The sequence below is a fragment of the Cyprinodon tularosa genome, unplaced genomic scaffold (assembly GCF_016077235.1).
Source record: "Cyprinodon tularosa strain WSP-4 unplaced genomic scaffold, ASM1607723v1 ctg635, whole genome shotgun sequence".
Taxonomy (NCBI): domain Eukaryota; kingdom Metazoa; phylum Chordata; class Actinopteri; order Cyprinodontiformes; family Cyprinodontidae; genus Cyprinodon; species Cyprinodon tularosa.
The window spans coordinates 320,720-392,384 of NW_024039380.1; the positions used below are offsets into that span (position 1 = coordinate 320,720).

At 39.9% G+C, this 71,665-nt stretch overlaps 4 protein-coding genes across 4 annotated transcripts; 3 read left to right on the forward strand and 1 right to left on the reverse strand.

The window, feature by feature from the left end:
* Positions 1-204: 204 nt before the first annotated feature.
* LOC119798759 (CD209 antigen-like protein E) lies at positions 205-7,688 on the forward strand. The gene is made up of 7 exons (XM_038308365.1): positions 205-324; positions 437-502; positions 3,627-3,737; positions 6,295-6,372; positions 6,871-7,022; positions 7,130-7,254; positions 7,345-7,688. The coding sequence occupies exons 1-7, from the start codon at positions 267-269 to the stop codon at positions 7,523-7,525; spliced, it is 771 nt and encodes a 256-aa protein (XP_038164293.1). The 5' UTR covers positions 205-266; the 3' UTR covers positions 7,526-7,688.
* An 11,828-nt stretch (positions 7,689-19,516) lies between these two features.
* On the forward strand, positions 19,517-22,270 carry LOC119798764 (CD209 antigen-like protein E; the record flags this gene model as incomplete). Its single annotated transcript, XM_038308372.1, has 5 exons — positions 19,517-19,571; positions 19,761-19,912; positions 20,020-20,144; positions 20,235-20,301; positions 22,184-22,270. Coding segments are annotated over 5 exons (486 nt in total), but the record flags the coding sequence as incomplete, so codon positions are not given.
* Positions 21,653-44,223, forward strand: LOC119798768 (CD209 antigen-like protein D). The gene is made up of 9 exons (XM_038308375.1): positions 21,653-21,680; positions 24,988-25,071; positions 25,107-25,172; positions 27,598-27,708; positions 27,867-27,932; positions 28,071-28,112; positions 28,305-28,456; positions 43,679-43,803; positions 43,894-44,223. The coding sequence occupies exons 2-9, from the start codon at positions 25,014-25,016 to the stop codon at positions 44,072-44,074; spliced, it is 801 nt and encodes a 266-aa protein (XP_038164303.1). The 5' UTR covers positions 21,653-21,680; positions 24,988-25,013; the 3' UTR covers positions 44,075-44,223.
* Positions 44,224-60,390: 16,167 nt separating this feature from the next.
* LOC119798765 (CD209 antigen-like protein E) lies at positions 60,391-64,953 on the reverse strand. Its single transcript, XM_038308373.1, has 5 exons — positions 64,946-64,953; positions 63,410-63,528; positions 61,054-61,205; positions 60,821-60,933; positions 60,391-60,722 (listed from the first exon to the last, which is right to left on the reverse strand). Exons 1-5 carry the CDS (start codon positions 64,951-64,953, stop codon positions 60,551-60,553), a joined length of 564 nt encoding a protein of 187 aa, XP_038164301.1. The 3' UTR covers positions 60,391-60,550.
* Positions 64,954-71,665: the final 6,712 nt, after the last annotated feature.

A 71,665-nucleotide genomic window follows, 5' to 3' on the forward strand; every position in this document is an offset into this window, starting at 1 on the left:
AAATTGATATGAAAAGATTTCGATTTAAACACAAATTTAATACAGAATGTTTCAGTCTAAAGCCCAGGAGGAATACGTCTGTGTCACATCCAAGGCTGTAAAATATATCTATGAATTAGTGCATTAAATGGCTTTATGCTTTGGCTGTTTTACCTCTAAATGTCTCTGCACAGGTCTTTTTTTACCCCCTCCCTTTCTGCAGAAGGTATTTAAAGGCTGACAGCCCCCTCTGAGCTACAGTTCTCCGTCAGATTCACAGCAGGAACATGACAGATGTGGACATAACATTTACTAATGAGAACGCTGAAAAATCTGTGCCGAAAGGTGAGCTCATTTATTACCCTTAAATTGTTTTTCAGTCTGTAATAATTTCCTGAATAATGTTTCATCTCTAAACACCAATGCAACTAATAATGTCTGTGTTCTTCATGTGCAGATGCAGTTTCTCCATCAGATGAAATCACTTACTCGGAAGTCACATTTAAAAAGAAAATACAGCCAGGTTTGGATAAAGACTTACTAAATGTTTTTAAATCTAATCTATGTTTAAACTCATTCTACCTGCTCTAAACATTTAATGTTACAACTTATCCTGCCTCCTATATCTACTTTGTTTGCTATAAGACATCCTGTCTTATTATATTTTAGTTATTTAAACATTTTCTTAAACATTTTGTCTGAATAACAAAAAAAGATAATAGAACAGAGTCACACAGGCTAACAAGAAGGGAACTGTTTTACATATGTTGATATGTATAAAAGAGGTAGTTTGATGAGGAAGAAACTTAGCAGAAGTGTTTTAAATATAATGACCTCTAATATATGAATTCCTCAGTGTAAAATAACAGTAATTATTAAAAACTTCCTTTTATTTGGCCTGAAAACTATTTTACAGTTATGAGAACCTGAAAAACTTTGTGTGAACTTTGGGGAGAATAATTCCATCAGCTCAGAAAATCAAGGTAGTTTACTTTTTGTCTTTACTTATACCTTTAAATATGGGTTATGTCAACAGGTGTGATTTCTTCTAATGTTCATGCTTCTTTGGGAACTGCAGCAAAAAAAACTTTTGAAGTTTGAGTTAGAGGCTTTAGATGTTTAATTTTAGCAACACAAATGCTGCTAAATGAAATTATTTTATACTTTCTTTGCAATAACAATAACGTAGTGTTTTGTAGTATGCAGATCTTTGTTTGATAGGGTTTGAGATTAATCTTAAGCCAGAGTAACATTTAATTAAGTTGTCACAGAAGAGTCCATTATATTTTGATCTTGTCATGATGGGTTTTAAGGATCTGACCCACATGCAAAGACACACTCAGAAGCCAAGGGTAAAAGTTAACAGATTTATTTTGGATTGCAAAAACACAGACTGAGAGATGTACAGCTGGGTAACTCTAGTGGACCTCAGCGGAACCGGAAACTCTGAAGGGGAGATCACAATGATCCGTTCAGGGAACGTAGGAAAAAAGACTGAGGCTTGTAATTTGCAGGAGAGGCACTCACGTTTGGGGGGCTCTTGGTTATTCTTTGGATCCAGTTTGTGGGGTTTTATCCAGAAATGAAAGAACTTGTTGGAAGGCGGACAGGCAGACTGACGTTGGATCCAGAGGAGTATTGGTGTGGACTGTCACCGGGTTTTCCAGCCCACTGCTTAAATACTCCTCTGGTAATGACCCAATGAGCCGCAGGTGTGCAGGGAGGCCCAACGAGGACAGGGCACCACCTGGTGGTGGAAAGAGGAAAACACAAACTGGAATCCTAACAGATCTATAATGCTAAACATGTGTTGTTTTGCAAATATTTCCTACTGGGTTAATTCGGGTTTGTTTAATAAAGCTGATTTGTTAAGTCGGAGCTTGAATCAAGAATTCCCTATAAAGCTGTTTGCATGTGGCTGATTTCGAACACTCAGGAAAGAATTATTTTGAATCGTGAAATTAAATCTCACGATTGAAAATAATAAATATGTAGTTTCAGATGTCTTTTTTTATTTTTCCTCTTTAACTGCAAAGCTGTTTTCCAGGGATTTAGTGGTTATTTTAATAGGCTTCTTTCAGCTTCTTATATAAATAATTTTAGCCTCTGATGAATAGTGAGGAGGAAGCCACCTGTTGAGCTCTTTATAAAGGAAATAAAACTGTAGAAATTAAGCCAGGCTGAAGTTGCTTTATTCATAAATGTCGAACATGTATGCAGTGTCATGAAGCAGAACAGAAGGATCCAAGAGTTTATTAAAAACAAAAGATAACAAGCGGAGCTGTGGATCTGCTGTGGCTGCAGGGGGAGGGGGTTCACCACTCATCACTGGCAACTCTGGTTTATCAGTTCAGTCCATCTCCTAGTGACGCAGTGGGATCCAGTCAGAGGGCTGCCAACTAGCTGCAGCAGGCACCGCCCTGAGTTTCCCAGATGCTGCAGTCCCAGAAGGCAAGCAGGAGTCCGAGCCAGGTCAGGGAAACAGTTCAGAACAGCTAGGCTCAGAGATCCAGGAGTCCGTAGCCCAGTCAGGGGTTCCCATCAGACTTTGTTACCTTACTTAAGTAGAAATTTCGGCCATCTATACTGGAGTAACTTTTTTGTAGACAACCCTTCTAGATCAGGTGAGTAGCTCAGTTACCAGGGAGGAGCTCGGAGTCGTTGCTCCTCCACATCGAAAGGAGCCAGTTGAGGTGGCTCGGGCATCTGTTCCAGATGCCTCTTGGTCGCCTCCCTCAGGAGGTGTTCCAGGTAGGTCCCATTGGGAGGAGGCCTTGTGGAAGGCCCAGGACACGCTGGTGGGACTATGTCTCTGAGCTGGCCTGGTGTCGCCTCGGGGGCCCCCAGAGCAGCTGGAGGCTTGGTGTGGATCAGGAAGTCTGGCCATCGCTGCTTAGACTGCTGCCCCGTGACCCAGCCCCAGATAAAGAGGAAGAAAATGGATGGATGGACAGAAAATCTATACATCCTAAAAATATTTTAAAGTTTTTTTTTATACATTTGAGCTCCTTCTCCTTAAGGCCTGTTAGTCTAAATATGCAAAAAAAACATCAAAATAATTTTTTTCATCCAGACATTTAATTTCTTTGTGGTTGGACTCTGTGCTGCACCACCTTGTTGTTTCCCACATACCAAAATAAATCGTTTTTCAAGATGATGCAAAGTTAAATTTGACACTACTACCATTAGTTGTAAAATTAAGGAAATGAAGTCTAAGGATTATTCAGAATTTTAGAAAAATTTTCCTTTAATAGGGTAATGCAGTAAAGCTTGTTTTCTGCATTACTTTTTCTTTTATACTTTAAGTAGTTTTAGAAATGGTACTTTTATACTTTTACTTGAGTAGAAAGCTGAAGTTGATCCTGTAACTTTTGCAATTGTTTTTAAACAGTAGGACTTCTGCTTCTACTTGAGTAATAAACATGAATACTTTTGACACCTCTGCTTTTGATGCATACTGAGATGTCAGTCTGTTTACATGACTTATTTTCCTTATGCTTTGTTCTGATGTAAAATGACTTCTAATATGAAACTTGCTGAAACTTTTCTCCAATATTTTTCTCATACTTAATTATCATGTAGCAGACAATAATAATATGACCAGACGCAGTAACTTACAGTTGTCTCATTCTGTCCTCACTGTTCAGCCAATGTTCAACAAGCTGGAAGGACCAGGAAGTCCAAGGTTTCTCCAGAGCAGCTGGTCCTGCTGGTCATCATCTCTCTCTTGGCAGCTGCTGTTTTTGCTTTGGGAGTTAGTGAGTTCAACCGTTTTCAAACTTTTCAAAACATGAAGAGAAATTAAACAAGTAGGTTTTACGTTAAATGAATGTCAGTTAGTGGTTAGTTACTATAAAAGCTTTCATAATGATACAAGTAATACACCTTTACTTGTGTAGCACTTTACGTTAACCATTTTATTAACCAAGGTGCTTTACTGAAGTTAAAAAGACACATATATAGAATGAATTAAAGCAGTGCTAGGATAAAACACATAATAAAAAACAGGCAAAATAGAAAAAAAAAAAATATATATATATATATATATATATATATATATATATATATATATATATATATATATATATATATATATATATATATATATATATATATATATATACACTACCGATCAAAATTAAGACCAGTCCAAAAATTGCAAGAATTTGCATTTTGCACTATTGGATCTAAAGAAGGTTCAAAGTAGAGCTTCTCAATGCTAAAGGAAAAAATCAGTGCAAGAGACAAAAACTTTTGAGCAGGGAATTTTCTGAAAACTGCATTTACACTCAAACATAATTTTTTCAGCTGATCAAAAGTTTAAGACCAAAGTCTTTAAAAGCCAAAAGCTGTGCAAAAATCTGGATTCCATGTCATTTTCTTTCAAGTCTTTACACTATCAAGACCTCCTGATGGCAAAAGCAAAAAAGCTCGCTGACTTTGAACGTGGTAGGATTGTTGAGCTGCATAAGCAAGGCCTCTCACAACGTGCGATCGCTGCTGAGGTTGAACGCAGTAAGACAGTTATTTTGCATTTTTTAAATGATCCTGAGGGATACGGAACAAAAAAGTCAAGTGGTAGACCCAAAAAAATCACCAGCTCTGAGCCGCAGGATCCGATTGGCTGTCAGTCAAGACGCAGGACAATCCTCTAACCAAATTAAGGCCATTACTGGTGCTGACTGCAGCCCAATAACCATCAGACAGCATCTTCGAGAGAAGGGCTTCAGAAACAAAAAAAAGTCTTCAAAGGCCACGTCTTCTTCAGCGCCACAAAATTGTTCCTTTGGACTTTGCAAGGGTGCACCAAACATGGGACATTGAAAGGTGGAAGAAAGTTGTCTTCTCTGATGAGAAAAAATTTAACCTTGATGGTCCTGATGGCTTCCAACGTTACTGGCATGACAAGGAGATCCCACCTGAGATGTTTTCTACACGACACAGTGGTGGGGGCGCCATCATGATTTGGGGTGCGTTTTCCTTCAATGGAACAATGGAGCTTCAGGTTGTGCAGGGGCATCAAACAGCAGCTGTGGAGATGTTGCAGCGGGCATCCCTCATGACTGAGGGCCCTCGTCTGTGTGGTAATGATTGGGTTTTTCAACAGGACAATGCTGCAGTTACAATGCCCGCCTGACAAAGGAGTTCTTCCAAGAAAATCACATCACTCTTTTGGACCATCCTGCATGTTCCCCGGATCTAAACCCAATTGAGAACATTTGGGGATTGATGGCAAGGCAAGTTTACAAAAATGGACATCAGTTCCAGACAGTGGATGCCCTTCGTGAAGCCATCTTCAACACTTGGAGCAATGTTCCCACTAGCCTCGTGGAAACACTGGCATCAAGCATGCCTAAAGGATTGTTTGAAGTCATCAACAAGAATGGTGGAGCTACTCATTAATGAGTCCTTCTTTTGAGACTTTGATTTCTGTTTTGGGGGGGGTTTCGGGGTTTTTTTTTAGCTATGGTCTTAAACTTTTGATCAGCTGAAAAAAAATCATGTTTGAGTGTAAAAGCAGTTTTCAATTAATTCCCCGCTCAAACGTTTTTGTCTTCTACGCTGATTTCTTCTTTTAACATTGTGAAGCTCTACTTAGAACCTTCTTTAGATCCAATAGTGCAAAATGCAAATTCTTGCAATTTTTTGACTGGTCTTAAGATTTTGATCAGGAGCGTATATATACATATATATACATATATATACATACATATACATATATATACATACATACATATACATATATATATATATATATATATTTAGGGCTACTCAGTAGCGCAGTGGATCCACCCTGGACGGGTTCCCAGTCCATCACACACACACACACACACACACACACACACACACACACACACACACACACACACACACACACACACACACACACACACACACACACACACACACACACACACACACACACACACACACACCTAAGAAGGATTTCTTGCTGCAAGGCAGCAGTGCTACCCACTGTCCCACTGAGCAGTCCCAGCAGTGGATCAATTTCTTATTTTTTTAATTTTCATCTTTCATTTTACACAACATTTCCTTTCATAAAGTGTTATTAATTTAGTAGAGTGGTTCAACCGTGAGCCCCACTCTCAGCCTTCGATAATTATAGTTTTCAGTGTCAGAACAGTTGATATCAATCTAACCAATGTAGGGCATCGGTAATAAGAAGGAAAAGTGAGCTGGTTGGTTAAAAGGATGCCTACTTTTCTCCTTTTTGAATTAGGGTTGTTATTAATATCTAATATCATTTTGCATTCAACTAATTCTGTTTTTTTTTTTTTTTTTTGCTTTTATCAGCTGTCTTTTATCTAATGAACAATGAGGTTCTTCACACCCTGAACAAGGAGAATGAAGATCTGAGGAGAAATCTCTCAGGTGGCGGAATCAAACATTTTTATTTGTCAGTAATTGATTTTATGTAATATTACAGAATAAACTAAACACAATGGTTGCGTTGAGGACGCAGCCTGCGAATTAAGACGCAGCTATTGTCTTCTGCTGTCTCCAGAACAAACAAGCTTTTGGTGGAAAATTGTACTTTTGTATTTATCGATTAAACAGAAATGCTTCTGCGCTGCATGGATCCGCCTACATCTCCACCAACAGCAACCTGGCCATCTCATTCCACTTCCCAAACCACAGAACCACTGGTCTCAACATTTCCTCCACCTGTCGCAAAAAGTAAGTCAATGGTATTTGTCTCATTTCTGTCTTCTAATGATGTTATAGAGAAATTGATGGACTGACAGATACAGGAAGTTAGATTGTAGCTGCAGGACAGAAGACACCTCCTGCTGCCTCCAAATCACACAAACATCTACAGAGATTTCTTCCTCCTGACTCAGTGAGATGTTTGTTCTGATCTGTTTATAGATGAAACGTGTCTGAAGTGTGAAGCAGCCTGGGAGCTACATGGAGTGAACTGTTATTATTTCTCTAACAATAACTCCACCTGGAATGAGAGCAGAGATTCCTGCATAGGTCAGGGAGGAGACCTGGTGAAGATCGACAGCAGAGAGGAGCAGGTATGAATCACTGCTGCAGCTTCATGTTCTCACAGATTTTATCATCATCATGGTTCTTCATTTCAGCACAGAAAGTCTCTCAAGTATCTCTACCATCTCCTACTCAGATGTTCCTGGAGAGGAAAATAATAGAGAAAATGACAAATAAGGACGATTCGTTCTGGATTGGACTGACGGACTCAGAGACAGAAGGCAGCTGGGTTTGGGTGGACGGATCTCCACTGAACAAAAGGTCTGATTGTTCTCAGAACATTTGGATCATTTGAAGAGTTTAATTCACTCAGGTTTACTGAACTCTGTCTTTCTGTTCTTCATCTCTTAGTTTGAGTTTTTGGGGAGGAAGCGACCCTGATGGTAAGGGTGGAGGACCAGAATCAGAGGTGGACTGTGTGAGAACATTGAAGATAGGAAACTTTATCAAGTGGTTCGATAGATATTGTAAAGATAGACTGAGAAGGATTTGTGAGAAAACAGCAGAATCTAAGCTGTGTTTGTGTTTCTGAGGTTCGCTCCAGAAAAAAGCCTCTGATCTCTGAACAGAAACACATTTGATCACGCATTTAACATCTTTAAGTTCTTTGACAGAAATAAGAAAAATACAATAATTTGTTCCAACAGTAATAATCAATAAAAGGTAAGTCCAGAAAATGGGCTTGGATCTCTAAACAGACATTTTATGAAGATGACCTTATTATTTATTTAAAGTTCTCCATCAAACATGGTAACAAAATATATTCTTATTTTAACAGATCAATGCTTTTTGATTGGTTTTGTTTTTCTACAGCAGATGTCCTGTAAAATATGTTTCAATCAATCAAGATTTTTCAGCATGACCATAAATCCTCTAATATTGGCCTGTATTCCATTAGCAGCCGGGTCTCTAATCATGGCCTGTCTGGCTGTCGGCGGAGGTAAATACTGGCCGGACTCTTATGCAGGCCGGGGCTATAATTAGAACCAACAATGTTTCTGGTCAGTCCTCAACAACTTGTGATAGTAACATACAAGTACCAGAGGGGTCAATGTTTGCTAACGAATCAGACAGTGCTGCAGACAGGAGGCCGGCTTGTTTTGTTTTTATGACCGAAATTGCGAAAAACAACTCGTAAAGTTTGACCAGCTAGAAGAGCGAGGTGCACAAGAAAACTGGGACCCTTTTCCATCTGGATCTCCGCTCTTTTTGGCCCTCATGTCCCTCAGTTGTCGGACTAAACTCGCCCCCACTTCCTCACTGCCTTGGCCGTATCTATACGCACAGCGTATAGCGCAGACCACGCTTCACTATTCAGCATAAATCAAAAATGTCTGCGTCAAGCTCACTGCAACACACTGCTGTAAGAGTATAACCAGCCACACAATTGTTCTGATCTGAAAGACACTTGATTAACGGTAGGTCTGGTGATAACCAGGCAGCGTTAAAATGACAGAATTTCTTTGGCCTTCGTTGTTCTGAATTTCCCTTGAAATATATGATACTGGTAGCCTACTTCCACTTGACCTGCCTCAAATGAAATTTTGCTGTGATGGCAGAACAGTTTCCAAGTCAGCTTGGCCAGGATTCCATTCTGTATCTTTTTTTTTTTTTTTGTATTGCCGTGCAGAAAAATTGCAGCTGCTGGAAGATGTCTGAATTATGTTCTGTATATCGTTAACTGTACTTTTTCAATAAATTAACCTAGTATTTTATTGGTTCAAAGAGACACAAAATCTAGTTTTTATTCATTCTACTGGTCGTCTGTTTTGATCAAATACAAACAGAGGCCTGCCTCTAATTCTGGCCTCCTTCCAATAATGGCCCTGGACCAAGATGTACCTGAGTGAAATAAAGGCCCCGGCCTATATTAGAGGATTTACGGTAATAGGTTTCCTGTTTTCATTTTAAATATTAAACTTGTAGCTCAATGTTTTGTGATGGTTGAGTTTCAAAAAAAGACTTTGCAAAACTTTGGGCATTTCAATGTACATTATTTCTAAATATATTTTATTTTCTTGATCTGAAAAATATATAATAAATTTATTGCTTTAGACTTTTGTTGAAGTTTCATGAATAAATCAAATGTGAAAGAATGAAAAAAGCAGATTTAGTTAAAACATTCATATAAATAAGAATGACCAATGGAGGGCGACACCTCAGTATCTGTGTATGTTTTAAAATCTTTTTTTAAAACCAAACAACCAAAAAAATATTAATACATTAAAACACATTATTTAAAAGTGTAACATTATAGAAAATAATCAAATGAATCTATATCCTTACATGTTTTGCAAAGGAAGCTCTGAAAACTGCAGATAACTGAGAGTTTTTATTCCAAATGTTACAAAAAGGAGGTATTTATCTACTGTGCTCTCTTCTCAATAAAGAATCACTACCATGTTTCCTCAGGAAAAAAGTGATATTTAGAAAATATGCAGGAAAAGATAAAAAATGTATCATTTTACAGGTATATGTTCTGCTCTTTACTCTTTCCTTTCTGCTCTGTCCAGATGATGGATCGACAAATGCAAACGAAACACAAAATAATATATTCACAATGAAACTAGAAACATGCAGAATGACAATGTTTATTTATAGTCTGTAACATGGGGCTTTGAGGTTAACGCTTTAACGCTGATTAGAAGAAGCGACGAACAGGAAGACACCCAACATCTGCAACCAAGTTAAGAGATAACTTTAATAGCTTCTGTTGCTTAGTTAACATTTTTACATAGTCTACAGGATGAAAAAAAGCTTAAGAAGCTTTTTAACACATTATGAAATCTTATGATAAAGACCAATTTGTTTTATTTTCTATGTTAATTTTGTGTTGTTTTTACTTATAATGTAAATTGTCTCTTAAAGTGTCTCTACTGAGAGGGGATGAATGTGTCATGATTTGACTAAGATCTGACCCAAAAGCAGAAAACCAATACAGGGAAAGGGAAAGTTTTAACAGGTTTATTGAGGAGATTGTGAAGAATCCAGTGTTACCCTGAACACTGCTCAACCGGAACTGGAAAGTGAGGGGAAGACCCTGTGGTTAGTTCAGGCTCAGTCGGAAACTTGATTCTCGAACTTGAAGAGGAGAAATAGATTGCAGATTCAAGTTTCCAGAAGAGTGGTTGACTTTTTGACTCCAGTCGGTGTGGGATGTTCCAGTGTTTGTCTCATTCGATGGAGGGCGGACAGGGTTTACCCAGAATGCGGTTGTTTATAAATGAACGGAGAAAGCTGACTGCCACTTTAGATTTCCTGCGGTACTTGAACAGGGTGTTGTGGAGATGAATCCCTTGCTCAGTGTGAAGCTCAAATGATCCCTTAGGGAAAAGTAGATCCACACCTCCAGTTTAAATCCCTAGCTCAGTTTGAAGCTCAGATGATCCTTCCAGGGAGAGAAGGTCCAAAACATCCAGTCTGCAGGATGACCCCTTGCCGAGAGGCAAAAGACAAAATAACAAGGTTAAAATTTAGTTTGAAAAAAAACTCATTTTGACTCAGCAAAACTCAGCTTGGCTAGAGTACCCAAAACTGGCAAACACTGGCGTCGAGGTAGTGGCAGTCAGCAGCTTAAGAACACTCCGTTAATAAGGTAACCCTTTGCAGGTTTGTGAGGAGGCGAACCAGGAGCAGGCACCGCCTGGTGGAGGAAGGAGGACAAACACACAAAAACACAAACCACACAGACAGGAGTCCTTACAGAATGTCAAAAAAACAAACACACATGACCATGTTAAAAATGTAATACTTATGTCTTTTGTAAGGGACCATGATATAAATGGGATGAAGCCCTTTGAGGCTTTTAACCTCAGACCATTCACGTCTCTGTGTTATCATTTAGTTTCTAATAATCTATTTACATGTTTAATTTGTTTAAATACATTTTTTTCTGTTCAAACTATTCATACCACCCTGCTTCTTTTTTGCAATAGTTGCTAGGCGACATAAGTTATGCTAAGCCATACACAGGAATATCAGCTGATGCCTTATACAAGTCTCAAAAAAGCCGCTAGAACCAACCTGACCACTGGCCATATCTGTTCCACTTGTGTCACAACACCACCTACTTCTAATTTAACCAAGCTTTCTAAAGGCAGAAGCATGGATGAGCTATGGGCTTTCCTGTGTCTCCCATAGGGGTGAACTTATACATAGAAGAAGTGGAAAGCAGAGCTTTATACTCATACACAGGAACAAAATCCAGTCACTGGTTCAGATACGTGGATGACACATGGGTCAAAATAAAGACCATGAAGACATTCACAGATCACATCAACGCATTGGACAGAATCATCAAGTTCACTCAGGAAGATGTGAAAGACAGCTTGGGTTCGTAATCCACCTGAGTGGAATTAGCTGCCAGTGTGGGTCGTTAGGCAAGAAATGCTTCACGCTTATGCCTGCTTTGGTTAGTGGCAGCCGAGTGGTTAGGGCATTGCACTTGGAATCCTGAGGTTCTGAGTTCAAGCCCCACTCCAACGGACTGCAACCCTTGAGCAATACCCTTAACACTGCTCCCTGGGCGCCGCACATTGGTAACCCTCTGCTCAACATGGGGATGGGTTAAATGCGGAGGGTTAATTTTGTTTCTCTGTACTTGTGACAGTTGTTAGGTTTATTCAATGATGATTATAAAATGAGTGTATGTACATATGAAACATTGGAGAAATGAGATGCTTCACTCTGTCTTAGCTCCACTGACTGTCTCAGTCAGTGGAGCATTCTGTCTTATGACCTGATCAGTTGTTCTGTCAGAACAATACTCTGTTTTGTAACCATGTGTTATGTTCTGTTAATAAAAGGCACTGCAGATGGAGGGGGGGCAGAGAGAGAATAGTGTGTCGGGTTGCAGCTCTTTCTCCCCTCCTGCAGGAAGCTGTTGAAAATCCCTTTCTGTGTGTACTCAGTCCTTCTTTTACGAACTTATATTTTTTAACCTAACAACAGTATAATGACAATAAAATGCTGGGGGGAAAAAAGCGAGACCATGCAGAGCTAAAGATTGCTCAACGTGCCATTAAGCTTGCTGGCGAACATGGCATCTTTGTCATAAAGACATAATAGTCAAACATGTCAGACTAATAGGGAAGCAGCCGCCCACTGTGGGATATTAGTGTCAAAATAAAAAAAATAAAAAATAAATAAAATCAACACTTCAAAACTTTTTTTACTTAGAAAGAAAGTTCAGTTCAAACTGGAAAACTCCCCAAATGTTGGGATCCTCAGGCTTGCCCACCAGAGGGCGCCGAGGATCCTCTTCTGTTCTATGTTATTGTCTTTTAGGACTGGAGTTACTGTTGGGATCTGGAGATTACCCTCTGTCTCCAGCAGAGTGCGCCGTGGGTCTCCTAGGGCTGGAGTCTTCCTGCACACCTGTTGTTAATCTACTAATCAGGAGACCTCCCCTTTATAAGCTCCTGCCAGACCTTGCTTCCATGCAGCAGGGTTGATCTTAGTTGGTTAGCTTCCTAAGCCTCTGTTACAGATTGAATCTTAGTTGTCTCTAGTGTGAGATCAGATTCTAATCTCTCCTTTGTCTGTGCCTCACAGGAAACCTGTCTCTGGTCTGAAGCTCAGGAAGAGCTGCCTCACTGGAACCCTGTCTCTGGCCTGAAGCTCTGGGAGAGCTGCATCACAGGAAACCTGTCTCTAGCCTGAAGCTCTAGGAGAGTCTAAACCTGCTAATCTGCCCTGGTGAGCCAACCTGAAGATTCCTATGTGGATTTAACCTCAAGACTTCTATGTGGAGTTTACCTGAAGGTTCCTATGTGGAATCACCCTGAAGAATCCTATGTGGATATTCCCTGTTGTTCTCTGCAATGAGCTGGAAGCTCAGCCTGAAGAATCCTATTTGGATATTCCCTGTTATTCTCTGCAGTGAGCTGGAAGCTCAAATCTTGGTCTGCCATGCTAAGCCTGAAGCTAGACGCTTAGCTTCTCATGAACTCTGCTAACCAACAGTCTCCGGTCCCAGTCAAGACTTTAGTGAACCAGCTTGGACCAGTTCCAGACCCAGTTTATGTCCTTGTGTTTGTGCTTATTAATAAACTCTGAACTTTTACTCCGTTTCCGTGTGTGTTCTGCATTTTGGGCTAAACTCAGAGACCCATCATGACACGAAATCTTTCTGTTCAGCAAATTTTACTAAATATTTTTTGGAATGAATGGTTAAGACACAAATGTCCTACCCAAATATGGCCCAAACACTAAAAAGATTGCTGCAATCTAAAAAAGCAGCTTCCTTAATGATAATTTTATAATAAGTCTTTTAATGGATTTTTTGAAGTCTGAAATATCTTGTGGCATTGAAAAACTTTTTTTTCTATGTCTTTTCATTGAAGTTACTTTTTTATTGTTTTATTTGTTTGAAGAAATTTCTATTTTGATAGAATTATGAAGACATACATGTCCTATCTGTCAGGATTTGGTGGCAGTTTGAGGACCCAAATGCAGAGGCAAGTAGGCAGAGGTGAATTTAGGTGGGTTTAATGAGGTTCACAGGAACCGAGGCAGGAATAAAAAAATCCAACAGAAATAACAAACGGACCAGAACCAAGGAGACATCAGGGGAAAACCAAACTCTAAGAGCCAAGGAGAGACGAGGTAAGCAGACAGACGTTTGACGAGGATCCAGCAAACAGGAACTGAAGAGGGAGGGCTTTTAAAGGGGACAGAGACAAAGAAAGGGCAACGAGAGGATTGAAAACAGGTGAGGACAGAGCAGAAAACCGAGCAAGGGAAAGAGGACACAAGAGGGCAGCAGAGGACAACAAATGGGAAACCTGGAAAACAGGAACTAACAAACCAAGACTGTGACACTATCATTATATGGTCAAAACTTAAACAACATATACCGGTACTTCAATTTAAAAAAGTGCTTCAAACTAAAATCTTTTATTCTTTTAAAAATTTTCAATCAAAGAAAAACAGTGTTTATATGTGTTTTTTAGGCCTCAATATTTTTTGCATTCAATAGAATAGAATTTAAAATCCTCCTTCTCACATATAAAGCCTTAAATGGCCAAGCTCCATCTGATATCAGAGATCTGATTGTTCCTTATGTTCCTAACAGAGCACTTCGCTCTCAATCTGCAGGTTTACTATTGGTTCCTAGAATTTCTAAAAGTAGAATGGGAGGCAGATCTTTTAGTTCTCAGGCTCCTCTCCTGTGGAACCAACTACCAGTTTTAGTCCGTGAGGCAGACACCCTGTCTACTTTTAAGGCTAGGATTAAAACTTTCCTTTTTGATAAAGCTTCTAGTTAGAGTGGCTCAGGTTATCCTGAGCTATCTCTATAGTTCTGCTGCTATAGGCTGTGGAATGGTATTTTTGTTTGGCCTGTTTGTAAGGGATGTTAAAGTCTGTTTTTTCTCTTTTCCTGAATAAAAGTGATTACTTAGAAGACTTGCTGAGATGAAAGGAAAGGAAGGAGGTTTGAAAAGGAAGTCTTCCCCCCCTAGGCTAGATATATGGGAAACATGTCACATGTTAATGTGTGTGAAGTCCCCCTTTTTATGCAGGGGTGGGAATGCCGCAGCTCAGAACATCACTGAGCTGCCTTTAGGCTGGTCGTGATGTTCTCCTCTGCAGAGTAAAATAAAACCTTTTCTTCCTATAATATCAACTCTCAGCGCTCATATTTTTTTTTAACTCCACAAGGGTTAAATGCTGTAGGACATAGGGACCCCTTTTTCATCATTCTGCTTCATTCTATCTCTATTCTCCCACTCTGCAGAATCTGTTAGTTCAATCTCTAACGTTCTGCTTTTTCTCATAGTAGCTTCATCTGGTCTGTTCCTGTTTGGCTGTAACTCCATCCTAGAGAGAAATATCAGCTGTGCTGCTGCCATCAACACCTTTGTTTATAGATGTTGGAGATCAGCCCGTTTTTCAGTGTAGTCCTGTTTCTCTGACTGACTGACTGGATGTGCTCTCTTCATTCCCTGATATGGGAGCTGGCTCCTCGGAGCTCATCTGCCTGGCTGTGTGCTTCCTGGTCAGCTGCTTTTTGTAACTCTGCTTCTGTCTCCTTGAACCCCAGTGGGCCTCAGCAGATGGCCGCTCACACTGAGCCTGGTTCTGCTGGAGGTTTCTTCCTGTTAAAAGGGAGTTTTTCCTCGCTATAGAAATAAACTGAATTAAATTCACGCATTTTTTCCTTTGATTGAAAACATTTTTTTTTTAAGGAAACTGTTTTTCTTTGAATACTAAATAAACAAATCTAACTCTATACTCCAAAGGCTTGAACTCTTGACTTCACAAACCAAACGATCAGCTAATCTTTTTTGTCCTCTATCCTTGAAATAATCTTCTCTGTAAAACTTTATCTTGGTTTGAAATTCACGTAAATAACTTTCTTGTAGAAAGTATTTCTTACTTTCTTAGATCCCATGTCAATATATTTTTGCACCATGCAGACATTTCAAAACTAAAAGGCGTTGCTCAGCCAGTTGAGCTATTTGATTATTTCCCTTTCTTGCCATGTGACGTTTTTTTCTCACCTCTCTGTCTTTCGTAGCTTTCCTTCTTTTTTGGAGCTGGCAGTGACTCTGAACTGTAGATCGGTTTCAGACTCACAGCAGCAACATGGATGAAGCTGAGGTGATGTATGCTGATGTGAAGTTCACAACAAAAAAGGCCAGAGGTGAGCAGAACCTGTTGAGCGCATATTGCCTAAGTAACCTTTATTAAGCTGAAAATTAAAAGTGTATTGTTATCTGTTATAAGTGAAATTAAATTTATGTTTCTGTTCTACAGATCCTGTTTCTTCGTCAGACGATACAACTTATTCTGAAATACAGAGTTGCCAAAGAAGAGAGGCAGGTCTGTTAAAAATGATTCTATGTAAATGAAATATAAGCTTGAGTTTATCTGATGTGCAATTAATAGAAACTTTATGCATTTCTAAAAAAAGATAAAAGAATTATGATAGAGGAAAATTGACTAAACCAAAAAATAATGTTTTAAGAAAAGAAACAAGACAGACATCTCAAAATAAGCAGTAGTTAGGAAATGACATAGCAGAAGTCTTTGGTGAATAAATTTCACCATCTTAAACTGCTGAAGTGTTCACCAACCAGTTTCCTGTTTTGCTCTCTGAATTAATCATTGCCGGTGTTATTTATTATGTTGTTGTTTTTTTAAAATCAAACAATATTGTGTGTTTTAATATGTTTTTAGAAATGTTGACACTCAGAGAGGATAGTCTCGGAGCCAAAAAGAGGAATATTTTTTATCACTGACTTGCTGCAGGTTTCCTGCTCAACCTGATACGTGTTGGTAAAGGTGCTGGAAGCCAAACGCCACAACCTTCTTTAAGGAGCAGAGACTAAAATGCTTTGAACGACTCAAACGTTCCCAAACTCCGCCTCCTGAGAGGCAGATGCAATGTTATAGTTTCATTTGATTCCATCCTGAACAAAAGCATTTTGAAATGTCTGCATGGTTCAGCTCAGCCAAACTCTTTTTCTGCTCTTGACTTGCATCAATAAAATTGGTGTCATTATCAAATCTGATGATAGAAACTTGACCTCTTCTACAGATGAACCTCCGGACTGCATTTACACAGGAATCTGTATTGAGAGTGTATGTGACCTCCAGATATGAAACATGTATAAAGAACTCCATACCTTTTAAGGAGACTTCTACTAACTCCTAAAGGATCAAATTAATCCACTCCACCCTTTGTGAATGGAGCCATGTCTGACAGTACGCTTTCTTTTGCTAGATCTGCTATTTTTTCCCCAACAAACTTTCCTCTGTTGCGTCTGCAAATAATACAGCAAGAGAACTGAATTTCCATTTATTATCCTGTAGTTTTCTTTTTTCTTATTTTTTAACAGCATGTGAGCTCTTCCTGCATGTCTCAACTGTTGAATAATATGATATAAAATTAATGTAGACATGCTCCTCTTTCTGACTCTGTGGTATGCAAATACAATAGGGTTTTCAAAAGTATCGACACTGAAACGTTGTCTCCGGATACAATACTCGTTTTTAAAAGTATCGATACAGTGCCACCACCAGTGGCACCTAACCAGTCATTCATCTAAAGTGCAGAATAGAGCAAAATGCACTTTCTGAACACTGTGTGATTGAATAATTCTACGCACTTTTCAGTTTCAGACTTTTTTTTTTTTGTAACAGGTGCAGCTGCTGAGAATTATTTTTGTTTCTTAACTGGTTTAGCTAGTGTCATTGTTATGTGTGCAAAGCATAGCTAAGGAAGGAATACTTAATTTTAATTTTATAAGTTTTTTATCAAGCTTGCTTAATATTGTGCACAGCATACAACCTTTATTGTATTTATTTATTGTATTTTGTTTATTAATGAAAATATTTCTGTAGAATTTTGGAGTCTTTGTTTTTATCCTTGTGGTATCGAAAATGGTATCGAGTATCGAATATTTTCCTTAATATCGGTATCGAGTTGAAAAGTTTAGTATCGTGACAACCCTAAAATACAAGACTGATCTCTTCCTACTTTTTTGAAACAGTGTCTTACTTCCTAATAACTGAAATTTTCACAAAAATTTCCAGATTGCTGAAAGTAGTTGGGGATGAATCTGAGGGAGGTTTAAAGCATAGCACTGAAAATGAAGTCTATGTGGAAACTGGCCATCATAATACAGTATCTCTATAATACTTGATAATAATTAGGTTTTCATGAATATTGTAGATTTTTTAAAACTTGAAACCTTTGCAAGAAACACTTGCATAGATGTGTGATAGCTAAATAATAAAGTAGTAATCAATAAAATTTAAAGAAGGGGTTTGTGCATCATCTCCATAGTATATATGACTGTTACTCAGATTTTACACTGGAAAAACGATCTTGAAATAAGAAAAGAAATTCTTAAATTAGGTGTATTTACCCTGAATTTGAGTAGGTAAATGAGATAGTTTGCTAATGGAACGAGTTCACTCTTTTTTTTTTTTTTTTTTTTTTTTTTTTTTTTTACAGTGTCCTTTCTGGCAAGGTGGCAATAAGAATAACTGTCTTGATGCCAAAAGGAGCCCAACAGATTTTACTTTCACAAGTGTAGCGGTCTGGCAATTGCCATACTGCTCCACTTGTTTCACACGTATAAATTGCTTTATTATAATTATGCAGGGAGTTTTACAGTTTATATGGACACTGCAATGTAAGTAGAGCAGAAAAACAGAAGAAGAAAAAAGAAAAAAAAAGGACAAAAGATGAAAGAAAGAGGAGATAGAAAGGAGACAATGACAAAACATTTTCAGTCTGCTTCATCACCTGTAACGAGATGAAAAAAGAACAGCACAACCGAAAGACATGATACGAGACATACAATAAAGCAACACCTTGAAACTATCGCTGAAGTAGTATTATTAAGTCTGACATGTACTCTGTGTTACCTGAAGATATGAATGTGGGGTTTCTGTTTGGAAGTGAATCTCTAAGTACCTGAAGCCTAGCACCTGTAGTTGTTTGTGAGGGAACAAGTTCACTCTTAAAATAAGATATTTAGATAAAATGCACGTGAAATAAGACAATCCAATTGTGTTTTCTTATTTTAAATGTAAATTGTCTTGTTTTATTGGCAAAGTGTCTCTATTAACTCCTCAATCCAAGAACAAATGCACTTATTTTAAGAAAAAATTACTTATCTAGATATCGATTTTTCCATTGTAAATAAAGAACCTCCAAGCAAGAGCACTTCAGGTGCTTTGGTTTGTCTCAGTCCAATGACCTCCTGCTCCTGAAGGTCAACCCCCACTAACAAACACTTCCAAGATGGAAAAAAGAGGGAAGGATCTTTACAAAAGGAGGGAAAATTGTGCCAATTGAAGGAAGCAAGCAAAATAACAGCTGCAGTTTGAACCTCAAACCAGCAATCTGGACATCTAACAGGCTAAGGTTCTGACAAGGCTGCCCTCTGGGAGGGTAGATGTGCTAAACAACTCACACCTACGATAAAATAATTAGTTTTTTTATGTTGGACAATAAAAAAAACAAAGTATTTAAATATAGTGTAAAACTAAATGTGTATTTTACCCAAATCTCTCTTTTCTTTTTCAGTTTGTGCCAAATGTTCAGCAGATGCTCCACAGAACAAATCAAACAGGTCAAAGATCCTCCTGCTGAGTATCATTGCTTTACTGACAGCTGCTGCCATCGCACTTGGACTGAGTGAGTGAAAAAAAAAATCTATTTTAGTTTTGAATGTTTAATTTTAGGAAAAAAAACATTTGAATTTAACCATACATTTTTTTCTCCACTTTTGTATAACCCTGGATTAAATAGAACCCAAACTAACGGTTTATTTCTTCTTCTTTTTTGTTACCAGCTGTTGTTATTTTGATCATCAACCCCCCCTGCTATTCTGGAAAAGAAAAGAATGAAATTACACCAGGCATGATTAACAGCAGTCAGATCAACTTTATTTTGGATTAAATCTGAATCCTTATTATTTTTGCTCCGTCACATTTGGATTATAATCTGTGCATTTGTAATTCAGCTTCAAGTTATGCATTTTTTATCTTTGGAACAGGAAAAAATCAAAGCAGCACATGTCCTCCACCTCCTACATTTCCTCCACCTAAAGTAAAAAGTAAGTCCATTATTGTTGTCTCATTTCTCTTTAATGATGTTATAGAGACACTGATGGTCTGACAGATACAGGAAGTTAGATTGTAGCTGCAGGACAGAAGACGCCTCCTGCTGCCTCTAAATCTCACAAACATCTACAGAGATTTCTCCCTCCTGACTCAGTGAGATTGTTGTTCTGATCTGTTTAAAGATGAAACGTGTCTGAAGTGTGAAGCAGGCTGGGAGCTACATGGAGTGAACTGTTATTATTTCTCCAACAATAAGTCCACCTGGAATGAGAACAGAGATTCCTGCAGAGGTCAGGGAGGAGACCTGGTGAAGATCGACAGCAGAGAGGAGCAGGTATGAATCACTGCTGCAGCTTCATGTTCTCACAGATTTTATCATCATCATGGTTCTTCGTTTTTGCACAGAAAGTCTCACAAGTATCTCTATCATCTCCTACTCAGATGTTCCTGGAGGGGAAAGTGAAAGAGAAAATGACAAATAAGGACGATTCGTTCTGGATTGGACTGACGGACTCAGATAATGAAGGCAGCTGGGTTTGGGTGGACGGATCTCCACTGAAGGAAAGGTCTGATTGCTCTCAGAACATTTGGTTCATTTGAAGAGTTTAAGTCACTCAGGTTTACTGAACTCTGTCTTTCTCTTCTTCATCTCTTAGTTTGAGTTTTTGGGGAAACAACGAGCCTGATGGTCAGGGTGGAGGAACAGACTCAGAGGTGGACTGTGTGAGAACATTGAATATAGGAAACTCTATCAAGTGGTTTGATAGATATTGTAATGATGATCTGAGAAGAATTTGTGAGAAAACAGCAGAAGCTAAGCTGTGTTTGTGTTTGTGAAGTTTAGAAAACATCCTCTGATCTCTGAACAGAAACACATTTTTTCAAAATGATTTTAAAACATTTTAGGTTCTTGAACAAAAAAAAAAAAAGAAAAATACAATAATTTGTTCCAACAGCAGATCTTCTGTGAAAAATGTAAAAATCAATAAAAAAATTTTCAACCTGATTTTCCTGTTTTCATTAATTAATACAGTAAATATTATAGTGGAAACGGAACAGTCATACAAACTAATTTAATTCACAAGATTGTGTTTTTCTATCATCAGTAATTATTTCACAAAAGTGAAACATTTTTTTGTTAGATGCGCTGCCATGTTACAGTACCTCAAATAGTGACATCACGAGGTTAATTAACTCCAACTCTAAGAATTGACTACATTGCATATAACAGCGATACATTACAACCATAAAACACTAAAAATATTTGGTATTATGGAAAAAGGAAGCTGAAATGACACCAAAGCGTCTAAATCAGATTGTTTATGCTTTTGAGCCCATTCACCCTGTAACTCGAATCATAGGAAGCAGAGAAGAGGCACTTTTGGAGCCGAGGTTCCATCTCTCCCTGCTACCCCACAGAACATCCCTGTGGAGATTATGAATTAGGGTGTGTTGGCATTTCAAAAAGAAAAAGTTAAAAGGATCCAAAACAAAACAAAAAAGTTGGTAAAACAAAATGTTCTCCTAAACATAAGTAGTCCATAGCATGAAGCATTGAAGTCCCGGAATGCAAAGTTAATCATAAAAAAAGAACTCAGAGTGCATACCATCAGAGGCATGGATGCTAGATAAAGTCTAGACTCAGTAACTAACAAACAAAAACTAGAGCTTCAATACACTGACTAATTGCACAATTGATAACAGGTGGCAGAGGAGGGAAAAACACTCCCAACCAAAAAAAGCAAGATATACAGTCCAACAGAGGCCCCTAGTGGTCAGAATAATCATAGCACCTAACATATGTTGGCAGGTACTAAATCCACTATGCCCCTATGCTAAATGTGGAAAGGACAATATTATTGCCATTACCATGCTGGGACTGGTGGGCCGGTCCTAATTTCAGCGTATGAGGGACGGCCCTCCTTAAATCATACCGACCCCAACATTTCCTCTCTGGCCGAAGCTCCTATCTGTGACAGTAAATAACTCAAGGAGTCATCTTTTAAACAGGAAGTTCTTTTTTATCTGAAGGTGTGAAAAAAGAAGGCGTTGCACACATTTTCAGTCTAAGAGGTCTGCAGAGGGAAGACGATGAGTTGAGGGTGAGTCCAGATAAATTTCTTTCAAATATACACTTAAAAAACAATGGAGATGTTAAAAAAATCTGGTCTTCAAAGTTAAACTGCTGTTTCTTTATTGCACTGATGCATTTTGAATCGCTTTGTTATTTTAATGTCTGCACATATATGAGGAACAGTATCATTTTGAAATCTGCTAAAAAGAAGAACTAATAGAAGTTTATTGGGATTCAAACAGGTTTATTTGACGATAGAGGCTGTACAGGTCTATTGTGTTAAAGAGAGAGCTGAGGGGAAAGGGTTATGACTGAAAGAACAACATCCAATCAGCTAAAATAAGCCTACTCTGCTGGGACAAGGCAGTCTCTCAGATAGTAAACATCCATTGTTTTAAATTGGTCTACTTAATATCACATAATCAAAAAATTAAATTACATGTTCCGTTTTAAGATAAGGTAAAAATCAAGTACAATTAAAAACTCAAAAAAATGCTGTCTTTGTTTTTCAGAGAGTTGTTCTGTTCTAAGTGTCCACATGATGAGACCTGTGAAGGAGGTAAGGAGATGAATGTGGAGGTAAATAGGGAGAAGATGCAGAGAGCAAAATGGTCATAGGCACATAAAAAACAACAAGGCTGAAAAAAACTGCTTTCTTTAGGCAACATTTAACATCTGAACTGGAAGAAAACAGCTTTACTTGTAAATCTCCACTTTAAAAAAAAATGCACATGCAAAACCCCTGTATGCCTATTAAACAAGTGTGAGAGCTTGCACGAGCCCAAGCTCAGAAATGTGACATTAGAGACGCCAGGGACCATAGTCAAATGTTTGCCGGGGGCCAGAACGGGCAACATGAAATCTTACTTGAAACTGCTGGCTAAGATAAAATTAAATACAGTAAGATTGTTATTCACGCTGGCGGTAATGACACCCGGTTACGCCGATCGGAGGTCACTAAAATTAGTGTTTGGTCCTCTCCCTGATCTGACCAGTGATGACACGTTTAGCTGCATGTCGTCATTCAACCGCTGGTTGTCAAGGTAGTGTCTTGAAAACAACGTGAGCTACATTAATAATTGGCAATCCTTTTGGGAAAAGCCTGGTCTGATTCGGAGAGACGGCATCCATCCCGCTTTGGATGATGCAGCTCTTCTTTCTGGGAATCTGGCCACATTTATTAGTCCTCCAATATATGGTATTGAATATATGGTTTTAAAAACATGGAGAGTAAATATCACTTCACAGGCCTATCCTACCTAGTCTAGAAAAATAGTTTACTGCTGTATAAGTGGACCCTTTTAAAGCAAGAGCAGCATATTTCTCCTCATTAATAGAGGAGAATAAGAATAATCCTAGATTTCTTTTTAATACAGTTGCCAAAGTCACCCAGAGCAATGGCTTAGTTGAACCGTCCATTCCACCTGCTCTTAGCAGTAATAATTTTATGCCATTCTTTATAAATAAGATTGATCTTATTAAAAATAAGATCATTAGCACTCCCCTATACATGATTGGTTTGTCTCTGGAGGGTGGGGTAGCATCTGAGGTAGTCATGGAATCTGAATCGGGTTTAGACTGTTTTGATCCAGTCGACCTTTCAGAGTTAACAAAACTACTGTCTTCATCTAAGCCTTCAACTTGTATGTTAGATCCAGTTTCAACCAGATAATTTAAGGAGGTATTCCCTTTGATCTCCTCCTCCATTTTAGATGTGATTAATCTGTCTCTGTCACAGGGTTGTGTACCTAAGGCTTTTAAGGTTGCTGGAATTAAACCTTTGCTTAAGAAACCGTCTCTTGATCCAGATGACTTGGTCAATTATAGACCTATATCCAATCTTCCTTTCTTATCTAAAATTCTTGAGAAAGTAGTGGCCAAACAAGTGTGCGATCAAACAAGTGGACTATTGTAATTCTTTACTATCAGGAAGTCCACAAACTCTAGTTAAAAAACTTTAGCTGATCCAAAATGCTACAGTCAGAGTTCTGATGAAAATGAAAAAGAGAGATCATATCTCTCCTATCCTGGCTTCTCTTCATTGGCTTCCTGTTAAATCCAGAATAGAATTTAAAATCCTCCTTCTCACATATAAAGCCTTAAATGGCCAAGCTCCATCTGATATTAGAGATATGATTGTTCCTTATGTTCCTAACTAAGCACTTCGCTCTCAATCTGCAAGTTTACTAGTTACAGACACCCTGTCTACTTTTAAGACTAGGCTTAAAACTTTCCTTTTTGATAAAGCTTATAGTTAGAGTGGCTCAGGTTATCCTGAGCTATCTCTATAGTTATGCTGCTATAGACTTAGACGTCTGGAGGACATAGGGACCCCCATTTCATCATTCTGCTTCATTCTATCACTATTCTCCCACTGCAGAATCTGTTAGTTCAATCTCTAACGTTCTGCTCTTTGTGCTTTTTCTCATAGTAGCTTTTCCTCATCTGTTCCTGTTTGGCTGTGACTCCATCTTGGAGAGAAATATCAGCTGTGCTGCTGCCATAAACACCTTTGTTTCTAGATGTTGGAGATTGGCCTGTTTTCCAGTGTAGACCTGTTTCTCTGACCGGGACTGGCTGGATGTGCTCTCTTCGTCCCTTTACAGCTGCTTTTTGTATCTCTGCTTCTGTCTCCTTGAACCCCAGTGGGCCTCAGCAGATGGCCGTTCACACTGAGCCTGGTTCTGCTGGAGGTTTCTTCCTGTTAAAAGGGAGTTTTTCTCTCCACTGTCGCTACAAGCATGCTTAGAGTGAGGGATTGCATTTGAGTGAATGAGTCGATGCAATCAACTGGTTTTCCTTAGATAGAAAACTTTGAATCAATTTGACTGTATGATCTGGTGAACTGTAAAGTGCCTTGAGATGACTTGTGTTGTGAATTGGCGCTATAGAAAGAACTGAACTGAATTGAATTCACACATTTTTTTCTTTGATTGAAAACGTTTTTTTTTACTTTTGAAGCAAACTGCTTTTGATTGAATAATAAACAAATCTATACTCTATACTCCAAAGGTTTGACCTCTTGACTTCACAAACCAAACGATCAGCTAATCTTTTTTGTCCTCTATCCTTGAAATAATCTTCTCTGTAAAACCGTGGTTTGGTCTGAAAAACACATAAATAACTTTCTTGTAGAAAGTATTTCTGACGTTCTTAGATCCCATTTCAATATATTTTGCACCATGCAGACATTTCAACACCAATACTAAAAGGTGTTGCTCAGCCAGTTGAACTATTTTATTATTTCCCTTTCTGGCCATGTGACATTTTTTTCTCATCTCTCTGTCTTTTGTAGCTTTGCTTCTTTTTTATAGCTGTCAGTGACTGAACTTTAGATCTGTTTCAGACTCACAGCAGCAACATGGATGAAGCTGAGGTGATGTATACTGATGTGAAGTTCACAAGAAAAAAGGCCAGAGGTGAGCAGAACCTCTGGCCTCTGGCAGTTCTACAGATCCTGTTTCTTCATCTGACGATACAACTTATTCTGAAATACAGAGTTGCCAAAGAAGAGAGGCAGGTATGTTAAAAAGGATACTAAATGAAATATAAGCTCGAGTTTGTTATCTCATCTGCAATTGACAGATACTTTATGCTTTTATAAAAAAAAAAATAAGACAATAATGATAGAAGGAAACTGACTAAACCCCTCTGCGATAAATAAAATCACGTTTTAAGAAAAGCAACAAGACAGACATCTCAAAATGAGCAGCAGTTAGGAAATGACGTAGCAGAAGTGTTTGAATAAATTTCACCATCTTAAACTGCTGAAGTGTTCACCAACCAGTTTCCTGTTTTGCTCTCTGAATTAATCACTGCTGGAGTCCCTTATTATGTTGTTGTTTTTTCAAAACAAACAATATTGTGAGTTTTAATATGTTTTTAGAAATGTTGACACTCAGAGGTACATGTTGGTAAAGGTGCTGGAAGCCAAATGCCACGACCTTCATCACCCAAAACTTGTTCTTTAAGAGCAGAAAACTAAAATGTTTGGAACGACTGTAACTCCAAACTCCACCTCCTGAAATGCAGATGCGATGTTATACCGGTAGTTCCATTTGATTCCATCCTGAACAAAAGCATTTTGAAATGTTTGCATGGTTTAGCTCAGCCAAACTCTCTTTCTGCTCTTGACTTGCATCAATAAAATTGCTCCAGATATGAAACATGTATAAAGAACTCCATACCTTTTAAGGAAACTTCTTCTATCTTCAATAGGATCAAATTAATCCACCTCTAACCTTTGTGAATGGAGCCATGTCTGGCAGTACGCTTTCTTTTGGCAGATCTGCTATTTTTTTTTTCCAACAAACTTTCCTCTGTTGCGTCTGCAAAAATACAGCAATTCAATTCAATTCAGTTTATTTCTATAGCACCAAATTCACAACATGTCATCTCAAGGCACTTTACAGTTCAACCAGTCAAATTGATACAAAGTTTTCTATCTAAGGAAAACCAGTTGATTGCATCGACTCATTGACTCTTCAGCAATCCCTCACACTAAGCATGCTTGTAGCGACAGTGGAGAGGAAAAACTCCCTTTTAACAGGAAGAAACGTCCAGCAGAACCAGGCTCAGTGTGAGCGGCCATCTGCTGAGGCCCACTGGGGTTCAAGGAGACAGAAGCAGAGACACAAAAGGCAACTGTAAAAGGCGGCCCCGTCCAGGAAACACACAGCCAGGAAGACAAGCTCCGAGCCAGCTTCCATGCCAGAGGATGAAGAGAGCACATCCAGCCAGTCACGGTCAGAGAAACAGGACCACACTGGAAAACAGGCCAATCTCCAGCATCTATAAACAAAGGTGTTGATGGCAGCAGCACAGCTGATATTTCTCTCCAGGATGGAGTCACAGCCAAACAGGAACAGACCAGATGAAGCTACTATGAGAAAAAGCAGAGAGCAGAACGTTAGAGATTGAACTAACAGATTCTGCAGAGTGGGAGAATAGAGATAGAATGAAGCAGAATGATGAAAAGGGGTCCCTATGTCCTCCAGCAGTCTAAACCTATAGCAGCATAACTATAGAGATAGTTCAGGATAACCTGAGCCACTCTAACTATAGCTTTACCAAAAAGGAAAGTTTTAAGCCCAGCCTTAAAAGTAGACAAGAGAAGACTTTTCTAGCAGCTGCATTTCCTTTTATTATCCAGTAGTTTTCTTTTTCTTAACAGCATGTGAGCTCTTCCTGCATGTCCAAACTGTTGAAGAATATGATGTAAAATGAATGTAGACATGCATCACTTTCTGACTCTGTGGTATACAAATACAAGACCAATCTCTTCCTACTTTATTGAAACAGCGTCTTACTTCCTAATAACTGAAATTACCACAAAAATTTCCAGATTGCTGAAAGTAGTTGGGGCTGAGTCAGAGGGAGGTTTAAAACGTAGCCACTGATAATGAAGTCTATGTGGAAACTGGCCCTAAATCATCATAATACAGTATCTCTACAATACTTGATAATAATTAGATTTTCATGAATATTGTAGATTTGTTAAGGTTGAAACCTTGGCAAGAAACACTTGCAAAGATTAATCAATAAAATTTAAAGAAGGGGTTTGTGCATCATCTCCATAGTATATATGACTGTTACACAGATTTTAAATAAAGAACCTCCAAGCAAGAGCACTTCAGGTGCTTTGGTTTGTCTCAGTCCAATGACCTCCTGCTCCTGAAGGTCAACACGCACTAACAAACACTTCCAAGATGGAAAAAAGAGGGAAGGATCTTTACAAAAGGAGGGAAAATTGTGCCAGTTGAAGGAAGAAAGCAAAATAACAGCTGCAGTTTGAACCTCAAACCAGCAATCTGGACATCTAACAGGCTAAGGTTCTGACAAGGCTGCCCTCTGGGAGGGTAGTTGTTGGATAGTAAAAACACTAACTATATGAAGATAATGTATGGGTATGTGTATTTTACCCAAATTTCTCTTTTCTTTTTCAGTTTGTCCCAAATGTTCAGCAGATGCTCCACAGAACAAATCAAACAGGTCAAAGATCCTCCTGCTGAGTATCATTGCTTTACTGACAGCTGCTGCCATCGCACTTGGACTGAGTGAGTGAAAAAAAAATCTATTTTAGTTTTGAATGTTTGATTTGAAGAATAAAAAAACATTTGAATTTAACCATACATTTTTTTCTTCACTTTTGTATAACCCTGGATTAAATAGAACCCAAACTAACGGTTTATTTCTTCTTCTTTTTTGTTACCAGCTGTTGTTATTTTGATCATCAACCCCCCCTGCTATTCTGGAAAAGAGAAGAATGAAATTACACCAGGTCTGATTAACAGCAGTCAGATCAACTTTATTTTGGATTAAATCTGAATCCCTATTAATTTTGCTCCGTCACATTTGGATTATAATCTGTGCATTTGTAATCCAGCTTCAAGTTATGCATTTTTAATCTTTGGAACAGGAAAAAATCAAAGCAGCACATGTCCTCCACCTAAAGTAAAAAGTAAGTCCATTTTTTATGTATCATTTCTCTCCTCTGATGATGTTATAGAGACATTGATGGACTGACAGATACAGAAAGTTAGATTGTAGCTGCAGGACAGAAGACGCCTCCTGCTGCCCACAAATCTCACAAACATCTACAGAGATTTCTTCCTCCTGACTCAGTGAGATTGTTGTTCTGATCTGTTTAAAGATGAAATGTGTCTGAAGTGTGAAGCAGGCTGGGAGCTACATGGAGTGAACTGTTATTATTTCTCCAACAATACGTCCACCTGGACTGAGAGCAGAGATTCCTGCAGACGTCTGGGAGGAGACCTGGTGAAGATCGACAGCAGAGAGGAGCAGGTATGAATCACTGCTTCAGCTTCATGCTCTTACAGATTTTATCATCATCATGGTTCTTCATTTTTGCACAGAAAGGTATCTCAGGTTTCTCCATCTTCCATCCAGATGTTCCTGGAGAGGAAACTGAAAGAGAAAATAACAAATAATGAAGTTTCGTTCTGGATCGGACTGACGGACTCAGAGAAAGAAGGCAGCTGGGTTTGGGTGGACGGATCTCCACTGAAGGAAAGGTCTGATTGTTCTCAGAACATTTGGATCATTTTAAAGGTTTAGGTCACTCAGGTTTACTGAACTCTGTCTTTCTGTTCTTCATCTCTTAGTTTGAGTTTTTGGGGAAACAATGAGCCTGATGGTAAGGGTGGAGGAACAACAGCAGAGGCGGACTGTGTGAGAATATTGAATAGAGGAAACTCTATCAAGTGGTTTGATAGATGTTGTAAAGAGAGTCTGAGAAGGATTTGTGAGAAAACAGCAGAAACTCAGATGTGTTTGTGTTTGTGAAGTTTCATTCAGAAAACAGCCTCTGATCTCTGAACAGAAACACATTTTCTCAAAATGATTTAAAATAATTTGAGTTCTTTAATGGAAATATGAAAAATACAATAATTTGTTCCAACAGCAGATCTCCTGTAAAAATGTAATAATCAATAAACTTTTTTTTTCCTGACTGATTTTCCTCTTTTCAGTAATTATTATCTTTTCATTAATTATTATAACTAAATGATAAATAAATAATAAGGGTTTAAGTTACAAGAGAAAGATTAAATTGTTTTTGTTAAAAGATATCTGTCTAAATTAATATTTAATCAATATAATTAGCTACCGATTTTTAAGTAAAATATGAAGCATTAACATCATAGAATAATAGCAGTTAAATAAATAGATGAAGGACTTATTTCATTTAACCATGTACTACCCTTGCATTGGGTGTAAAACAAAAATTCAGTAAACTAAAAGATGATGTCAGTTGAAAAATATAATTTATTTCACAATTTGCAGGGGTCCGAAAAATAGCAATACAATACAACAGATAGCAATGAACACCCAATGAAAAAACAAAATAAACTCAAGACGCTCATGTTGCTGCTCAGCTGGTCCTTCAGGTCTCTGAATAGGGTGTGTAACATTGGTTGGGCTGAAAATGGTATATTTGCTGTTCCCTGAGCCCTAATGCAGCCTGCTTTAAAGCCCTAGAATGAAACAATGGGTTTTTCTTCCTTTTATGGTATGATCATCAATATTTAGATGAGCTGTGCGCTGATTGGTTGGTTTACAACGAGCGAAGCTTCTGAGCAAAGATGCATCATAGCAACAAGCACTCACTCACTGAAACATCAGATTGTTGATATGGTAGGGTGACCAGACGTTCTGTTTATCCTGGACATGTCCTACTTTTCATACCTAAAAAAAAAAGTCCTGGGGGAATTTCAAAATTGTCTGAGATTTTGGTCGACTACAGTGCACCACGTAGTCAAAACACACCGGGCATTCGGACCGAGCCGTCAGCTCCGGGGCTGGTCTAAGAACCCCAGCGGACGAGGGCAGGGAGCCAGCGGAGAACAGAGTGACCGAACCTGACCCGGTGACGGTAGCCTGGACCCCGTGCCCCATGCTTCCCCCCGCCGTTTTTATCGGCCCCCAGCCCTCTGGACGCTGAGGTCCGGTCCAGTCAGCGACCCAGCAGTCGACTCTTCAGAAGACTGTGAAAATTTCCCCTCCTCCATGCAGCCTGGAACACTGCATTTACACTCGTGGTTCTGGCTCATTTTCAATAGAGAAACTGTCTGCTTTGTAATTCTAGTAGAAGTAAACCCAACTGTAGGCTAAACAGCTAAACTGGTGTCTTCCATCTACCTCTATTCATGTTCTTGGGCCATGAACCAGTGGGCTGGTCTGTATGTACAGTTCGGGGCGTGACAAAAGTACAGGCCAGAACCAAATAAGGCAACATCTCCAAGTTTACCTCAAGTTGAGGCTTCGTTTGGTTTTGCCCGTTTTATGGTGGAAGGTTAGAATTGTGACATTTGTAGAAAAAGGAGGTGTTGATGGGGTTTGAACTTCTCTGAACGCCCATTTCACCCACTGAACTATCGTTCTTCATCTATGACAATGGAGATTATTTTGCATTCTATGACCCCTTTAAGTCTAAGGCCCGGCTTCCCTTTAACTTTCACCCACCTCCCCCCCATCTCCTCCTTCACTCTCAGGCTTTTCTCAGTCCCGACTCATCCTATGGTTTATTTCACTGCCATTGTTGACACCCCAGAGGGAAAACGACTACAAACTTCTGCCCAAGTTATTCATCCAAGCTCATGCTAACTCACAGCATCATGTCTTCTGCCAGGGTTAAAATGCCAAACAACTCATTTCATTCATGTTAATAAAAATCTTTGTAATTGATTCTGTTATCCTTGTGAGTCTCTTTGGGTTGAATTAGTTAATTATATGTTCTGCTTTTTCATGACAGGTCTGAAAACCCATCCGTACAAGAAAACTCTGGTCAAGCTAAAAAAGTGGGTTTCAGGTTGCATGAAGCTTTACCTTGGTGCTGGTTGTTCAGTTGGAACGGAAGAGACTAAAGAGCGAAACTGTTGGGATCTGGAGCTGTACCACCTTCCTCCAGCAGAGTGCGCCGTGGGTCTCCTGGAGCTGGAGCCTTCCAGCACACCTGAGACGCATCTACTCATCAGGAGACCTCCCTTTTATAATCAGCTGCCAGACCTTGCTTCGACGCCGCAGTGTTGACCTTAGTTTGGTTAGCAACCTGAGCCTTTGAAAACTGAAAGGATCTTAGTTGTCTCTTAAGAGAGATCAGATTCTAACTCTCCTCTGTTTTTGCTTCACAGGAAACCTGTCTCTAGCCTGAGCTCTGGATGAGCTTAACCTGCCAATCTGCCCTGGTGAGCCTAACCTGAAGATTCCTATGTGGATTCCCCTGCTGCTCTTAGTGAAGAGCTGGAAAACTCTGATCAAGGTCTGCCATTCAAAGTCAGAAGCTAGACGCTGCAGCTGCTTGTGTACTCTGCTGTACCAACAGTCTCTGGACCCAACGGTTCCCTCTCAAAGAGAAGCCCAGATTCAGTCAAGGTATAATTCTGAAATTATCAAAGACTCATAACTCATCTGCCTGCCTTCTAATCAAACTATCATCTCTGCAGACTTCAGTGAACCAGCCCGGACCAGTTCCAGACCCAGTACATTATCTTGTGTTTGTGAAACATTCAATAAACTCTGTTAAACTTTTACCCAGCCTCCGTTGTGTTCTGCATGTGGGCTAAGAACCTTAAACCCATCATGACAGAACACTGCGGCCAAACACAAAGCCCAGCAGATCACCTCCGTAGGAGGTTTGAGGAACAGGACGCTCAGATCCTTGGACATGCGCATACCCTCCGTGAGTTGCATACTAAGATTGAACATCAGAATGAAATGCTACAAACATATGCCAGCTACATGGGTAATGCTAACGCCACGCCAGCGGTACGTCCAGTTCCGGATCCACCTCCGCCTCCAAGGTCACCGGCGGTGACGTCACTTCCTGAGTTCCGTCCCAGTCCGCCTGAAAGATTCTCAGGTAACCAAAAAGATTGTAAGGGATTTTTGTTCCAATCTCGATTACTTTTTGAACATTCTCCTGGCAGTTTTCCGAATGATAGAATGACAATATCATTCATTCTTTCTCAACTCACTGGACGAGCCCTTGAATGGGCGGAGGCAAGGTTCTCCTCTGAATCCAGTTTCACTTGTACTTTTTCCGAGTTCATATCAGAGTTTTCCCAAGTATTTAACCACGACTCAGATAAAACTATTGACTCCCGAGCCCTGCTGAATTTAAGACAGGGAAATTCCACAGTGGCTGAGTTCTCCATCGACTTCCGGGTCAAAGCCGCAGCCTCTGGTTGGAACGAATGTGCACTTAAAAGTGCTTATTTTAAGGCCTTAAATGATAACATCAAGGATGAACTAGCCACGATCGACGAACCAACTAGTTTGGAGAATTTAATCCGTTTAACCATCAGGTTGGATAACAGACTCCGAACCAGAAACAGCACTAGACAAAGAAGTCTGCATTAAATAATGCTTCTGTTTTTTCTGGATCCGCAGAACCCAGTTCCAAGCCAAGGTCTAAAAACCAGACTCTTTCTATGCCTGTCCAAGTCTCTCACTCAGATGGAGCGGAGGTCGAACCCATGCAGATTGGACACACAAGGCTAACCCCTGAGGAAAGACAACGACGAATCAGGGGCAATCTGTGTCTATACTGTGGTGAGACTGGCCATTTCATAGCTTCATGCCCGGCTAAGTCAAAAGCCAGGCCCGTCAGAGGAATTGAGGAGTCTGACGGGCCATTTGAAAACTGAAAAGGCTTCTCATCTGATGTTACCTGCTACACTTTTTTTCTCTAACCAGAACCTCACCTTGTCTGCTTTCATTGACTCTGGATGTGAGAGTAATCTCATTGATTCTAACCTGGTCCAACAATTACAGATTGAAACCGTTCCTTTATCCAAGCCTCTCAGAGTATCCGCTATTGATGGAAAGAAGCTCCATCAAGTCACTCATCAAACACAACCTCTAGAACTTTTGATCTCTGGAAATCATCGTGAGACATTAAACTTTTTTGTTTTTCCTTCTGCATGCTCCCCCTTGGTGCTGGGATTCGAGTGGCTGGAACGACATAACCCCCATATCAACTGGGCTGAACGCCACATTGAGTCTTGGTCCACTTCCTGTCACGAGACATGTCTTCGTTCTGCAGCTCCTGCTGTTCAGTCCCCTAGAGGTAGGGGGGAGATGGACTCTCCTGACCTTACTTCTGTTCCTCCCGAGTATCATGATCTGGCACCAGTCTTCAGTAAGGTCAGTGCGACGTCTCTTCCACCTCACAGACCATATGACTGCGCCATTGAATTATTACCAGGAGCTCCCCTGCCCAGCAGTAGACTTTATAACATCTCTAAGCCTGAACGTGAGACCATGGAGAAATATATTAATGAGTCTCTAGCTGCTGGGATAATCCGTCCATCTTCTTCTCCTCTTGGTGCTGGTTTCTTTTTTGTGGGTAAAATGGATGGTTCCCTACGACCCTGTATAGATTACAGAGGCCTTAACCAGATAACCGTCAAAAATAAGTACCCCCTACCATTACTGGCATCAGCATTTGAACCTGTTCAGGGTGCAACAGTTTTCACCGAGCTCGATTTGAGAAATGCTTATCACCTTCTTAGGATAAGAGAAGGAGACGAATGGAAAACAGCCCTTAGGCCAATTTGAGTATTTGGTCATGCCTTTTGGTCTCACAAACGCTCCTGCCTGTTTTCAAGCTCTAGTCAATGACGTCCTCAGAGATTTTTATGAATGTATTCGTTTTTGTCTACATTGATGATATTTTGATCTACTCCAAGAACCTATCAGAGCATAAGAAACATGTCCGTCTTGTTCTTCAGAGACTTTTGGAAAACAAGCTCTTTGTGAAGGCAGAAAAATGTGAATTTCACCAACCATCTGTCACTTTTTTAGGGTTTGTGCTCGAGGGCGGGCAGGTTAAGCCATCCGAAGACAAGATAAAGGCAGTGCTGGACTGGCCGACACCAGAAAACCGCAAACAGCTTCAGAGATTCCTTGGTTTTGCAAATTTTTACAGACGCTTCATAAGAAATTATAGTCAAACAGCTCTACCTCTCACAACTCTGACTTCTGTAAAGAAGACTTTTCAATGGACACCTGAAGCCCAGAACGCTTTTGAGAAATTAAAGAACCTGTTTTTTAGAGCTCCCATCCTTATCCAACCAGTTTCCTCTAAGCAGTTTATCTTAGAGGTGGATGCTTCAGACTCCGGTGTTGGAGCTGTTTTGTCTCAACAATCTGACTCAGACCAAAAGATTCACCCATGTGCCTTCTTTTCACGTAGACTCTCACCTGCAGAGCAAAACTATGATGTTGGAGACCGAGAACTTCTAGCCATCAAACTCGCCTTGGAGGAGTGGAGACACTGGCTCGAGGGGGCCGAACATCCAGTTTTGGTCTGGACAGACCACAAGAACCTGGCCTATCTCCAATCCGCCAAACAATCTAATCCACGTCATTCTAGATGGTCATTATTTTTTTCCCGATTCAATCTCATAATCTCTTACAGACCTGGTTCCAAGAACGTCAAGCCCGATTCTGTCTCTCGTCTGTACTCCGCTGATCAACCTGAGACGCCCGAGCCTGTTCTTCCTGCCTCCTGTACTGTTGGAGTCGTTTCCTGGGAGATCACTGATCTCATCAACTCTGCCCTAGCCTCTGAACCTGACCCAGGTAACGGCCCTCCAAATAAAACCTATGTTCCATCTTCCGTCAGATTCCGTCTGATCCAGTGGATGCATGCAGCCAAATTTTCCGCCCATCCTGGAGTGAGCAGAACGATTGCCCTGATTACAAGACGTTTCTGGTGGCCATCCTTACACAAGGACATTAAGGAGTACGTTTTGGCATGTCCCATCTGCGCCTGAAACAAAACCTCTCACCAACCACCTTCTGGTCTGCTGCATCCTCTATCTGTTCCAACCCGTCCCTGGTCTCATATTGCTGTAGATTTTGTCACTGGTCTCCCGATTTCCAGAGGTATGTCCACCATTTTAACCATCGTTGACGGATTTTCCCAGGCTTGTCACTTAATTCCCCTCAGGAAACTTCCTACGGCTTTCCAGACGGCCCAGCTTCTCGTGAAGCATGTTTTCCGACTCCATGGCATCCCACAAGAAATTCTCTCCGACCGCGGTCCACAGGTCATCTCACAGGTCTGGAAAGCCTTCTGTTCTGTCCTCTCTCACCTCTGGTTATCACCCACAGTCTAACGGGCAGATGGAGAGAATGAATCAGCAACTAGAGTCCACTCTCCGCTGCCTAACCTCTAACAACCCTACTGACTGGAGTCAGTTTCTGACCTGGATCGAATATGCCCACAATTCTTTAAAGTCTGCTTCCACTGGTCTATCCCCGTTCCAGGTGTCTCTCGGTTATCAGCCTCCACTTTTCCCTGCAGACGAGAGAGAGATCTCAGTCCGATCAGTCCATCATCACATCCGTCGTTGTCAGAGAGTCTGGAAGGACACCATCGCCACCCTCAACCGCTCATCTGCCTCTACTAAACGTTTCGCTGACTCTAAGAGACGCCCGGCCCCTGACTACTCCATAGGCCAAGAGGTATGGCTGTCTACCCGAGACATTCCCCTCAAGGGCCTGTCTCGGAAACTGTCCCCCCGGTTCATTGGTCCGTACAAAGTAGCCCAGATCATCAACCCCTCTGCTGTATGTCTTCACCTTCCTCCGAGTCTCCGCATCCATCCCACGTTCCATGTCTCCCAGATTAAACCTGTTGTTTCTAGCCCCCTGGGCCCTCCGTCCGACTCCCCTCCACCCGCCCTGGACATCGATGGACATCCTGCCTTCACCGTCCACCGGATCGTGGACTCCCGTCGGCGAGGTCGCGGTTGGCAGTACCTCGTCCATTGGGAGGGCTACGGTCCGGAGGATCGCACATGGGTTCCTGGTTCTTATATCCTCAATCCATCCTTAATCGTGGAATATGAGAGCTCCCTCCCGTCGACATCTTCTGGACCGCCAAGAGGCGGTTGTTGAGAGGGGGGTACTGTTGGGATCTGGAGCTGTACCACCTTCCTCCAGCAGAGTGCGCCGTGGGTCTCCTGGAGCTGGAGCCTTCCAGCACACCTGAGACGCATCTACTCATCAGGAGACCTCCCCTTTATAATCAGCTGCCAGACCTTGCTTCGACGCCGCAGTGTTAACCTAAGATTGGTTAGCAACCTGAGCCTTTGAAAACTGAAAGAATCTTAGTTGTCTCAGATTATAACTCTCCTCTGTTTTTGCCTCACAGGAAACCTGTCTCTAGCCTGAGCTCTGGATGAGCTTAACCTGCCAATCTGCCCTGGTGAGCCTAACCTGAAGATTCCTATGTGGATTCCCCTGCTGCTCTTAGTGAAGAGCTGGAAACTCTGATCAAGGTCTGCCATTCAAAGTCAGAAGCTAGACGCTGCAGCTGCTCCTGTACTCTGCTGAACAAACAGTCTCTGGACCCAACGGTTCCCTCTCTCTCAAAGAGAAGCCTGGATTCAGTCAAGGTATAATTCTGAAATTATCAAAGACTCATAACTCATCTGCCTGCCTTCTAATCAAACTATCATCTCTGCAGACTTCAGTGAACCAGCCCGGACCAGTTCCAGACCCAGTACATTATCTTGTGTTTGTGAAACATTCAATAAACTCTGTTAAACTTTTACCCAGCCTCCGTTGGGTTCTGCATGTGGGCTAAGAACCTTAAACCCATCATGACAGAAACTGACATCTCTTATACATGTGATTTTAGATATGCTAAAATACTTGGTGTCCTAGATACCATACGTGTTAAAACTTTGGAGCATTCAGTTTGGTAACTAATAAAAAACAGGGAAGTAGATTGTTAAATAAAGCCTCCGCATCATCTTTTAAACAGGAAATTCTTTTTTATTCGAAGGTGTGAAATAAGAAGGCGCTGAACACATTTTTAGTCTAAGAGGTCTGCAGAGGGAAGATGATGAGTTGATGGTGAGTCCAGATAATTTTCTTTCAAATATACATTTAAAAAACAATGGAGGAGATGTTAAAATGATCTGGTCTTCAAAGTTAAACTGCTGTTTAAGCTGCTGTTTCTTTTATTGCACTACAGTAATACATTTTGAACCGCTTTGTTATTTTAATGTGTGCACATAAATGAGGAAAAGTATCATTTTAAAATCTGCTCAAAATAAACTAACAGAAGTTTATTGGGTTTCAAACTGAGGTTTATTTCACAATAGAGGCTTTACAGGTCTATTGTATTAAAGAGAGAGCTGAGGGGAAAGACTGAAAGAACAAGATCCAATCAGCTAAAATAAGCCTCCTGTGCTGAGACAAGGCATTCTCTCAGACAAAGAGGAAAGAGGATTTTGTGTTTGTCTCGTCTCCTGATCGTCCACTGTTCCTCCCCCACAGAGTCCTCTGGGTTTTTGGCTCTATATGTGGGGAGGTTCCGTTTTTATCTCAGTAAGCCTGGCTCCAAGGAGGAGACCCGTTTACAGATCCTGCATCAAGTTCTGGTTCCACGTCCTGTCTCTGCTACCCTCTGCCACTGAGCCTGCCTGTCTGCACCTGATCCTTTCTGCTCCTGTGTGTGACCGCCTGGTCATGCATCCGGTCCCAGTCAGACTCTGAACCCGCCTGGGAGCTCTATGATACCTGGAAGACTGGATCCTGCCACCTGTCTGTTCCAGCCTGATCTGGATCCTGTTCTGTTTGTTCCTGTCTTTTCTGAATCCCTGACCAGGATCGGCTTCCTGCAAGACCTCTGGAACTGCAGCACCGGGGACATTCTTGGACTGGACTGTTAAACCAGGTAAGTGACCAACTCAGATAATCATCTTCTGTCAGATGATTGTGGTCACTTACCTGTGTTTCTCCCACAGAGTGTCAGAGATTGGGCGGTGCCCCGCCCCCCTCCTGCAGTATCCGCGAGCCCCAGCTCCACTTTAGTTTTGTTGGTTATTTAATAAACGTTCTGAACTTTCCTACTGACTCCTTGAATACTGGGTCCAGCTACCCTCGTTTCATGACAGTTTGGTCCCCTCCCTGATCTGACCAGTGATAACACGTTAAGCTGCATGTCGTCATTCAACCGCTGGTTGTCTAGGTAGTGTCTTGAAAGCAATGTGGGCTGCATTAATAATTGGCAATCCTTTTGGTGAAAGCCTGGTCTGATTCGGAGAGACAGCATCCATCCCTCTTTGGATGGTGCAGCTCTTCTTTCTAGGAATCTGGCCACATTTATTAGTCCTCCAAAACCCTGAACACCCAGGGTGCAGACCAGGAAGCAGAGTTGTAGTTTAACACACATCTCTGCAGCTTCTCTACTGTTACCCACTCTTTACTCCATCCAGACAGTGTCTTGCCCACGACCGAAATCTAATTAATTAGCAAAGATTCCCAAAGGAGTAAATCATGATAATCTAATTGAAGTTAAAATAACTCTAATTGAGCAAAAAGTTAAAACGATTAAATGTGATCTGTTCAACATAAGATCTCTTTCCTCTAAAAGTCTGCTAGTTAATGACTTGATTTGTGATAATCACATTGATTTATGTTGCCTTACAGAAACCTGGCTGCAGCAAGTGGATTATGTGAGCATAAATGAGGCAACTCCCTCAAGCTATTTAAATTTTCACATCCCCAGAAGTTTTGGGTGAGGAGGAGGAGTAGCAACAATCTTTTAGTCTGACTTACTAATTACTCCAAAGTCAGTTAATATTTACATCTCTTTTGAACAGTTAATCCCTAATTTCCCTTATCCAAACTGCAAAGAAGGAAACCTCTTCTCTTCCTCGGTGGGGGGGGGGGGGGGGGGGGGCGGTTGCGGGCGGGTCGGTGTCTGGTGTCCGCTGTCGCATTGTGGGGGCTCTGTTATTAGGGTTGGGAATTGAAAAGATTTTCACGATTCCGATTCCCTTTTCGATTCTATGAAACGATTCGATTCTTAATCGATTCTTTTTTCGATTCCAATTTGGGGGAAAAAGGAGAACAAACAGTTTGATTATCAGAATCAACTTTGTTTACTTAACTATTGCACAATCTTACAAACTCAAAAAGATCAAGATGTCCACAGGAAATGTGAAACTGGAGTAACATCTGTGTTTAAATGAAAAATGAATACAAGAACAAACTTAATAACCAACAATGTCTAATAACAAATGATGGGATAATAACCTATTTTAAATAACAAAAAATACTAATTATAAAACAGTAGTAGGGAAAATTAACAGTTCTTTTGCAGAAAGATGAGCATATCTGCTTTTTCTGGAAGGATACGGGATCTTTCAGCGCTTATGGTGTCTCCAGCCGTGGAGAACACCCTCTCAGATGGGGTGGAGGAAGCCTGCACACAGAGGTAGTTTTCAGCCAGTCCAGATAGCAAGGGCAGCGTATCTTGCTTGTTCCACCACCACAGTGTGGCGCTATCCCTGCAGGGGATGGAGGGCAAGCTTTTATAGAGCTGGATTTCCTGATCTACCCTCTGGGCTAAGGAAAGACGGGGCTTTGATTCACAAAGTGACCGCAGCACGTTGTCTTCCTCCTCGAATAGTTCTTCCAACTTGCGTAACTTGCGTAACTTGCGTAAGTTGCGTAACTTACGTAAAAAACGTGACGTAAGTCGTGCTCCCCAGAGCCGGCGCTCTCGGCTCTGGTGCTGCGGGAATCGAAAAAAGAATCATTCAGCGAGCTGCCAAACGATGCCATGGAATCGAAAAATACGGAACCGGTTCTGAACAGGAACCGGTTTTCGATTCCCATCCCTATCTGTTATAATTGTAATTTGATTTATGTTTCTGTTCTACAGATCCAGTTTCTTCATCAGGCGATAAAACTTATTCTGAAATACGGAGTTGCCAAAGAAGAGAGGCAGGTATGTTAAAAAGGATACTAAATGAAATATAAGCTCGAGTTTGCTATCTCATCTGCAATTGATAATGATAGAAGGAAACTGACTAAACCCCTCTGCGATAAATAAAATCACGTTTTAAGAAAAGCAACAAGACAGACATCTCAAAATGAGCAGCAGTTAGGAAATGACGTAGCAGAAGTGTTTGAATAAATTTCACCATCTTAAACTGCTGAAGTGTTCACCATCCAGTTTCCTGTTTTGCTGAATTAATCACTGCCAGTGTTATTTATTATGTTGTTATTTTTTTTAAATCAAACAATATTGTGTGTTTTAATATGTTTTTAGAAATGTTGACACTTAGAGAGGATAGTCTAGGAGCCAAAAAGAGCAACATTTTTTATCACTGACTTGCTGCAGGTTTCCAGCACCTGAAAGGTGCTGAAAGCCAAACGCCACGACCTTCATCAACCAAAACTTTTTCTTTAAGAGCAGAGACTAAAATGCTTGGAACGAGTCAAACGTTCCCAAACTCCGCCTCCTGAGAGGCAGATGCATTGTTATAGTTCCATTTGATTCCATCCTGCACTAAAGCATTTTGAAATTTCTGCATGGTTCAGCTCAGCCAAACTCTCTTTCTGCTCTTGACTTGCATCGACAAAATTGGTGTCATTATCAAATCTGATGGTAGAAACTTGACCTCTTCTACAGATGAACCTCCGGACTGCATTTATACAGGAATCTGTATTAAAAGTGTATGCAACCTGCAGATATGAAACATGTATAAAGAACTTCATACCTTTTAAGGAAACTTCTTCTAACTCCTATAGGATCAAATTAATCCACCTCCAACCTTTTAAATGGAGCCATGTCTGACAGTACGCTTTCTTTTGGCAGATCTGCTATTTTTTTTCAACAAACTTTCCTCTGTTGCGTCTGCAAAAATACAGCAAGAGACGACTTTTCAAGCAGCTGAATTTCCATTTATTATCCCATAGTTTTCTTTTATTTTTTAACAGCATGTGAGCTCTTCCTGCCACTGTTGAAGAATATGATGTAAAATTAATGTAAATCATCATAATACAGTGTCTCTGCAATACTTGATAATAATTAGGCTTTCATGAATATTGTAGATTAGTTAAGGTTGAAATCTTTGCAAGAAACATGTGCAAAGATTTTGTGTGACAACGAAATAATAAGTTTAAAGAAGGGGTTTGTGCATCATCTCCATAGTACATATGACTATTACACAGATTTTAAAGAACCTCCAAGAAAGAGCACTTCAGGTGCTTTGGTTTGTCTCAGTCCAATGACCTCCTGCCCCTGAAGGTCAACCCCCACTAACAAACACTTCTAAGATGGGAAAAAGAGGGAAGGATCTTTAAAGCTGTAGGGAAGCGGCGGTTCCAACCGTTGCATTTCCGAATTCTCCCGAGTGGTGATAAAAGGGGAGGGATTGTTATGGCGGAAGGTTCGCAAGCTATTTGGTTGTGGCCGGTTTGTCAGAAGCATCTTGCTAACCAGTTAGCAACATAGTGCTAGTAGGTTCCCAATGGGAAATTCCATTGGGACCAAGTAGCACTAAATTGGTGACTTAGAAACGACGCTGTCAAGGAACGCTATGGACAGCGGAAACATGCAAGAGGAGGAGAGTTTAGTGTCGGAGGTCGTGGATGTGTCTCCACCTTCATCCATTTGTTATTTAGAGGAGGAAAGCGGGGACGAAGATGTTGTGGAAGAGGACGCCAGGGCGGCAGTAGAAGGCTTAACCCGGGCGTACACTTTGCGATTTTTTTTAGTTGTGCATGCAGCTGCTGCTCAAACTGTACGTCTAAACCGCAGGATTTAGTCATGTAGTGTGAGCTCACAGCTCACCATTTTTGTTTGGCCTGACGCTCTGATTTGATCTACCTGCTCAAATTGTATGACTAAAAACCACGTCGGACTCAGCTCCACAGTGAGATGGAGCTGCTCCGACTCCTCTATCCAGAAGGCAAAAACAGAGAAGGGGAATATTAAGCGCACTAGAATGAAACGTGCTGCCTTGGCAATTTGTGCAATTTTGTGCTGAAAGTCCTAAGAAGAAAAGGCGACAACGTACACTACTGTTCAAAAGTTTGGGGTCACATTGAAATTTCCTTTTTTTTGAAGGAAAAGCACTGTACTTTTCAATGAAGATACCTTTAAACTAGTCAACTTTAAAGAAATACACTCTATACATTGCTAATGTGGTAAATGACTATTCTAGCTGCAAATGTCTGATTTTTGGTGCAATATCTACATAGGTGTATAGAGGCCCATTTCCAGCAACTATCACTCCAGTGTTCTAATGGTACATTGCTCATTGGCTCAGAAGCAATCATGTTCACACGTCTGAAAACAGTTTAGCTCGTTACAGAAGCTACAAAACTGACCTTCCTTTGAGCAGATTGAGTTTATTTTACAGTCTATTCTTGTTCTTGGACATGAAGGCTATTCCATGTGAGAAATTGCTAAGAAATTTAAGATTTCCTACAACAGTGTGTACTACTCCCTTCAGAGGACAGCACAAACAGGCTCTAACCAGAGTAGAAAAAGAAGTGGGAGGCCGCGTTGCACAACTGAGCAAGATGATAAGTACATTAGAGTCTCTAGTTTAAGAAACAGACGCCTCAAAGATCCCCAACTGGCATCTTCATTAAATAGTACCCGCAGTAGCTTGTTTGACAAGGCTGCCCTCTGGGAGGGTAGTTGTGCTAAACAACTCAGACCTATGATAAAAGAATTAGTATTTTTTATGCTAAATAGTAAAAACACAAACTATATGAAGATACTGTTAAACTAAATGTGTATTTTATGCAAATCTCTCTTTTCTTTTTCAGTTTGTGCCAAATGTTCAGCAGATGCTCCACAGAACAAATCAAACAGGTCAAAGATCCTCCTGCTGAGTATCATTGCTTTACTGGCAGCTGCTGCCATCGCACTTGGACTGAGTGAGTGAAAAAAAATCTATTGATTCGAATGTTTGATTTGAAGAATAAAAAACATTTCAATTTAACCATACATTTTTTTCTTCACTTTTGTATAACCCTTGATTAAATAGAACCCAAACTAACGGTTTATTTCTTCTTCTTTTTTGTTACCAGCTGTTATTATTTTGATCATCAACCCCCCTGCTATTCTGGAAAAGAGAAGAATGAAGCTACACCAGGCATGATTAACAGCAGTGAGATCAACTTTATTTTGAATTAAATCTGAATCCTTTACGTATTAATTTTGCTCCGTCACATATAGATTATATTGTCTGAAGTTGTAATCTTTCTTCAAGTTATGCATTTTTAATCTTTTGAATAGGAAAAAATCAAAGCAGCACATTTCCTCCACCCAAAGTAAAAAGTATTTTGTCTCATTTCTCTCCTATGATGATGTTATAGAGACACTGATGGACTGACAGATACAGGAAGTTAGATTATAGCTACATCTACAGAGATTTTGTCCTCCTGACTCAGTGAGATCTTTGTTCTGATCTGTTTAAAGATTAAATGTGTCTGAAGTGTGAAGCAGGCTGGGAGCTACATGGAGTGAACTGTTATTATTTCTCCAACAATACGTCCACCTGGACTGAGAGCAGAGATTCCTGCATAGGTCAGGGAGGAGACCTGGTGAAGATCGACAGCAGAGAGAAGCAGGTATGAATCACTGCTGCAGCTTCATGTTCTCACAGATTTTATCATCATCATGGTTCTTCATTTCAGCACAGAAAGGTATCTCAGGTTTCTCCATCTCCTACCCAGATGTTCCTGGAGAGGATAGTGAAAGAGAAAATGACAAATGATGAAGATTCGTTCTGGATCGGACTGACGGACTCAGAGAAAGAAGGCAGCTGGGTTTGGGTGGACGGATCTCCACTGAAGGAAAGGTCTTATTGTTCTCAGAACATTTGGTTAATTTTAAAGGTTTAAGTCACTCAGGTTTACTGAACTCTGTCTTTCTCTTCTTCATCTCTTAGTTTGAGTTTTTGGGGAAACAACCAGCCTGATGGTAAGGGTGGAAGACCAGAATCAGAGGTGGACTGTGTGAGAACAAAGAAGAGAGAAAACTCTATCAAGTGGTTTGATAGATATTGTAAAGAAAGACTGAGAAGTATTTGTGAGAAAACAGCAGAAACTCAGATGTGTTTGTGTTTCTGAAGTTTAGTCCAGCAAACAGCCTCTGATCTCTGAACAGAAACACATTTTATCAGAACGATTTAAAATAATTTAAGTTCTTTAACAAAAATAAGAAAAAAACAATAATTTGTTCCAACAGCAGATCTCCTGTAAAAATGTAATAATCAATAAACTTTCGTTTCTTCCCAGACTGATTTTCCTCTTTTCATTAATTATTTCAATAACTATTAAACTTGTAGCTCATTAATTTAGATCATCAACTTCCCCAACTTTCACAAATTGAAGAGTTTAAGGTACAAGAGAAAGATTAAAGAGTTTTTGTTAAAACGGAACTGACCGGTTGATGGATTACGATATCTGCCTAAATCAATAATTAATCAATAAAATTTGCTTTAGATTATTATTTAAAATATGAAGCCCTAACATCATTGAAATAAATAGATTGAGGACTTATTTAATTTAACCATGTGCTACATCAAATTGTTGATATGGTAGGGTGACCAGACGTCCTCTTTTTCCCGGACATGTCCTACTTTTCATACCTAAAAAAAAAGTCCGGGAGGAATTTCAAAATCGTCCAGGATTTTGGTCGACTGCAGTGCAGCACGTAGTCGAAACACACCGGATATTCGAACCGAGCCGTCAGCTCCTGGGCTGGTCTGATGCAGGGAGCCAGTGGGGGACGGAGCGACCGAACCCTGACCCGGTGACGGTAGCCTGGACTCCGACTCCCCGTGCTTCCCCCCCGCCTGCCTTGCCGGCCCCCAGCCCCCCTCCACCAGCTGAGGACGGGCTGATCATGGCTCTCTGCTGAGGTCAGGTCCAGTCAGTGACCCAGCAGTCGACCCTTCAGAAGACTAAAAAATGTCCATTTCTCTGTGCAGCCTGGAACACTGCATTTACACTCATGGTTCTGGACACATTTTCAATAGAGAAACTGCCTGCTTTGTAATTCTAGTAGAAGTAAACCCAACTGTAGGCTAAACAGCTAAACTGGTGTCTTCCATCTACCTCTATTCATGTTCTTGGGCCATGAACCAGTGGGCTGGTCTGTATGTACAGTTCGGGGCGTGACAAAAGTACAGGCCAGAACCAAATAAGGCAACATATCCGAGTTCACGTCAACTTGGGGCTTTGTTTGGATTCGCCCGTTTTATGGTGGAAGTTTAGAATTGGGAGCTTTACAGAGAAAGTAGATGTTGATGGGGTTTGAACTTCTCTTTACGTGCATTTCACCCACTGAAATATCGTTATTCATCTATGACAATGGAAAATCGAGTTTGCATTCTATGAGCCCTTTAAGACTAAAATGCCAAACAACTTATTTCATTCATGTTAATAAAAATTGCTTCTGTTCTCCTTGTGAATCCCTTTGGGTTGAATTAGTTAATTATATGTTCTGCTTTTTTATGACAGGTCTGAAAACCCATCCGAACAAGAAAACTCTGGTCAAGCTAAAAAAGAGGGTTTCAGGTTGCATGAAGCTGAACCTTGGTGCTGGTTGTTCAGTCGGAACGCAAGAGACTAAAGAGAGAAACTGACATCTCTTACACATGTTATTTTAGATATGTTAAAATACTTGGTGTCCTAGATACAATATGTGTTAAAACTTAGGAGCATTCAGTTTGGTAACTAATAGAAACAGGGAAGTAGATTGTTAATAAAGCCTCAGCATCATCTTTTAAACAGGAAGTTCTTTTTTATCTGAAGGTGTGAAATAAGAAGGCGCTGCACAAATTTTTAGTCTAACAGGTCTGCAAAGGGAAGATGATGAGTTGGTGGTGAGTCCAGATAAGTTTCTTTCAAATATACACTTAAAAAACAATGGAGGAGATGTTAAAATGATCTGGTCTTCAAAGTTAAACTGCTGTTTAAACTGCTGTTTCTTTTATTGCACTGATGGATTTTGAACCGCTTTGTTATTTTAATGTCTCCACATAAATGAGGAAAAGTATAATTTTAAAATCTGCTAAAAAGAAGAACTAACAGAAGTTTATTGGGATTCAAACTGAGGTTTATTTCACGATAGATGCTGTACAGGTCTATTGTGTTAAAGAGAAAGCTGAGGGGAAAGAGTTATGACTGAAAGAACAAGATCCAATCAGCTAAAATAAGCCTCCTCTGCTGGGACAAGGCATTCTCTCAGATAGTAAACCCAAATAAGATACTAAACTCAAAAACATGGAGACAATCAGTTACATCCGTTGTTTTAAATTGGTGTACTTAATATCATGTGATCAAAATTAAATTATATGTTCCATTTTAAGATAATTCAAAAATCAAGTACAATTAAAAACTAAAAAAATGCTGTCTTTGTTTGTCAGAGAGTTGTCCTGTTTGAAGTGTCCACATGATGAGACGTCCTCAGAGCTGTGAAGGAGGTAAGGAGATGAATGTGGAGTTAAATAAGGAGAAGAGGCAGAGAGCAAAATGGTACATAAAAAAACAAGGCTGAAAAAAACTGCTTTCTTTTGGCAACATTTAACATCTGAACCGGAAGAAAACAGCTTTACTCATAAATCTCCACTAAAATGCACATGCAAAACCCCTGTATGCCTTTTAAACAAGTGCGAGAGCGTGCATGAGCCCATTTCTCCTCGTGCATGCTCAGTTTAAAAGTCGCTGTTTGAATCGCTCACACAAGCTGACTTTCGAAAAAGAAGATTTGCAATTTTTCTACCATGTCACACTCACCACCAGTAAGTGAAAATGGGGACGAGCACCCAGGACGGCTGTAGGTAAACATATGAGCAGAATGATTCACAATTAGGAGGATGAATTATTTTGATGATCCACCCAGAAAAAGCACATTGTCCACTATACCTTTAATACAAGATGTCCAAATGTAAAAAAAAATTAAAGTAAAGATTCAGATATTTATGCTTTTTAACTGGAAAATTATATAAAAAATCTATAATCTATGTTATTTTCATTATAAAGTATTAAAAGTTAGTGCAGAAGCTATGACTTCAAAAAATGGAAGTGAAATGAAGAAGCCAAACATACATCATGTTTGTTTCTGAATGTTAGATGTAGTTCTTAAAATTAGCTACATAAAAAAGATTCTCATCCTTAAAAGGCCTTTTTTGTCTTTTTATTCGTCGTCTTCTGCTTTAATAAGGACTGTGTCATGGGGCAACAGTCTCAGCAGAGACACCCAGACTTCCTTCTCCCAGACACCTCATCCAGCTCCTCTTGGAGAAGCTAGAGGTGCTCCCAGGCCAGTCAAGAGAGAAACAGTCCCCCCAGTGTGTCCTGGGCCGTCCCCTGGACCGCCTCCTGGTGGGACGTACCTGGCATCCAGGAGGCGTTTGAAAAAAAATGTCCAAGCCACCTCAGCTGACCCTCTCTCTGTGGAATAGAACAGGCTTTACTTCAAGCCTCTCCCTGATGACCAGAGTCCTTATCCTATCTCTTAGGGAGAGCCCAGCCACCATGCAGGGAAATTTATTTCAGCTACTTGTATCCAGATTTTATGACCATAGGTGACGGTAGGAACGTAGACCGACCTGTAAATCAAAAGCTTTGTTTTTTCACTTAGCTCTCTCTTCACCACATCAGGCCGGTGCAGCATCTACATTGTAGATGTTAGAGGAAGGTAAATTCCATTATGGAAGCACAGCATGATCGACATCCATGATGTCATTGTAGACAAACAGGCGTAGATGAAGCATCATCAGAAAAAGAGATGTTGATCTATGGGGAAAATTTGGAGGTAGAGTTGATATCAGATTCAGATGTTGGTTGGATGCTGTGAGTCTGTCTCCAGGTTCTGATCTGGTTCTCCTCTAAATGCTCCTCAGCTGAAGCTGCTGCCTCCCAACATGAAAACCCAACCAGAACCTCCAAGCTGCCATCAGAGAGAGTCGTCATGCTGGTTCTGGGCTCTCTGCTGGCTGCTGCTCTCATCATCATCTACAGACTCTGTGAGTTTAGATTGGTTTCATTCTCCTTTCATTCTATTGTTTAAATTTTTTTTATTTACACAACTGCAGATTTTCATTTGTGTAAAAAGGAAATAACTTGTATTTCTTGAATTAGCTTGTGCTGTTTTGATGACCAATCAAAGGATCCAAACCATGGAGGAGAAGTATGAAGCTCTGAGTGGAAATATCTCAGGTGACAGTGCCGGGATTTGAAGGTCTCATTTAGAACACAGGCCCGTTTTATAAAGCAGGTTTAACAAACTCAGACTCAAACCCTCAACCTAGCCTACAGTTGGAAACTCTGAGTTGTTAGTTTCATAAAGAGTTAGTTCAATCAGCTCTGTGTGTAACAAGTATGAAAAGCCATTATTAGTGGAGCACTGATTCAAGGAGTCACCATGACAACAGCCAACAGGAAGTGCTATTTCACCACACTGGAACTAGAGATGTTAATGCTTAAATAAAAACAAAACAAATGCAGAATGTGTTTAAAAGACAGAGCAACAGCGCTACAGCTGCTAAGGAGAGGAAGATAGTGAAGGAGAAGATTGTTGCTCAAATCTAAGCTTAGGTTTATACTTAGTCTGGTATGGCAGGCTGTTTTTCCTCTCTGGGATCCCCTCTAGGGATCTACAAATGTCCCATTTGTACTGGTAAGAATCAAGTTATATATACCTAGAAATGTGTATACATTTTAACTGGCTGTTTTGACATTTATCAAATTGACTATTACATTGTATTTCTGATTACTGAAATATGTTTCTTTCTGATCAAAATAATACAAATTATGTCCAGTAATAATAGGAATATGGAGATCTGACATCCAGAATGTCAAGAATGTCATTTGTTTTGAATTAGTAATTTTGACCAGGAAGGTCTTGTGAGGTGAAACGGTAGTACTCATAAACATCTGGTGAGCCTTTCCTTATTAACGTTTATTTCTCTGTGAATTCATTCTTATTTTAATAATTAATCTGATCGTCATCAAAAGGATATACTGTCATGATTGGGTTCAGGGTTCTAACCCAAATGCAGAACACAACGGAGGCAGGGTAACCCCCGGCTCACACCGACTCCGGTCTTACCGTTGCGGTGTGGTGGGTGCGGCGCAGCAGTGATTCCAAGTCATTAAAAAAGACGTAAACCTCTCTCACTGGCTGCTGAGCTGTCCGGCTGCGGTTACCGAGACACTCCGGCGCTGCAGAAAATTCAGCAAGAAAGCTATCCTTACTGCGTGCCGAAGCCCTCCGCAATAAGCTCTCGCAAATATCACGGCACAAACAGGAAGTTATCCAATGAGAATAAAAGACTTCCTGTTTTTTTCAAAATAAAACACGTTTGTTTGCATGTATTGTCTGTCCTTTCTCTCCGCCTTCCCTCTGTACAACCCATATGACGTCACTGCCGCCTGCTGGTAAGACGGGGTCAAAACTTTGTGGCCCCATCACTTGATTCATTTACATTTGGGCCGTGTTATCGCGTGAAGTTACGTGAACTCAAGTGAACTTCTGTTCTCACGAGTTAAATCTCCGGACCTGTTGCCGGAGCCGCAGAGCCGCACCACACCGTAGTCAAAAGGGCGGTGTGAGAGGGGGTGTGCGGGAGTTGCGGTCTCCGTCGGCTCGGTAACCGCACCGGAGCCAGTGTGAGCAAGGGGTCAAAGTTTGACTGTTTATTGAAAGATAAACACAAGTTATTTGAGTGAATCAGAGAAACAGATCCGGGACTGGTCACACAGGGTTCTCTGTAGAGAAGGACAGTTAGGTTAGCCAGGATGCTGAAGATCCTTGTCAAAGGAATTGTGCAGGTTTGTACCTGTGACGTGATTCAGATTAGCAGCTGAAGGAGGGAACCGAGTTGGGTCCAGAGGCTTGAAGTGGGCAGAGGGCTAAGCAGCGGCAGGGCTTGACTTCAGACTAAACAGTGTTCAGATCCAGAGTCTTTCTTCCGATCCTCTTCTTGAGGGCGGGCAGGCAGGTTCAGACAGTTAGATTCTGCTGGAGAGCTTCTGAGAGCCGGCCGGCGGATTACGGCAGATGAAACTCTTCCAGAGTTCCAGGGTTCAGTCAGGTTTCTTCCTAGGAGGCAGAGAAGACAAAAACTGATCAGATTCAAGGTTCAAAGTTCTGGGAGTCAGAGAATCAGACAGGCTGGTTGTCTTTGCTAACCATAACTGGCTTAACACTCTGGCACTGGAGAGAAGTCCTGCTGCTGCTTATAAGCTGGTCTCCTGATGACTGATGGATCTCAGGTGTGGGCGTCAGCTCAGCTCCAGGAGACCTAGAGGCGCCCTCTGCTGGAGGAAGGTGGACAGACCTCCAGATCCCAACATATACCATCTTTGTGTTTTTAACAGCTAATGTCTCTAATGGACCTAGTGAAGGACTTTCGTTTTATTGTTTACACATAAGTACGGCAGAACTCTCATGACTTAATAATGACATAAAATGACATGGTTGAATCTAAGGAGAGCGGAGACAGACAGCACTGTGAGTTTATGGAATAAAACCTGCTCCTGACCAGGTAAGCCTTATGGAGAATGTTACTATGGTAACAAAAACAGAGGTTTATTAAACTTTATTAAACTGAAACAGAAATCTGAGAGTTTCCCTGATTTTAGATAAAGAAAAATAAGTTTTCTGTAAACCTGCTTTGTGAAACGAGCCACTGATTGATTTCTTTATGTTTAGAGACTTAGTCCAGGATTAGATTTTTCTCTCATTTCTCTTTAATGGTGTTATAGAGACACTAATGGACTGACAGATACAAGAATGTAGATTATACTGTAGCTGCATGACAGAAGACGCCTCCTGCTGCATCCAAATCCACAAACATCTACAGAGATTTCTTCCTCCTGACTCAGTGAGATTGATGTTCTGATCTGTTTATAGGTCAGAGGTGTCTAAAGTGTGAAGCAGGCTGGGATCTACATGGAGGCAACTGTTATCATTTCTCTAACAATAAGTCCACCTGGACTGAGAGCAGACGTTCATGCCAAGATCAGGGAGGAGACCTGGTGAAGATAGACAGCAGAGAAAAGCAGGTATTAAACACTTCTGCAGGTTTTGGTTCTAACAGATTTGATCATCATCATGTTTCTTCATTTCAGCAAAGAAAACAGGTATCTCCATAATTTTCTCCTACTCAGATGTTCCTGGAGATGAAACTAGGAGAGATGACCAAGAATGATGGCGACACCTTTTGGATCGGACTGACGGATTCAGAGAAAGAAGGCAGCTGGGTTTGGGGGGATGGATCTCCACTGGACCGATGGTCTGATTGTTCTCAGAACATTTGGTTGATTTAAAGAGTTTAAGTCACTTAAGTGAACTGAATTCTGTCTTTCTGTTCTTTATTTCTTAGTTTTCTGAGTTGTTGGAGTAAACACCAGCCTGATGCTAGAGGTGGAGGAACAACACCAGAGGTGGACTGTGTTAGGATGAAGAAGATAGAAAAGTCTTTTATGTGGTTTGATACATTTTGTAATGAACGTGTGAGAAGTATTTGTGAGAAAGCAGCTGAAACTCAGCCGTGTTTGTGAAGTTTAATTCGGTCCAAAAACAGCCTCAGATCTCTCAAAAAACAAACAGAAAAATACTCTGATTTGAATAGATCTTTGTTGCTTCCTACAACATATTTTGGACTTAATTGATATTAAAAACAGGAATATCCTCATTTTTTTAGATTCTTATTTTGACTTGGACTTTTCTTTAGTTAAAAATATCAAATCTATTAGTTATGTAAAAATAATTTACATCAATAAAAGGATGAAAACAATTTCTAGAAAGAAAAACAGATAATAGAGGAACGAAAATGACCAGTGGAGGAGGACACACTAAGATAAATATTATTGGATCTTTTAACAAAACCAAAACATACTTTTCAAGAAATATATATACACTAACTTTTTGTTTTGTTTAAACCTAATTTAGTGGAGAGTGAACGTTGTATTGTTTTCATGTTTTCATGCAGATGCTGTAGCTCTGCAGGAGGAAGATGCAGCTTCCAAAAGCTGCTTATGACTCTTTCCCCTTTATTTTCTGCCAATATCTACTGCACTTTCTATTTTCTTAGGGTTAAAAGGTCAAGGCATATTTGACCGAACTTGCAGGCTTATGTGTTTTTGATTTTGGTGTTCTGATAATTAATGCTTAAATACACTTTAGGTCTTTGTTTGTGCTGTAGATATCCTAAGTGACTTTATCTTATGATCATAATAAAGAAGAAATAATTTTACCGGTCACTACTTACTGTTTTTTGTAATAACAGATAAAATGCTCCACAAAAAACAAACAAATAAAAAAACAAGTGTTAAAATGAGGAAGTTATGTCCCCTTGAAGGCAGTTGCGCCTCAGGACTTCCCCACCGGTTCTTTTCCTGGGAGCTAGTTCTTTACTGCTCTTAAATCAAACTGGGTAAAACCATATAAAAAAGACTATAAAAACAGGAGTAAAAAAGTAACAGAGTTTATTCCAGATCAGGTCGTTACAGGACAGAGAAAATGCTTGGAGCTTGCACAGCTGTGGGTTCAAAAATCACGCCCGCGAGCGTCTGGCAAAGATTGAGCCCCGAACAAGGTCATCTTCTGCTTCTTATACCTCAACTGTCTATGTGTTGCATCAGGTGGATGTTTAGCTGTCCGTATCAGAAACTGACACGCCATCAATGCCCTGACCTGTATGCATCTTGCCCCTATGCCCCAGGATTACAGATAGCTCTCCTCTATCAGTCCGGCTCCAAGATGTGCCCATATCCTGTGTATCTTTAAAAGACAAGAAGGCTGTCCTATTTAGATGACCCAATTACACAAAGTGACATCCACAATGTGAAGGAAGGCCATCTACTCTCTTTATCTGGCTAACAAGGTAACAATGCACATGATGTATGAAAGAATAAACTTAACACAAGTAAACAGGGTTCTGTTTCAGTTAGCAGGTTTAATAAACTCAGAATCAAATCTTCAACTCTAAATTGATCTTCTAAGGTTGCTTCTTCTAAGGCGTGTTACAAGTGCTTTAACACACAACCCTCCTGTTGCAGGTAGAATTCCTGCAACCTGCAAATTCAGAGAGTCTCTCAACTTTGGTGGTAAAAATATGTCCAAGATTTGACATATTTCTTTATAAATAGGAATTAAAACCAAATATCTAAATCTTCTTTCACCTTGTAATCCTTTGTTACGGTTACTCCTAAATATTTTACTTATTTCACTGGAATCCCATATAAGGTGCTTTATTGATAACTGTGTATTGACGTTGTCGTGGGAAAAAAGTATTCAACTATTCATCCTAGTTAAATAAACGGAGATCGATGGATTTCACTAAGTCGGCACATTTATTAATATCTTTGCAAAGAGAGAACAGTCATCATGGCACAGCATTCTGCTCTGTTCTGATCTGGGCAGGGTTCGTTCCCCCCTAGTTACAACAATCGAAAGCAGTCAGAATCATAACAAATTACACACACTTTGCTTACCAGTAACATGTTATGAATAAACCTTGAGAAAGAATCTGGATTGTTATGGGAAGAAGCTATGTCTGGTCTACAAACAACATTCTGCAGGGAATGGTGTGGCCTTGAGAGAGAAACAGACTGAGTGAAAACTTTTATAGTGAGTAAATATGAATATTAATATATAATGAGAGAAAGATATAAATTTTCCCACAACAGTCCACCCTTTCGATTATAAAAGGATATTATCCTTGTGTAATCGATATCATAAAAAAAAAGAAAAATTTATGAATATAAAAAAATTAGAAACTAAAATTATGAGTATATGTAAAATCTAAGACATTAAAAATATTTAAAAAAATAATAATAAGAAAAATAATGATAATTAAAAAATAATGAATCAAAAATCCACAACTGCATTAAGTCGGTGGACAATGTTAAATGATTATAATAGATGGAAAAATCATGGAAAGGATTATGATAGCTAAAATATGTTGCCAATAAATAGAGCCCTGGAATCACACCTTAATTGGCAAAAATATTTACTGTTTTTTCCCATTATGATACTTTTATGGTAAAATATCTATTTGCTGAAAATGTAAAATTTTTAGTTCTTATCATTATCAGTTACCCCTTTTTGTTTCCCTGGAAAGAGAAAAGTTCAAATCAGTCAAAACAATAGACCCCTTCATGTCTACAAACTGTAAGTCAAATTATTAATCTGAGCTTAATTAAAAGTAAAAGAAGATCAATCTCTATGCAAAATGTTAAAATCATAACACAAAGTTGTTTCACGCAGATGACGAGTTCAGCTCTTCAGAATCAGGCTCAGTCAAAGGACACATTGAAAAGTTGGAGGATTTAATCTCAGCGCTCCTCTTTCCCAATGGAAGCTGAGATGACCTGATCATCAGAGTTCATTCTCTTATCCAGAAATCTCTGCCAATACTTTCCATCAGCCATCAGGTGGTCATCTAACACTTGGACTTTATTTTTATTATCAAGAAAAGTAATATCAAACACTTAGATACTAAAAATGTTAATCTTTGATTAAAATACAACACATCACAACACATTTCCCTTCTCATTCATGTTGTATGATTTAAAAATCAAAAAGCCAAAGCTGATGTCAGACATCTTCATGTGGGTGTCTTCATCTTTCTGTTGATGTTGGTCCCTTATACAGGCGACATTTTGAACGTTGTCTACAGAACAGCTGGTCCTCAACACATCAGGTGGACTACTGATGTGTTAATTAACCAATCAGAGGGGATTATTCTGCCCCTTTATTCTGATTTGTTTCCTGGTTCCTTCCAGATGAGCTCCGATGAGCTCTGATCACTTTTTTTTTATTGACTCTCAGCCACACCTCCTCGTGCTGAAGGATGGAAGGATGGCTGTGATGGTCCTCCATCAGGGTCTCCAGGGACCTTGGTCCCTCTGTAAAGCCTTCTCTGACTAAGGGGAAAAAAGGTCTTGTAGGTCATTTTAATGTGTCACCTGTCAGTCCCAGTCTGGCCAGAGGTCAGAGGTCTGGCCCGTTCTGTGGTCCAGGAACGGGTCGACCCGTCATGAGCTCATGGGGAGGAAAACTGGGAGTCAAAGTTACCAACATGCTGAATTAAAGGAGCTGAGGGAAGGACAGATCATATGTTATCTTACCCTTTCACAAACAATAGTAGATCAAAATAAGTTCATGTAGCTTAAAGAACTTTAGATTAAAATTTGAACTTTAAACTTTGTCACAAATCATTGAATTATTCCATAATTTCAAACTTACCCAGTAAATGTACTTCCTTAGTGTTCGGTACCCTTATCACTTCTGCACCTACAGAAATCCAAACAAACTTCTCCTCAGCAGAGGACTGTGTGTGTCAGTGGGCTGTAGCGCTGTAAACAAGCACAGCCTTCTCTGTTGCTTCCACCAGACATGATGTGTGTGGAAGAAGAATATAGGCTTTCCATCCGATTTCAAGAACGATGTTTCCAAGGCGAAGCAAAATCAAAGAACCAGAAACAAGAGTTTCATGAGGTGAAGAAACACCAAACCAGGGGTGCAAGAAGCTGAACCATCAACAAACATCAACAAAGCTGGTTTTCCCAAACGCTCATCAGACAGTCAGGCTGAGGAGTTCAAACTTCACCCAGAAGTCTAGCAGTCGTTTCTTTAGGTTGTTTATTTATTCCGCTCTCAATTACCAACCCAAATTCCACATGGACTGTTCCAGATGGAAAAATAAACAGCATCTATATGGATCCTTATTAGTTTAGCTTTGCTGTTTTTCTCTTGTTTTATCTTCTTTCCACCCTTTTCTTCATCAGAACAAATAAAATATGTTCTGTTGAAGAAAACCCATAAATTTTCAGTCATTTTAACCTCCAGATATATCTGAGCTATGGATCCATTGAGAATAGATAATTTTAAAGTCTCCACCATTCATCTTAATGTAGGAATAAAATCCTGTTATTTATATCCTCTATCATTATAATCGTTATTGTTAATGTTATCGTTATTGTTATTATTAAATAATGCTATTATCATCATTATTTCCAATTCAGTCATTTGAACACCGTATAATTATTAACCAATAATTATGTTAAATAAATTTGCATATTTATTCCAGATCAGCTTAAGATAGATTTACTTCTTAAAGAATTGTCAATAATTTAAAAGCAAATTCAATCAGCCTAATTTATTTTTATACAAGTTATTTGTACTACACACATATAGATTTATTTACCCTTAAAGTTTAATCTAAATCTTAAAGAATTAAGGTTAACAAATTAAACTTTAGCTTTTAAATAATGACACAGGTCCTTGATTATTTGAAGAAATGCCCAATTATTGTTAAACAAGCATAATCTGTTCATTTGATTTAATTTTTTTTAAATCTGTCTCATTAAACTTTATTTGTTGTGATATTTGAACCATTATGTCAATCCCCTTTATTACCAATTTAAACAGCTGTGCATTATCTTTAACACTTTTAACTCCTGCTTTGTTTTGAAAACAGGTGAGGGGGAAGAATGAGCCACAGAAACTAGAAACTGTCCTTATTTTACAGTTTAACCTTAATTATTCCCTCATTTCTATTTTACCAAGACAAAAAATAACTAAACTATCATTTCACAAAATGGACAACATACAATAGTTAGAATGGATCCACAGACACTACAGACAACATATAAGACAAACAGATAAGACAAACAAAACGCAAACAAATGGCCATAACATAAATGATTAAACGTAATTGTTGCATGCAAACCTTCATGTGTGTCAGGCCCTTTTCTCTCATTGGGGGGGCCCTTAGCCCGCCCATCTTTACCGAACCTCCTGTAACTGGGTCAACGGTAAAATGGACACTTTCTGTCTATTTATACGCAGGTACTTTAACTCTAAACAGCAAATCAGTTACTATTCTGCTGTAAGCCAACCATTTATAACTTTATGTCAGGTGCTATTTCAGTACTAATTCTGAAAGTTAGGATGTTTTTTTTGTTTTTATCATCCTAGATTTAAATCCATTAAGCAGGTTTTAGGTTTTATTTATTTTAAAACATACTTGTTTTAAATGTGCCAAAAATGATTATTATTTCACTCTCTCAGGAAAATATGCCACTTTGATTCAAATCTTCAGGAATTAATTATTTATTTTTGAAAATCTATAATATTAGTTAATAAACTCATAGCTTTTATATATTTTAGTTGCATTTTCCCAAACTATATCCCATATATTTGGTAAAACTGTAAGGTTTATTTATTTTAAACACTTAAGGGATTAAAATTGCTGATTTCATTGTTTATATGTTTTAAATGATATAAGTAAATAATAATATTTTTGGAGGAAAGGAAAATCAATTTCTCTTAGTTTTTCATTTAGTGAAATCTAATTCAGATTAAACTGACATATAACTTTAGACTTTATCCTATTGGATTATATTATTCATCCTTTTTCCTCTATAAGTTGCTGTTTTGTTTACATTTTCATAAGTCAGAGCAACCATCACCTTTTCTCTGTCTTAGTCAGAACCTCAGACATTCATGGCACAGGGATAAAGCAACATACCACAAAATCATGAAGAGATGAAGCTAATCTCTCCGAGTGGCTGCTGTGGAAATAGAGAATTTGGTTTGTGACTAAAACCTGTGCACATTTTACTGCGTCAGACCATGTTTGGACCCTTTTCTCTCTCTGGATTTGCCTAAGTTTTCATCTCCAGGTCCGTCCATAACATTATGGAACATGGTGACAGCAGGAAATGAACAAAACGAGACCCGTCCTGTTTTTAAACAACCACAGGCCTGATAATAAACGTTTTGTTTTCCAGTCTTGAAGCCGACATAGGAAAAGACAGTTGCTGCTGAGTTTTCTCTTTTAAAAAGATAATTTTTGGTTTAGATATTTAAGGTTGGTTCTAATTTGATCAGAAATTACACTAAAAGAATCATAGTTTAGTGAAAGCCAACCAGGCCGTTCATTATCACCCTCATTAGACATTTTCCCACCTATTCATGTCAAGAAAGTCAGTCTGTCAGCAAGCATTTTCTTCATTGCAAGATGCAGAAAGGAATCTAATAAGAGAAAGTTATCAAACTTTTCTTGAATAGTTGGAAGTCTATGGAAATGGAAAATGAAATAAAATAAAAGGAAAGAAAAGAAAATATATAATCGATCACTTTACCCTTTACTGATTTCTGCCAACAGGCGGTTTCAGTCCTGGAGCTCCACCACCTCAGTCAAAAAGGTCAGCCACTTCTCAAAGAAAAAAAAATTATTCACTAATTAAAAAAAATAATAATTTAGCACCGGAGAGAAGGAAAGCCTTATGTTGGTGCACCTCCTCCTTGTTTCCCCACAAAAAAAAATTCCCCAGTGTCTCTGTCCTCATGGTTTTTTGCACACACACATTGTGGAGCAGGTTGCAGCTCAGGTGAGCTATTAGGGTCAGGGGTTCAGAGCAGATGAAAATCCTTTTGTGTTGCTTTCCCCAGATTTTAACCCATCATTTCCATCCGGCTGCTGTGTCGGTGTGTGTGCCTTGGGGGGTGGGGGGAGATTGATGCTTGAAGCAGGCTGTCTTTCTCCGGCGGGCTGATGGGAGGGGGGCAACTCCTCCAGGTCTGAATTCTGAGCGGCTCCGATCAGGGAGTCCATGTTTGAGGGGCAGGGAGTAAAAAAAAACAATGATTAGTTTAAGTTTCAATATTTCAAATTAATAATAATAATAATAAAAAAAAATAAAAAATAAAGTTGTTCATCTTTACCATATAAAAGAAGAAACCTTTTCAGGAAAGGAATGTTGTCTCGTCAGTCGCCCCACTTCACCCTTCAGTCACTTTAAGTCACGTTCCCCTCTCTTGTCACAAACTTTTCTCATCTAATTTTCTCAAATTTTGTTTTTATCATCAACCTTACTTTTCTCTATCTAATTTTAGGTTAATTCCTCCATTTTATTCTATTTTAAGTTTTTTCAGGTTTTAAACTTTTAATTTGACCTTATTTTATGCCCTACTTACTTTTTTTTCTGTAATAATTTAATAGTTTTTTTATTTTTAGCTATGAGTTATCAACTTCCTGTAAAAAGTGAAAGAGTTTTGTTTCTTTAAAAGCACCATTGAAATTAAAATTCATTATTATAACTTAGTATAGTGTAAGTTTAATATGTAATACAGTGTAAATATGTTTAGTATAAGGTTTAAACACTCTTTTTTGACTTCTTACTTTAACCCATTTGTTTTGAAGCTGAGAGTTTATTTGAACTCTCCTTTTAACCATCCATCATTTTAAACTGTTTTCTTCTCGTTTTTCTTTTTCCATTTTTTTTCTTTTTTTTTTGTCAAAATCTGTATATTTCTTACCTTACCTTCTTTTAGCCTCTAACTTCTCATGATATTTGTTTATCTTATCTTTAACATTTTTGTTTATTGCAACATTAAAAGAACCCTATTTTCTTTGCAATTGATCAAAAATTTCTCCTTGGGCAGTTGACAATTCCCTGGAACCTTGCCTTTCTGCTCCCCAAAAAGGAAAATTATCTGTTATTTCATATGTGTAATCTTTAGTATTATACAAATTTTAGTGCATTAAAATGATTAAGCCATTAATCTTTAATTTAGTTAGTTTCTTGCTAGATTATAATTTTAATGGAGAAGAAGAGGACTTTGTTTGAACAAATTTTCCAGTATTTGATTTCTAGTAATCTTTAAATCTAATTTTGTAATTTAGCTTTTGAAATTTAATTTAAACTGTGCCGACAAAAGATCATCTCACCGTCTCAAAAAAATGGTTCGTTTTGATCCTCCTGCTGACCTCTAGGGACCTTGATGCCAGAAGTCCTCACTCCCTTAACCTTCTAACCGGGGTATTGAGGCTGGAACACTGCTTCCTCCAGGTGGTACCTGACACTTCTGACAATCGCTGTCCTCAGAAAAAATCAGTCAAAGAGAACTGCCTTGACAACGCCAAATTGTCGTGGGAAAAAAGTATTCAACTATTCATCCTAGTTAAATAAACGGAGATCGATGGATTTCACTAAGTCGGCACATTTATTAATATCTTTGCAAAGAGAGAACAGTCATCATGGCACAGCATTCTGCTCTGTTCTGATCTGGGCAGCGTTCGTTCCCCCCTAGTTACAACAATCGAAAGCAGTCAGAGTCATAACAAATTACACACACTTTGCTTACCAGTAACATGTTATGAATAAACCTTGAGAAAGAATCTGGATTGTTATGGGAAGAAGCTATGTCTGGTCTACAAACAACATTCTGCAGGGAATGGTGTGGCCTTGAGAGAGAAACAGACTGAGTGAAAACTTTTATAGTGAGTAAATATGAATATTAATATATGAGAGAGAAAGATATAAATTTTCCCACAACAAAACTCATGAGCATCACATTTAATCATGAAAATTAAAACAGCAAATTTATAAATGCTAAAAACTTTATTGACGTTTACAACTTTGACAGGAGATCTAAAAAAAATTAGGCAGTGATCTGTTAAAATCAGAGTATATTTCTGTTAATGCGTTTGTTCATTCACTGTTTTAACTTCATCTTTATAAAATATGTGTTTTTACAGAGATCTGAGGCTGATTTCTAGACTGAAGGTAACTTCATCAACACAACTGATTTTCTGCTGCTTTCTCACAAATACTTCTTAGAGCATCATTACAATATCTATCAAACCACTTGACAGAGTTTTGTTTCTTCTTTATCCTCACACAGTCCATCTCTGATTCTGGTCCTCCACCCTTACCATCAGGCTCGTTTTTTCCCCAAAAACTCAAACTAAGAGATGAAGAACACAAAGACAGAGTTTATTAAGTTTGTTAATTTTAGTTACTTAAACTCTTCAAATGAACAAAATGTTCTCATAACAATCAGACCTTTTGTTTAGTGGAGATCCGTCCACCCAAACCCAGCTGCCTTCTTTCTCTGAGTTCCTCAGTCCGATCCAGAATGAATCCTCATCATTTGTGATTTTCTCTTTCACTTTCCTCTACAGGAACATCTGAGTAGAAGATGGTAGAGATACCTGTGAGACTTTTCTGTGCTGAAATGAAGAAACATGATGATGATCAAATCTGATCGAACATGAACCTGCAGCAGTGATTCATACCTGCTCATCTCTGCTGTCTATTTTCACTAGGTCTCCTTCCACATCTATGCATAAATCTCTGCTCTCATTCCAGGTGGAAGTTGTGTTAGAGAAATCATAACAGTTTCCTTCGTATAGCTCCCAGCCTGCTTCACATTTCAGACACGTTTCATCTGTGAACAGATCAGAACAAAGACCTCAGTGAGTCAGGAGGAAGAAATCTCTGTAGATGTTTGTGAGATTTGGAGGCAGCAGGAGGCGTCTTCTGTCCCACAGCTACAATCGAACGTCCTGTACCTGACAGTCCATCAGTGTCACTATAACATCATCAGAGCATGAACATGAGAAAGAGATGAAATCACGTACTTACTCTTTGATTCAGAAGTTGCAGTATCTTTTGTCCAGGACTTAATTTCTATAAAAACAAACAAAAAAAATCAACAGTGTGTCTTTAGAATTTGTATTGTTTTGGGTGCGTAGGTGTGGGGGAGCTGATTCAAAGCTCCTCAGCTTTGAATCAGCCGAGGAGCCGCTTTGATGTCTTGCAATTTGGGACTGGAAAAAGGGGGGGGGGGGGGGGGGGGGGGGGGGGTCAAACTCAATAAAAAAATGATACAAGGAAAATATTTGCAGGTTAGAGGAAATAAATAAAAACCTAACAATAAAAAAGATAAAAATTTTTAAAAACTTTTATTCTTTTATCAAGTTTTAATCAAAATCTGTCACATCTTGCTCCTTTAACATTTAATCAAATTCTTTGTTTACGTTTTCATTGTGTTTTAGGTCTCATTTTTAATACTTTTTTTTTTTTATTATTCTTATGAATAAGGTTGATATAAATAATGTCTTGTTTGCACCTGTTTCCCATCTTGGCCAGGAAATCCTTTTGAAATAGATTCCAAATTTAAATGCATTTATTTCCTGATAGAATAGAGAAAATAAAATGTGTTTCAATATTAAGGTTTTGTTTTATATAACATGATGATCGTCTCCCTCTAGTGGTCTGAAGCATTTCCATTATCCTGCGCTTATTTGCATCTTTTTTTAACTTCAGGGATTTTTTTTTTTAAATAATTTTAGCATTTTTAACATTTTTTATCCATTTTCAAGTATCACAATAAAAACACTCGATGGAAATGGCAAAATTTGAATCAGCTTAGTAGATTTTGTAAAAATTATTGTGTCGGTGTGATATTTTTTTTCTCAAAAGTGTAAAGCACTAAACTGGAATCAGAAACAACTTTTCAAATACATTCTTACTCTTCAGCTGTTTCCACCAACTCATAGGCAGTATTCCTAGATACAAAGAAAGCAGAGCTACATTGATTGTCACAGTAATGGCCAATCAATTCAGGATGCTCTGAAAGCAAAACAGGTAAAGGATTTTAATACAAAATATGGTGGAAGAAGAGTAAAAACAGCAACAGCAAAGACTGCAAAAGAGTTTATATCTAGGTAAGGTGAGTGACAGGTGATTCTCAGATAGATTTTGATGAATTTCGGTTATTTTTTTATTTGATGCAAGGGGAGCACAATGAAAAGCAACACTGTGAAAGCAAGCTCCAAAAGAAAAGCTATAAAGTTATAAATTGTTATGCAGTCTTTATTTTGGCTGCATTTTCTTTTCTTCAACTGTAGAGGCATCGTCTGTCCTGCAGTTACGGTCTAACATACTGTATCAGCCAGTCCATTGATGACTCTTAATTATTTTTAGAGGACAGACCTGAAAGAAGATCAATTCTAAAACTAACTTTAAACCTTAGAGCGTTGGGATTTTCTTATCTCTGTCATTCTCAGGTTGGCAACTTTAAAGCATCAGCAACAGCTGATTGAATTATTAACAGCCAGATTCAAACATTTATCCTCTATTTTTTAACATCAACTACAACTCAGATAGTTCTCAACTTTTTTGTTACAAGTACAGAGCAACGAAATTAATTCTGCATCCTGGTCCTTGGCAGCCATAAGAACGCACCAAAGGCAGCTTTCTGCAGCAGGCATGGCCTCAGTAAATTTTTCTCCCTCTCAGCCCCCCCCCACCCCAATGTATGAATGTGATGTAATGAATGGTTTTTACTGAAGCTGAAATCTTGATCACAATGTAAATTGTAGTTGACAATAAAGAAATTGATTGATTGGTTGATTGATTGATTGATTGATTGATTGATTGATTGATTGATTGATTGATTGATTGATTGATTGATTGAACAGTGGGCTGCCATTGTACGGTGCCCGGGGAGCAGTGTGGGGTTAAGGGTCTTTGCTCAGGGACCCAGAGTGGCAGTCCAAGCTCTACGCCCTAACCAATAGGCCGCCACTTCCCCGAAAGAAATATGGATGAATAAAAATGTTAAAAAGAAAAACTACAGAAACTTACTGACTGCAAGGAAAATAACTGTAGCCGCCAAGACAGCAATGAGGACCAGCAGAACAATTCGCTTGGAGATGACCTTTGACCTCCTGCTCTGTCCAGTTTGTTGAACTTCCACTGGATTCCTGGTAAAGACGGAGATTAGAAACAGATAAATTCTATTAATTGAAAATCAGTGAACTCATTAATCAGGTCAGATGTTTTAACCTGATATTAATGTAGGAAATGGCTTCTCATCCTTTAACAGGTTTCAAGACTGATTCTGGCATGCCATAAATTTTACAACCAACTATTCAGACACCCCCCCCCCCCCCCCCCCACCACCACCACCATGACAACGCCTCACAGCGATATGCCCCCACTACCTCAATTATAAGATGCTATTTCAATACGAGTGTACTCCTATGCTGAACAGGGATACTCTTCACTAACATTGGTATCAGATAGCAGCAAGAGGAAGTATTCTACCGATTGCAAAAGACTGGCGTAAAGCCCGCCACCCCCTTATGTTTCAATGTCAAATTTATAAAACCCAGTGAGAGTTTTGAAAGACAGTGATAGTGCATAAGGTTGGCAGAACACTAACAGATTGACAGAATGCAATCTGTCATTGCAGAGGTTGTAGCCTCACTCCTTAAATATCAAAACCCAGGTATGGAGGTGTAACCCACAGCACATAAGGCCCTACTTCCGGGTTCAATCTGAGTAGTGCGCCCTGTCCCTTTAAAAAGGGGGCGGATCCCTGACCCAAACAGATTGCTCCACAGATGCTACAGCCAACGCTGGCTCCCAGCTGCTCCTCGCTGTGGCTTCTCTGTTTTTGAAAAAAACCCGCCTTGACACTCCACCGCTGCTTAATTTACTCTGATGCCTTCACATTAGATCACTTTAGCTTCTTACAACTCGGTAAGTTTGTTTTCATCTATTGGCTCATGCTTGATTGTTCATTCAAACTTACTGATAACTTAAATAATACCGCAGATTTACAACTCATAACCTGGTGGACATTACCTATATCCTCTCCCAAATCATCTACTCATCGGTGAGTTGAAATATATTATTTTTATTCCTTATTTTGAGTTTGTGATGCTGCAGTACACCGGTTGCATGCTATGCTAGCATGGGTAGTTAATATAGCTCCCAGACACGCCCACAGCTTCACTCAGACTTTATTTTTTTTTTGAGTAATTCAGAGGGAAACTTTTCCCCTACCAAGAAGCAGTAAGAGTTTTCCCCAAGCAGTAAATGTATTGGTCATACATTATTTTATGCTTTGGGTTAATTATAGAATTTTGTTTGGAACTTTTCCAGCCTTAGAAGCCATGGTTCTTTTTTGTTTAAATAGATTTGATTGTTTATTGATACGTGTTGCGCAATACAATTAAAATGGAACTGTTGAAATAATTTGGGTTTTTGTTGACCCATGATTTCATCTTTGAATAAGTGCACTTTAATTTAACTTGAGATATTTAGAAACATTGAAGCTTCATAAAGAAATCTTGTTTATGATTGTTCATGATATTCTAATTTTATGACCAGCACCTGTACATCGGGTCAAGTTCTTCCAAGCAAAAGGTTACCATTCAGTCACAAAGCACTTGTTTATGTGGCCACACAAGTTCTAGTGACGAGCTTAAAGAGCTGAAGAACCAGATCCAGCAACTCCAATGCAAGATGTCGTCCTTCCTGAAAGCCCAGAAGAAAATGGAGTCAAGGCCAGCACCACAACAGTCCTTCTGCCCTTCACCTCAGTCATCAAACCATCCAAAACCTTGGTATTGCTTTAACTGTGGTGAGGATGGACATATCTCTTCAACCTGTAAGAACGCATCTAACTTCCGCCTGGTTGACCAAAAGAAAAAACAACTGCGGCAAAAACAACAAGCATGGAACGCAAAGCGGAATCAGTCAAACTAGCAGCAGCTTCTGTGACGGGACACCCAGGAGCTGCAACTAAAAGTTGTCCTAAAGAACCGCCCAGACCGCCACGCCTACCAAGAGGCCTTGTGGGGACAAAATGTACTGGCCAAATACAAATAAAAGGAAATGCATTCAACTGTCTTTTTGACACTGGCTCCCAGGTCACAACAGTGCCACATTCCTTTTATAATGCACATCTCAATGACCATACGATACAACCTCTGCACAACATCCTTGAAGTAGAGGGGGCCAACGGACAATGTGTGCCATATTTGGGCTACATTGAATTAAACATTACATTTCCACCTGAGTTTCTGGGTACCACTATCTCCATAGATACATTAGCACTAGTGGTTCCAGACTTAAAGCAGTCCCAACCCTTAATTCTGGTTGGTACTAACACACTGGATTTGGCCTATACCCTGATTCAGGATACAAATCTCAGTCAGCTTTGTCAGCCTGTTACTTCAGGTTACCAAGCTGTTGTCCAGATTCTTCATCATCGCCAGAGGTGTAATTTGGATGACAATTATGTTGCTTTGCAGCTTCCCGAGGCATACACCATCTCTGCTGGCCAAACGACTGTCCTTGAGGGTACCCTGGCCACTCGGTCGCTGCAACGAGAAAAATCTGTTCTAATTGAACATCCAACTTCATGCACCCTGCCTGGTGGTCTCATAGTCAAGACATGTCTTGCTGACTTGCCACCTCGCCAGCCATGCCAATTGCCGGTATTGATTACAAACGAGTCTGAACATGCCATTACCATCCCAGCACGAACAACCATAGCAGAAGTCAGCGCTTTCCAGACCATTTATACCAACCAACAAACCAGCAATTCAATTCCATCTACAAATAGCTCATCATCATTTCAGTATGACTTTGGAGACTCTCCATTAACACCTGAGTGGAAACAGCGAATCACAGACCAGCTCAACAGCATTCCTGAAGTTTTTGCAAAGCATGACCTAGACTTTGGCAGGACAGATAAAGTTAAGCATCATATTAACCTGTCTGATCCTAGTCCTTTCAAACAGCGGGCCAGGCCAATTCATCCTCAGGACATTGAAGCCGTAAGACAACATCTACAGGAGCTGTTGGAGTCTGGAGTAATCCGTGAGTCAGAATCACCATTTGCATCCCCCATAGTAGTTGTGCGTAAAAAGAACGGGAGTATCAGGTTGTGTATAGACTACAGAAAACTCAATTTGCAAACTATCAAAGATGCCTACCCTCTGCCCAAACTCGAGGACACTTTCTCTGCCCTGTCTGGATCTACCTGGTTTTCAGTTCTTGATTTAAAATCTGGTTATCAGATTGAAATGGAGGAGTCTGATAAGGCAAAAACTGCTTTTGTCTGTCCTCTAGGTTTCTATGAGTTCAACAGGATGCCGCAGGGAGTGACAAATGCTCCAAGCACGTTCCAAAGACTCATGGAGAGATGTATGGGAGAGATGAACCTAAAAGAAGTCCTGGTTTTCATCGACGACCTCATTGTTTTCGCACCAACTCTCGAAGAACACGAAAAAAGACTGTTAAAGGTCTTAAATCGACTGAAAGAATTTGGTCTGAAATTGTCAGTTGAAAAATGCACCTTCTTTCAGACATCAGTCAAATATCTCGGACATGTTGTTTCTAAAGAGGGCATCGAAACGGACCCTGACAAAATCAAGACTCTTACTAAATGGTCCACATGGTTACAGAGGCATGGATATGGACGTGTGGTACACAAGCACGCAATTGTATCTGTCTGCACCATGCAAGACTACACGACCCTCCTCGTTAAGGCTGTGTATACTCCTGCAGCAGTGTGTCGAAGTTAGATTGTCTGTTAGGTATGACGCAGATGTGATTTATGCCCAATTTTGAAGCGTGGTCTGCGCTATATTATTCCATGACAAGAGGTAGAATCACGAACTGGCTAGGATGTTGGGTGTCCATGTGTCGGTTTGACAAGCTTGTTCGCCATCTATAACCCCTCATCCAACGCTGGACAACACACAGTTCAACCGTGACTGTTGCCGAAAGACTGGGTGTAGTACTGCGTGTTTTGGCTTCGGGTGCAAACCAACAGATCGTTGGACAGAGCTACAAACTAGCGTCCTGTACGGTGTCTTGGATAGGGTCCGAGGTGTGCCAGGCATTGTGGGAGTCACTACAGCCAGAGTTTCTCCCATTAGGTACCAAACACGAAATACGTATAGTTTAGAGCAGATCTCTCTCTTCTCCCTGCGACGCTATCTGTGGCACTGTCTGTGGTCACCAACAATTTTTTTTGGGTGGTGCACCAGCGTGTCTGTGAGGCATATCTGCGTTAACTGCGACACATGCAGATGACCTGGTATCCGAGCAGAAATCAGGCTCCTAATAGCCTAATAAGGTTGGTTTTATCTCAACACGACTCATCTCTGTCTTCCAGGCCGAAGACAGACCCCTCTGCAAGCGCGAGACAAGAAGGACAGATGTACAGGTACCATGGAAATGAACGGGTGCTGTGTGGGACCATAGGGACATGCTACACTCCAGGAGGCAGACACAGCTGAACTCTGCATTGACCTGAGCCTACGGTCTAAGAAAAACACAACAGCACAGAACCAGTTTAGGAGCAGTCAGTGTTATGCTGTTTATTATGCGTTTTTTTATTTTATTTAACGTTGAATTTTCTGTTATACTATTTTGAAATACAGGCTTTTTAAAAATATGTTTGATGTGTGTTTCCAAATGCCTTAATACTCCTGCTTGGCAGCTGACAATGGTTCTGAAGCAGCATGGAGTTAACATAATATTCCACTGCATTGATTCTTAAAAGGTAACATTAGGTACAAACATTTAACAAAATCACTAAGAAAACATAAAAAAAAGTTAAAATGTGGAGTCTGAAGAGTATGTTTGTATGTCTAATGATGATAATTATAATACTAACAGTTGCCTGTTTTTTACCCACCTGGTTTCTTCATTTGTGAGTAACTGACTGTAAAATAGGTCTCATCATTTGGCGTAGCATCACCTGCACAACAGAAAAAATATTAAAGAAGGATAGATAGATAAATAGACAGACAGGCAGACAGATCGATGGATGGACAGACAGATAGTTACCTCTGGCTTCATGTCTTGTAAACTTCACTACAGCGTACGTTACCTGACCTTCTGCCATCCTCCTGCTGAGACTGAAACAAAAGTTTACAAGACTCTGATGTTGCAGTCTAATTTAAAGCTTCCTGATGGCAGAGGGGGCAAAAAACCCCAGGAAGTCCTGAATTATATTTATAGTCTGCTGCTCTAACTCAGTGATGCAAAAAATATAGAAGCTGAGATGAAGCTAAGTATTTAAATGTGGATTTAAGGAGGAATAATTTTAGACAGGAGAACACAGATGAGATAATGGACACCTTGCTTATCTACAGTTCTATAGGTTTTTTTTTTAGAAACCTATGGTGTCCAGTGAACACCATAACTCCTTATATGGTTGGTTCACAAGCCTTTAAAGAAGTCAGTAATGTTGTATAGTGTGTATAGGTAGGAGGAAATGTGGCCACAATCAGCCTGCTGAACAGTGATGTCATGGAAGCACAAGTTCAGTTCAAGCACTGAAGTCATCACCTGCAGCTTTTTCCTTCCCTCAGACACAATTACCAAAGCAGAACCGAAAAACAGGCTTAAAATTAGAAGGGAACTGGACATTCACTAAGCTTTTCTGAAGACCTCTTGACACCTATTTAGGAGTCTGTGTCAAGTATGTCACTTTTCATTAGAACAATCAGTAGTTGGAGGGCTGATATCTTTAAGCAGCATGGAGGTTGATCCTTCTAAGCACACTACAAGTCTGGTGCAAATCAAATAGTCACCCCTTGGTCTTTCAGATTTTCGGAGCCCTTTATTATGCAGGGGCTACTTGATTGGTCTATTTAGTCATGATGAGAGTACTTGTGTAATTTTTTAATAGTTTCCAGGACCAAATTTTACATAATTGGAAGATAATGCCATAACTTTCCCCCTCTGTTTAGTGATGACCTTTCTCTTTTAACAAAGATAGCTTGACTCCTATTTTACAGAATGAGAAAAGTTGGCATGTTGTGTAAATCGTAAATTAAAACAGAATACAATGACTTGCAAATAATTTTTAACCTATATTTAACTGAATACACTGCAAAGACAACATATTTAATGTTAGGAATCCAGTGTGTGTGGGTTGTGTTTTTTTGTGTGTGTGTTTTCTCCCTCCACCACCAGGTGGCACCCTGTTCTCGTTGGTCCTCCCACACACCTGCGGCTGGTTGTGCTCATTACTGAGGACTCTTAAGTGGTGGACTGCCACTACCTCGTCGCCAGAGGGATTGCCAGTTTTGGGTACTCTAGCCAAGCTGAGTTTAGCTGAGTCAAACTGAATCTTTGTCTCTCAGACTTCTAACCTTGTTATTGTCTTTGCCTTTTCGACAGGAAGTCATCCTGCAAACTGGATTTTTGGCCTTCTCCCCCTGGAAGGATTGATTGAGCTTCACACTGAGCAGGGGATTAATCTCCACACGACCCGTTCAAGTTCTCCTGGAAATCTAAGTGGCAGTCCGCTCCATTGCTCCTCAAGGAGCCAACCAAACCAAAAACCTGTGCGCCCTCCAACGAGCCCCCCAATCTCTGGATAAACCCACACCGTCTGGATTCTGGGAAGAGAACCTTAATACTGCTAACGCCGCGGTTCTCAAAGTGTGTGGCGCGACCCACTGGTGGGGAATTGAGACGTGACAGGTGGGGCGCGCCAAGTTCCGGTGTGTGTGTGTGTGTGTGTGTGTGTGTGTGTGTGTGTGTGTGTGTGTGTGTGTGTGTGTGTGTGTGTGTGTGTGTGTCGTTTGACTATAAATGTAGAACGTGTGAGAGCAAACTGTCCTTATAGCTGTATGTTGCCGCTTTTTAGACCAATCAAACCCACAAATTAATCATTACTAGCCTACATGCAGTCTAATTAAAAGAACATTAGATATGAGAAAAATTTCACCTGGAACTGAAGTGCCAAAATAGTGATTGACGTGACGTCGGCATATTATTTGTAACGGAATAAACTTTCGCGCCCCAGTGTTGCCAACTCAGCGACTTTGTCGCTATATTTCAGACCCCTCCAGCGACTCTTTTTCAAAAAAGCGACTAGCGACAAATTAGCGACTTTTGGAGACTCTTACGTGAAAGCACGTATCGTTCCTTTTCTTGTCCTCCAGCGGCAGGTGCTGCTGTGGGGCGCCTCCCCCATCCCCACCCCGTTCTCCCCCGCTATCACAGGAGTCCCTCTCAGCGCTGCAGTCAGAGACACAGCATGTTTACCCTCAGCGTCTATGGAGAGATATTTGTGCCATCGGTTTGAGCGCGCAGGAACCAATCCGAGCGCGCAGTGAGACAACACACGCGCGCGCAAAACCGGTCTGGCGCGCGCTCAACTCTGAAAAACACTCTCAACACACTGTTCTCGCGCTCAGTTTCATCTCTGCGCGTGCTCGAATCCATCTCTGCTCGCGCTCGCTCGACCTGCTCTCTCTCCGCGCTCAACACCAGCTGTGCGCTCGGCTGTTTCTCCGCTCGCTCGACTCTCTGCGCTCGCAACTTCAGCAATGTATGTAAATGAACCATACCATCAGCCAATCACACCCAGCTTCTTTTCATCCAATGAAAGCATTCCTTTCTTCTTCTTCTTTTCTATCATGGCGGATCGCAAGCAACTTTAAGGTGCATACCGCCACCTACTGTTCATGAGTGTGTAGCAACATTGTTTTACATCTATTAAATTCTATTTTTTAATTTGCATTCTGAAGATAACTAAATAATGCTTTCCTTAATCTATAAATATCCTTTATATTTCCTTTATTTCCCAATAATCCTTTAAGACTCCATTCTTGGCCTGTCATTTCAACTACTCTTCTCAATTTTTCCCTTTCAGGTTCATATGCATGGAGCAAGCCACAGTGCCAGCATGCTTCAAGTCTGCCTCCATCATCCCAGTGCCAAAGAAACCTCAAGTCACCTGCTACAACGACTACCGGCCCGTCGCACTGACTCCCATCATGATGAAGTGCTTTGAAAGGCTGGTAAAGGAACACATCGTCTCCAGTCTCCCCCCAACACTCGACCCGTTCCGTTCCAGTTTGCCTACCGGCGAAACCGCTCCACTGAGGACGCCATCTCCTCTGCTCTTCACCTGAGCCTGGCCCACCTGGAGGAGAAGAACACCCACGTGCGGGTGCTGTTCCTGGACTTCAGTTCAGCGTTTAACACCATCATCCCACAGCACCTGGTGGGAAAGCTGGAACATCTGGGCTTCAACACACCCCTTCGAAACTGGCTGCTGGACTTCCTCACCAA

Coding starts and splice junctions, on each gene's coding strand:
- LOC119798759 (XM_038308365.1), top strand. CDS start 267: ATGACAGATGTGGACATAACATTTACTAATGAGAACGCTGAAAAATCT. Junction 3,738..6,294: donor TGTTTTTGCTTTGGGAGTTA/GTGAGTTCAACC, acceptor TGCTTTTATCAG/CTGTCTTTTATCTAATGAAC. Junction 7,255..7,344: donor GGATCTCCACTGAACAAAAG/GTCTGATTGTTC, acceptor TTCATCTCTTAG/TTTGAGTTTTTGGGGAGGAA.
- LOC119798765 (XM_038308373.1), bottom strand. Junction 60,934..61,053: donor TAGACAGCAGAGATGAGCAG/GTATGAATCACT, acceptor ATGTTCCTGTAG/AGGAAAGTGAAAGAGAAAAT. Junction 60,723..60,820: donor GGATCTCCACTAAACAAAAG/GTCTGATTGTTA, acceptor TTCATCTCTTAG/TTTGAGTTTTTGGGGAAAAA.
- LOC119798768 (XM_038308375.1), top strand. CDS start 25,014: ATGGATGAAGCTGAGGTGATGTATACTGATGTGAAGTTCACAAGAAAA. Junction 28,113..28,304: donor TCCTCCACCTAAAGTAAAAA/GTAAGTCCATTT, acceptor ATCTGTTTAAAG/ATGAAATGTGTCTGAAGTGT. Junction 43,804..43,893: donor GGATCTCCACTGAAGGAAAG/GTCTTATTGTTC, acceptor TTCATCTCTTAG/TTTGAGTTTTTGGGGAAACA.